The 72,089-nt window shown below is 45.3% G+C and overlaps 1 pseudogene; it reads left to right on the forward strand.

Annotated features, from left to right (window-relative positions):
- Positions 1-42,482: 42,482 nt before the first annotated feature.
- Positions 42,483-43,372, forward strand: LOC144825158 (E3 ubiquitin-protein ligase RNF146 pseudogene; annotated as a pseudogene).
- The last annotated feature ends 28,717 nt before the right edge of the window (positions 43,373-72,089 follow it).

Raw genomic sequence — 72,089 nt, forward strand, 5'->3', positions numbered from 1 at the left:
CACGGACATCAAAGGAAATGCAACAACAAGTTCTATCGACCGGGAAGACGTCTATTAAACTGCAGAAAAACCTAACATGCAGCGTGGAAATCACAGACCTATTTCCCTGGGGTGAAAACTCCCTAAATCGAGAAAGAATAATAAATCTCCTTCAAAGGATACAACCATTACAGTCATTAGCAAGAAATGGAATAAAACTAGTATCTTTTCCAGACAGAACGAAAACCACGACAGCTATTGTAGAATTTTGGTCTCCAGAAAGTCCGGCTATTCTACTAAGAGAAAATGAGACCCTTCACAAATGCTGATTCGATGTGGCCCCAGCAAAAAGGACAAAAGGAAAACCAGAAGAAAGCCTCTCAATTGGAAATCAGCACGTATACATAAATCAAAACTGCAATAATAACTTGTTAAATCTTTATAAAGAAGACATATCAGCCTCAATTACGAATGGTGTAAGGAGAAGCTGGACCAAAAATTCTCCAAATAATTAAAATATAGCCACTGTAAATCCATGGGCATGGATTGCAGAGAACCTTAACAGCAAAAAACAGGGACAGGAAAACAAGCGCCCCTTTAAGCAACTGTATGACCATCTCTTCCTGGAACATTGCAGGGAAAACCCAGGAAAAACTAGCAATAATTACGCAAGATCGTCCAGGGATGGTGGCTTTACAAGAAACCTGGGCAACCATAACCTTTGACCATCCTGACTATTTCGTATACGATATTCCAGCCGAACCGGTTGCCCATGTGCACGCAAAAGGAGGGATAGCAATTCTTCTATCTGAAGAATACTATTGGGATCAAGAAATAATCCCAATGTACTCTAAGAATATTCAATGCATTAAGATCAAAGTTGGGATAGATCTGAGCAAAAGCTCGAACAAAATGCTCATTTTTAATGTCTATATTACTCCGGGAGCTAAAATGGACGCGTTGGCGTTAAACGTTCTTGAGGATATCGAAAAGGTGGTAGAAGATCAGGAATTCCCATTAATTTTCCTAACAGGTGACTTTAACGGGCAAATATCTAACGACCTATTGGAAAAAAGGGAGTCAGGAGAAAATGAAGAAGCTCTGGCAATACCTATCCCACAATTTCATCTAGGAAGCAAAGCTGATAAGAGAGGGAAATTATACTTCCTATCCTGAATGGAGTAATATTAAATGGCAACACAGAAGGAGACATACCGGCTTCCTATTGAAGAAAGGGTAGCCATAACGCCTCAATTCTCGATTACATGATTTGCAGTCTAGGCTTATTTGGATCAGCCCTACAACTAAACATCAAGTTTGAGATAGGAAGCGATCATGCAATCTTACACTTAACAACAGACTTAAGCCTGAAACCAACATCTCCAGTGCACATCATGGAATTGCAAAGTACAGCACTGGTAAACCCAGTTCAAGGTCGGGTAACATGGAATCCTAGAACTTTCGATAAAACCATGCAAATAATTGAGAAGTTAAAACGATTAAAAACTATTCACTCAGCAAATCCAATAAAAAACTTTGAGGCTGTGGTTAATAAGCTGGTACAACTGCTGCAGGAAAATTCAAATCAACGAACGACAAAAACACAAAACAATAAAAGACGGAATCCTCATATTAGGGCAACGGAATTAAACAAACTAATAAGGGCACAATTCTTGCAATTCTCTGATACAAGGAAACAGGAAATCAATAAACTAAAAAATTGCCGCAGAAAATAAAAATAAAAATAAATAAATTATACAGTCCAAAAAATGGGTGGACCTCCAGTTAGCAGCAAAACAAAAGGACAAACGTGCCTACTGAAACATAATAGCACTAAAAGCAAATCCAGTTCCACCTTCAGAATGGGAAACATATATAACCAACTTATACAAAATAAATCAAAATCCTGAAAATGAGACTCTAATGCAACACAAGAGCGGACAGGAAAAAAATACATACAAAGGGGCCCCATCGCCTCTCCAAATAGAATATTACATGAAAAAGGCAAGATCGTCGGCTGCAATGGGTCCTGACCAAATTCCTATTAAGACCCTAAAAAACAACCCTAAAGAGTGGATCAAGACCCTAGCACGCCTTTTCTGCCATATATTTAGAACAGGGGAAATTCCAAAGTCCTGGAAGGGGAGCATTGTAATTCCAATCCACAAGAAGTGCTCCAGGCTGCTCCCCTGCAACTACCGGCAGATAGCTCTCCTGGTCGCAACTGGGAAGATATTCGCGGCAGCTGTCTTAGATCATCTAAAAGAGTGGGCATTTTCAACTGGCTCCATTCCGCTTAACCAAGGTGGGTTTAGCTCTAAACACTCAGTTATAGACAATATCGCAGTACTGCAAACAATAATGGAAAAATACGTGATCAATACGTCGCAGGTAGTGTATGCAGTCTTTGTTGTGCATTTGATAGGGTAGACAGAGACAAGCTTTGGAAAAAACTTGAAAAAATGGGAATTCCACAAAATCTTCTCCATCCAATAATATCACTGCACTCTGGGACATGGTGTCAAGTCCAAATAGGGAGGAAGAAGGGTCTTACCTGCCCAATATCTACACCTAACGGCCTGCGCAAAGGGTGCCTCCTAGCTCCCTTACTGTTTTCTCTATACCTCAGTGACCTGCCGGAAAGACTTAACCAGGTTAATAACTTCCCACCTAAAATTACAGCTCTCAAAATCCATTGTATGATGTATGCAGACGATGTCGTAATCTTAGATCTGACTCCATTTGGTCTCCAAAAAAATCTGCAGGCACTCACCAAATATACAGAAGAAAACTATCTAATACCAAACGTCACTAAAACAAAAATCGTCCCATTCACAGGAATGAAGAGTTATGCCAAATACAACTGGTCACTAGGGGGAAAACCACTGGAAATTGTCAAAGAATATATATATTTTGGGAGAATTTTCACTCAATCTTTGCACAATCCGCCCCACTTGCAAAATATGGGCCGAAAAGCCAATGTCCACTTAAGACACTTCTCTTCTCTTCTACAGGTATGTAGCGCAAAGGTTCCCTCCGTACTATCATATGAAATTGAATATATTCCAATAAATGAATAAAACCAAATCGACATGAAAGAAGGGAAAATATTTCGGAAATTAACCAGGATGTCGCAAGCTGTGCCGGTCCAAGCTCTTCGGCTAGAATTATCACTAGTCAGCCCCATTGCTGGAGGTATCACAAACATAATAAGATGGGCATATAACTTGGTTCATGCTGATCAAGGGACTTTAAGATCCTTGCTAAAAACTGAGACATTTGAGCAAGAATCACCGAAGTATGTGTTTTGCAAAAATCTATCTATTGCTTTTAAAGTATCAAATGTTACTTTTGGCATAAAAAAATCTTGGACACCAGCACATCTGAAACTTTTTTTTAAAACACCTAACACCAAGGTTAAGTATGGACCTTGACATAAAACATTGCTCTGAACTATCAACGTACAAACAATATGCGGAAACTATAGTTTATAAGAAAATACAACAGTATATCTTTTTTAATCTAAATCGGGAGTCAGGCAAAGTATTATATTACTCCGTCTTGGGATACTGCCTTTGAAATCATATACTTTTAAGTGGTTCCCAAAAGAAAGAGGGTCCAACCTCTCTGACTTATGTAAAGGTGGGGTGCAAGATTTAGAACATGTTTTATTTGCTTGCCCAAATAAGACCGTAGTAGCAGCTAGGAAGAGATTTGTAATACCAATCAGAACAAAATGTACATTTAACTCTGTTCAGAACTTGATTTCCCTCTGCAAGGTACCACCTAACAAATTTGTGTGTATCAATATGTACAATTTGTTTTAATCATTTTTAAAATTATATTAGAACGACAATTTTATTAGCAAAACTGTAATTTTAATCGTCAAATATTTGTTGTTCTCAAATGAGAACTAAATCAAATAAATAAACTATTTGGATTTTAGATCCCCATATAGTCCTATTCCCATGTCCAACAGATCCCATACCCATAGGTTGAAGAGACTAGCAGATCGCAATCAAGGCAGAACACCCACTATGAATCTGTAGTTTTTTGGCCTCAGGGAGTAGCATATAATGGCCCATGACAAAAAAATTATATGGCTCTCCATCATCTCAGAGTGACAACATGTTTTACGACACTTACGCTACTACTAGTAATAGGAAGTTTAAATACTGGGACATACACCAAGAAGATTCCCCTCCTTCCTGAGTTTAATAAAACCTCTTATCAGCGACCTTCAGAAAAATAAGTTGTTAACCCTGTTAATCAATGGAGAATAATGATGAAACTCCCACATCGCAGATAAAAAGTTGTGAAAATCAACAGTAATTGGAAATAGAATGCTTAAACTCACTTGAGGATAGGGCTGGTATTACCAGACTTTAATATTACCATCAGTAGGAATATGAGAGTCAGGGTTTACGTGGAATTAGGTTCGCCAATGGCATATACACTAACAATAGGACTACATTATCCTCACTACCCCGGGGCCAGAACGACTTCTAACTCCAAGTCTTTCAATTATGACAGTCCGCAGCAGCTTTTAGTGATGTCATCACGCCAACCAGGAAGCGAGTGCACTCGCGCATACACAGAGAAACGCTTAAAATCGGGCTACCTTGCAGTAGCGGTTCTCCAAGCGGCTGGGACCCAGAACGAGTAGGTCGATCTGCGGGGCAGGACCCTTGATGGCGTGAGTAATTCTGTTGAAGTGACTGAGCACAGGTACAATTCAATACACAACTGCTTAGTCAGTGGGCCGTCCTGACGCTAACTGATGAGTGTTCTTGTTTCGTTTTTTGTCTTTATTGTTCTCCCCTCGATGACTCCACGTTGTTCCACACAATATGATGCTGATTACTCGATATGGCACATACGGTTAAATACACATTACATTTGGGATCTATTTCTATAACCGCCCTAGTGTCTGACTACAGGGCTGCCCCATGATTAGAGGTCCAGCGTGAAGTGGAGCCTCTCCAGAACTGGGGTAAGAAGAAAAAAACATAGTAACATGTTGGCTGAGTAAATGGTATGGCAGTTTTAAATGGCAGGTGAGCATGTGAGCGGCTGACACGAGAGTTTTTATCTAATTATTCACACGCAGTAGTGTGTAGCAAGATGGTAGTATGTGACAATTTGCCGCCACCTCATGGGTATAACACAGATATGTCTGGTCATAAAACACACATTCAAGTTAAGAGTCCTAATCATGAGTGTGTCACCATTGGAATATAGTTAATTTCACTGGGATTATGGTAAATGTGTCTAAAACACAATCTAATTGAAAATTAAATTATGATACTATGGTTGAAATGAGGTTTTTATGTCGTTCTACAGATGGAGTGACAAAATATTATGCGCATTGATATACAACGAGCAGCTAGTGTAGGGAAATCCCCATACCTCTCTAAAAAAGTATCCAAGGGGTGTGAGTCTGTGCCCTGAAGAAAGTCCATCACCACCCCTTTTGTACCGCTTTGTTCGCCATAAGTTGGCAGGGTATGCTCAGACGTGAGTCCCTTGCTCACTTTGCCACTGGATTCAAGCAAGCCGGGCTGAAGACGGCTGAAATGCCAGAAACCGGTCCTCGGAAGCTTGTTTCCGGTCCAGGGAAGGCATGGCTTGGCAGTTCGGGCTGGACTGTTCCCATGAGGCACAGGGTCAAACTGATTTGCATATGGCCATGTCTGAACTGGGGTGGCAGAGTGGGCTAAAGAACGGTGATGGATTAAACCCAGATCTGTTGACTGGGTGTGAGTGTTTGATTGGTTCAGATGCTCTGTCCATCACCACCCCCTTTTGTACCGCTTTGTTCGCCATAAGTTGGCAGGGTATGCTCAGACGTGAGTCCCTTGCTCACTTTGCCACTGGATTCAAGCAAGCCGGGCTGAAGACGGCTGAAATGCCAGAAACCGGCCCTTGGAAGCTTGTTTCCGGTCCAGGGAAGGCATGGCTTGGCAGTTCGGGCTGGACTGTTCCCATGAGGCACAGGGTCAGACTGATTTTCATATGGCCATGTCTGAACTGGGGTGGCAGAGTGGGCTAAAGAACAGTGATGGATTAAACCCAGATCTGTTGACTGGGTGTGAGTGTTTGATTGGTTCAGATGCTCCGTCCATCACCACCCCCTTTTGTACCGCTTTGTTCGCCATAAGTTGGCTGGGTGTGCTCAGACGTGAGTCCCTTGCTAACTTTGCCACTGGATTCAAGCAAGCCGGGCTGAAGACGGGTGAAATGCCAGAAACTGGTCCTCGGAAGCTTGTTTCCGGTCCAGGGAAGGCATGGCTTGGCAGTTCGGGATGGACTGTTCCCATGAGGCACAGGGTCAGACTGATTTGCATATGGCCATGTCTGAACTGGGGTGGCAGAGTGGGCTAAAGAACGGTGATGGATTAAACCCAGATCTGTTGACTGGGTGTGAGTGTTTGATTGGTTCAGATGCTCCGTCCATCACCACCCCTTTTGTACCGCTTTGTTCGCCTTAAGTTGGCAGGGTATGCTCAGACGTGAGTCCCTTGCTCACTTTGCCACTGGATTCAAGCAAGCCGGGCTGAAGACGGCTGAAATGCCAGAAACCGTTCCTCGGAAGCTTGTTTCCGATCCAGGGAAGGCATGGCTTGGCAGTTCAGGCTGGACTGTTCCCATGAGGCACAGGGTCAGACTGATTTGCATATGGCCATGTCTGAACTGGGGTGACAGAGTGGGCTATAGAACGGTAATGGATTAAACCCAGATCTGTTGACTGGGTGTGAGTGTTTGATTGGTTCAGATGCTCCGTCCATCACCACCCCCTTTTGTACCGCTTTGTTCGCCATAAGTTGGCAGGGTATGCTCAGACGTGAGTCCCTTGCTCACTTTGCCACTGGATTCAAGCAAGCCGGGCTGAAGACGGCTGAAATGCCAGAAACCGGTCCTCGGAAGCTTGTTTCCGGTACAGGGAAGGCATGGCTTGGCAGTTCGGGCTGGACTGTTCCCATGAGGCCCAGGGTCAGACTGATTTGCATATGGCCATGTCTTAACTGGGGTGGCAGAGTGGACTAAAAAACGGTGATGGATTAAACTCAGATCTGTTGACTGGGTGTGAGTGTTTGATTGGTTCAGATGCTCCGTCCATCACCACCCCCTTTTGTACCGCTTTGTTCGCCATAAGTTGGCAGGGTATGCTCAGACGTGAGTCCCTTGGTCACTTTGCCACTGGATTCAAGCAAGCCAGGCTGGAGACGGCTGAAATGCCAGAAACCGGTCCAGGGAAGCTTGTTTCCAGTCCAGGGAAGGCATGGCTTGGCAGTTCGGGCAGGACTGTTCCCATGAGGCACAGGGTCAGACTGATTTGCATATGGCCATGTCTGAACTGGGGCGGCAGAGTGGGCTAAAGAACGGTGATGGATTAAACCCAGATCTGTTGACTGAGTGTGAGTGTTTGATTGGTTCAGATGATCCGTCCATCACCACCCCCTTTTGTACTGCTGAAGAAAGTCCAGCACCCTTCATGGGTTTTTTTGGACTGAAACATGTTGGCAGTAGGGTCTTAGGACCATAATGTCCCATAACACCCGATTCCATAATCCTTTTTGATATCCCTGTCAGATCCAAGAATAAAGTGAAACTGGGATCTGACAGAGGATTTTTAATCTTTATCCCCCTCTGGCCCAAAAATATTCAATGCGCTCCCTGAGAAACGGTCGAGCCCACCCTGACTTCTAGGCGTCAGGGTGTCCCGATGATGAAGCATGACACCACTAGGGTTTGTGAGGGAATATAAAACAAAAGGAGTTGCCTCCTTCCTCACCCTAAGGTGCAGTACCATCTTAGCTTCACATAGGGACATTCCACCAACAGTTAGTGGGTGTGGCTATCCGGGTTCCCGGACCCACAACCAGGGCAGTATTCTGTGTGTAGTGGTATTGACACACGGGAGGGTGTACTCCCCTCAGCCCTTAAAGAAGTGGGAAGAATTCCCACTTTAGTAGTGTTTAACACTTAGGATCTCCCCTGAGGTGACTCTCCCGAACACAGCTAAATCAGATTTTGGGACCCTTCTGCCCAGGTTTAAGTGGCTGGACCTATGGTCTTTTATCAGCGGGAGGCTGGGAACCCTTACCCTGGTTCCCTTGGGGATTACTTTGGGGCCCTTTTTGGAACTCCTTTTGTTTATCCTTGTCCCCCCACTCTTCTGCTCGGTACCCTACCCCCTTTACCAAAGTCTCCTACATGACCCTTGTGGACCCTGGTACTAACCCAGCAGTCTGCCTCCTCAGCAAGCTTTCTGGGCTCAGTCAGCTTACTGTCAATCAAGTGGTGGCGTAGCTCTGAAAAACAATTACTGGACAAGTGCTCCCTTGCAATTAAATCATAGAGCTCCTTAAAATCATTTACTTTGCTACCCTTCTCCCAACCATCCAAGGCTCTGCAAACGTAAGGCACATACTCCACCCAGGTTCTAGACTCCAGCTTTCTGCAATTTCTAAATTTCTGCCTATAAATCTAAGGGGTCAACCCATACCTGGTCATTAAGGTTTCTCTCATGGGGCCATAGGACGTTTGATCTACCTTGGGCAGGTCTAACAAGGTGTCCCTCCCTTCACTGAGAAAGCGGCACCACAACCCCGCTCCCCAGTCTTTCTCAGGGACTCTATGGGACATCTATGGGACATCATAGCTACCTCTTAAGAAACCACTGCCAAATGTCCTTATGCCTTATTTTTGCTTTCAGATCCAACTCCCTCAATCCTCTTACATGCTCTTAAAGCATATTTTTCTCTTCTAGGGCTAATTTTTCTCTCTGAACTGCCAGTTCCTTATCCTCTTTCCTCAGCTTGACCTTTTTGAGCTCCAATTCGTGTATCCTGGTTCTCTCCCTGTCCTCTAGCTCCTCTGGAGACAGGCCTTTTAAAGAAGCACTGCTTCCCACCCTGGAAGGTGCTTTTCCCACCAGTCAGGCCCAATGGACCCTCCAGCTGTCCATCTACATTCGCTGCCTCCTCCCTAGGCTCTTCAGGATGCTCACTGGCATGTCTAGATTCCAGCCAGGTTCTCAGCCCCATTTGGTATTTCTCATTCCTAGTGAGGCCTCTTATAAAGATTTTTAATTTCTTGCAAACAGCTTTGAGGTGTGGCACACTGTAGGTATCAACCCTCTCTTCTTCAAATAATTCTAAATCCATAGATGCCATGGATGCTGGTTCACTCATGGTAAGTATTGGCATTGCCAAAAATATTCCCAGAAAAACTCTACCAAAATCTATGTGGTCGCGTAATGGTCTGCACTCACTAGTAGTGTACACAAATCACTGTATGTAAATCACTAATGCAAGTCCAAATTCTCACCGCTGACCACCAAATTAGAAATAGGAGTCTTTAGTTGGCAAAGGTTTGCACCTCTGTCCAAATAGGGACTTTTGCTTCTAGTCAGGGAAAGGGGGATACAGTACTAAAATAACCCCTGCTCACCCCCTTGGTAGCTTGACACAAGCAGAAAAGCTTATCTCAGAGGCAGTGTGTAAAGCATTTGTGAACACATACAGTAATGCAGTGAAAACACTGCAAATTGACACCACACCAGTTGAGAAAAATAAGTAATTTTTATCTAAACAAGACCAAAAGGCACAAGTCCACAATACAGTCTCAAAAAATTGGCTCATCAAAGGTAGAAATAGTTCAGTTCAATGCAAGTTGTAAATGCGACACTTTTCCAACAAAGTACCTCAGATACCTCACGCAAAATAAACAAAAGGGTCGCAGGGAAGGCGAAGCGTCAGTTCCTTCCTTGGGGGCGACGGCGCACCTGTTCCTTACTGCAGCGCAAGGGAGGCAATGCATCAGTTCCTTACCGGAGAGGAGTGGATGCATCTGTTTCTCACTGCGTTCCGGTTACAATGTGACAAGATGGCGCCTTAATGCGTGGTGACGATCTGGTGTGATGTGATGCGTGAATGGTCGCAGCCGCACATCAGGTGCTGCAACGTTTTTCTCGGCGATGCATCGGGACCCAGTGTGGATGCGGCGTGCTTCCTCTCCGTGGCTCAGCGATGCGTCGGGACCAGGTGCCGATGCGGCACGCATCTTCTCCGTGACTCGGCGATGCATCGTCAATTGGTGCAGATGCGACACGCTTCTTCCTCATAGCGTCGATCTTGCAGCTCCCAACAACAAACAGTTTCTAGAGGTCCTAAACAGCAGCAGGCACCTCTTTGCAGTTTGGAACTCCCAGCAAGGGAATTCAGGGGAGCTGTGGGTGATATCTTTTCACACAAGATAGCCACAGATGATGAGAAACGTGGGCACAACTGGTGAGAACCAACCAGCAAGCTCCTAGGTTGTAGCGCACGTGAGGTGCTATCTCGTTTGTTCACAAATCTTTATTTTTTATACACCTGTTGTGGAGGGTATTGTTATATACAGTGACTTACAATCTGAAGGTTGTTTTAAACTAAAGTTAGTTGGGCTTAAACAACTTGGGGCAATACCTGGAATTGTAAGAATGGTTGTCGGTGGGGGGGCGTGGCCGAGCGCGATCGGAGATAGCCGCATAGAATGTGAGCTCCGTCGCCCGAGTGCCCCATCGACTATACTATAACCCATCCGACAGTCCTGTGAGCGGCCCCTTGTGCCCGTGAGTCTGTGGAGCCCAGCTGGCCAACTCCTGGGTCCAAAGCCCTCTGTACCGGCGAATCTTGGCCATCGGCGAGACTGGGCCTGTGCAAAGCCTTGAAGCCGCAGTGAGACAGCTGATCCGGTGGTGACGCCTCCTGACCCGCCTCTGCAACAAGGACGCGTCCGCTGAGGCCGCCTGCCCGCTGTCGCCCTAGTCGCTTGGATTGGGGCTCTGAGCGGTAGCGGAGGAGTGAATGGCAGCGTAGAGGTGTCACAGAAGGGAGAGCGGAGCCGAAGGAGCGGCTGCCATTATGACCCGGGAGGTGAGGGGTGCTGGCCGCGGCCTGGTGGTGTCGCCTCCCAGCCCGCCCCAGCAGTGATATCGTATCCGCTGTGGCCGACTGCCCGCTGTCCCCCTGGTGTCATGGGTCGGGGCGGTAGGCAGTGGCAGCGGAGTGGAAAGCGGCAAAGACGAGTTGCGGGAGGAAAAGCGGCGACGGAGGAGCGGCCGCCATTATGGCCGGGAGGTGCGGTGCACCGGTCTCGGCCCTGAGTGTGGCGGACGATCGATTGATGAGGCCCCGGGGGCGTTCCCCCCCTTGACTCCAGTGAAGAACTGCGGGGCGATAGACTACCTTTTCCCCTCATCTACATCACAGTTTGAGGCGGATGGACTGCCCCCCATGATCAGGTGAGGAGGGGGTGAGCCTGGGCCTTCTCACAGTAGCGCTCTGCAGTGAATGCCTGGAGACCTGCAGTAGTGGGCCTTGAGAGTGTGGCTGCGCTTGTGAGGCTTAATTGACTGCTGTGGATAAAGACTTAAGCTTTAGGGAAATCCGAAGTCACCTGACTGGAGGCTGCGATACGTGGAGGCCTGGGGGATGTGAATCGGCAGTGCCCCTTTGGTGCCCAAATCTCCAGCAAGAAGTGACGCGGTTGCCGTGTCCTTGGTGCCGGGGGATACGAGGGGTCACCCCCCAGGTTGGTGACACGAAACGGGGTGTTGGAACTGTGAAGCCCCGCACTGAGCTGACTCTTTAAGAACAGACTGGCTGCTATCAAGCCCTATAGTTTCTCTATCCTCCTGGCGTGATCCTCCGGAGTGCAAGGCCAGGCTACTGGCTCGAGGCTTGATGAGCCGTATACGTGGGAGTGGACTGCATCACTCCTGGCAGCCTGTCCCCGACTGAGTCCTGCCCTGGTCGGCACGATGGATCGCGGGAGGGGTGCTGATGCCAAGGGCTCAAAGACGGTCCAGATAAATACTCTGGATCTCTACACAATCTCTAAGGATATGCAGAGGGGCAGATTGTCTGAGGAGATGGCGAGGGGGAACCCAAGTGAGGAGGAGCCGGAGCTCCCCCTAAAAGATGTTATCGACGCCATCACAGGGGTGAAAACCTTGCTGGAACACAAAATGGACTCCATGGCCATTGACATCAACCTTATTAGGCCAGATATGGGGAAACTCAATGAGAAGGTCAAGCAAATAGAAATAACAGCCACCAGCCTGGTAGAAGACGTCTCGCAATTACAAAAAGAGGTCCGGGACTTGCAGGACTCACGCACTGCGGTTGACCTGAAACTGGATGATTATGAAGGCCACCTCCATCGTAACAATCTCTGCATTCTAGGAGTGCCAGAGAGATCAGAGGGGCATGCTCCTGACCAGTTTGTAGAAGACCTCATTCTCAAGCATCTAAAACCTAAGGGCCTCAGTAAGTTTTTTGTGATGGAACGAGCACACAGGGTCCCGGGTGGCCCTCCCAGACCGGGCGCTCCCCCGCGGTTTATGCTGGCTCGAGTTCTCAGCTATTGAGATAGAGACGTAAACCTCCAAAATTCGAGAGCCAACGCCCCCCCCACTTAGGTATGAGAATGCCACTGTTACCTTTTTCCCAGACTTCACGCAGAGAGTGCAAAGACATAGAAGATCCTTTTTGTCGGTGAAGCGAGATCCAAGGGAAAACGGCTTAAAATACTCTATGCTGTTCCCGGCCCATCTCAGAGTCGAGGTGGAGGGCTGGGCGTGGTTTTTTGATCAGCCGGAGGCGGTGGCGGAGTGGCTCGAATATAGAGGATCTCCAACCCCGGCGGACCGTGGAAATGGTAATCCGGCAGACAGTCAGCCATCCTGAGTCCGAGGCCTGTTGAACACTTGATTTGCCCTCATGGTGCAATGGGGTGCTCAGGGGGAGGGGCGGGGGGGGGGGCTGTTTGTGCCTGGATAGAGGGGTCGCATGGTGTTTTATAGATTGCTATTTACCGACTTATAAGGACTAACGATTTCATTGGACTGGGGCATGGGCCGGAGCTCAGGACCTGATATCCCCTAAGTTTTCTTCTTTCTTTGAATTTTTCTAGGGCGACAGGCACTCTGCATTTTTCGATAGGCAGTTTAGGGCCCAGAGGGCAGGGCAGGGGGGTGGGGGGTGTTAGGGAGGGTTGCTTGGCTCACCTAATGGGTGGTTGATTGGTTGCATCGGCGCAGTATGTTTGTCTGGCAGAGGTTGTGCGGAGCATTTTTCGATTGTTCCGTGTAGACGATGGGGGGTAGGGAGGTGAGGTTTTTGAGCTGGAACGTAAACGGGTTGGGGACAAAATCAAGCGGAGTGTGGTGCTTCAGTATCTTAAAAGACAGGCGCCGGACGTGGTCCTGCTTCAGGAGACACATCTAGTTAGGAATTCGTGCAAAGCTCTCCACAGAATGGGGTACAAATTAGTCGCACATTCAGGTTTCACATCGTGTTCCAGGGGGGCGGGCATTTTGATTCGCAATGCGTTTCCTTTGGTAGTAATTTCCACATGGTAAGACGAGAGAGGCGGATACGTCGGAATGACGGGCATGTGGGAAGGGCGACACATAACATTCTTATCAATCTATGTTCCCCCGGGGTGACAGGGTACAACATTCGCTGACTTGGGGGCTGTCCTGCTCACGGTCCCTGAGGGATTTATAATCCTTGGAGGTGACTTTAATGCAGTCATCTCTGGTATGAGTGACAGGCATCCCCCACGGAACACGGGGCGGGCGACACAATGGCTACCAGACTTTATGGACGCAATGGGCTTAGTTGATAGTTGGAGATTGCTACATCCACATCGGAAGCAGTATACATTTCACTCTGAGGCGCAAAACAGCCTTTCGCGGCTGGATTACTGTTTAGTCCCCGCCACACAGGCGTCCTACATAACAGAAGCCACACACTTGGCCAGAGGGATCTCAGATCAGTCTCCGCTGTGGGTCCACATGGTTGTAACTCCGGGCGCTGCGGGGAGGGTGGCCCCCATCAATCCTTGATCCCAAAATTCGCAAAGACCTTCTGACATCGCTGGACGAATACTTCACAAACAATGTGGGGTCGGTATCCTCTTCCCGGTCATTGTGGAAAGCCTTTAAAATGGTTATCAGGGGTCAGGCTCTGTCTTTGATGGCGGGCTTCAAAAGGGAGAAACAGAGGGAAGTAGTGGAGCTGGAGACAGAAATTAGTAGGCTGGAGAGTGAGTTGGAGCTGGGGGTAACGCAGGAAAAACTCCATCTGTTGAACCTAAAACAACATGCCTTCAAAGAACTAGTCACCAACAGGGCTAAGGCTTCCAGTAGGGAACAGCAGGGCAGGCTCTATGACATAGGAGATAAGGCTGGAAAACATCGAATGGCGGGACAAGAAAAAATTGGCCAGCCATCTTGTCCCAGAGCTCCTAACGAGGGAAGGGCTATCACTTACCGAACCTCAGGACATTGTAGATAAGTTTGCAGACCGTTTTCAGGTTGTTTATAAATCGGTATTCCCTCACTCAGAAACTGTCTCCCAGGCACTACTCCGAGATATACATCTTCCATGTCTTTCCTCTGAAGACCGGGACTATATGGATAGCCCACTAGCGACTGACGAGATTGCCCAAGCGATCCGTTCAGTAAATTCTGGTAAGGCACTAGGCCCCAAAGGGCTTCCGATCGAACTCTTCGACCTCAAACCGGATAAACTTGCACCGTATCTGAAAGCAATGTTTGTGAAGTTTAGAGACGAAGGTGTATTGTCTAGGGAACAGAGAGTAGCTACCGTGGTTGTTATTCATAAGGAGGGCAAACCTAAAACGGACTGCTCATCGTACAGACCTATTTCACTTTTAAACACTGAACCGAAGATCCTGGCCAAGCTACTTGCAAATAGATTAGTGAAAGTGATAAGCAGTCTGATACACCCCTATCAATCGGGTTTTATGCCCAATTGGAACACGGCCCTAAACTTGAATAGGCTGCACGGAGTAAAAGACAGAGTCCACACTCTGCGGCAGCCTGCCATAATCGCATCACGCGACGCAACAATGGCCTTCGACACGATTGAATGGCCCTATTTGTGGGCGGTCTTGGCAAAATTTGGATTCGGCCCCGAATTCATCGGGTGGGTGCGTCTGCTATACTCGGAGCCACTCACTCAAATAGTGGTAAACAACAGAGTCTCCACTCCATTGTTGCTTGGTTGGGGCACCCGTCAGGGTTGCCGGCAGTCCCCCCTTCTCTTTTCTCTGGCCCTGGAGCTCCTTGCCGCCTGGATACATTGGGAGCTATCGATTAGGGGCATGCGGAGGTCCCCTGGATGGGAGGTTTCTCTTGATATCCCAGAGTGACATAAAGTTCTGGGGTCTTGGTCCCCCTTTTTATACACACAAATACTTTGTCTCTGAAGGCAGAGAGTGTCTGTACCCAGCCAAAACCAATTCTGTCCCCTCTGGTGCAGCTTCTTGGCAGGAGGTAGAGACAGCATTGTTCAAAGCAGACCTGGCCCAGGCAGGTGAAAAAAAATCTCATCCCCATACTCTAAATTCAACCCAGGTCCCATTCAGCCCAGCCCTGACTCATCAGACTGTTGGAGCCACAGCCCTCTCTCAGCTCCTGTCACTCACAAGGCAGCAGGCATACTGGATGGTTAGGCAAGAAAATACCCACTTTCTAAAAGTGGTATTTTCAAACACAGAATGTTAAAATCACCCACACTAAAGGATGCACTTTAACATTCTGAGTTCAGGCATACTAAACTTTATTTTCCTATCTTGTTCCCTGGGTAGGTTATGTTTATCAGAGGTTATAATCAAACCACCCATTCTGGCCAATGGGAACAGATAGCCTTGCAATAGTGAAAAACAAAATTGGCTGTAATTCACTATCAGGACATGCCACACACACCAGGGCATGTCCTACCTTTCCCATACAGTGCACCCTGCCCACAGGGGTACCTTGGGCCTACCTTAGGGGGGACTAACATGCAGAAAAGTGAAGGTTTAGGGACTGGCAAGTGTGTGCACTTGGCAAGTCGACATGGCAGGCCCAGACTGCACATAGGCTGGGTGGCAGGCCTGAACCACATTTTACAAGCTGCTTCTGTGGGAGGCACAATCAGAGCCGCAAGCCCACCAGCAGCATTTGATTTACAGGTCCTGGGCACACACGGTGCACTGTACTAGGGACTGACAAGTAAATCAAATAACTAATCATGGAATCACTAATCCATACCACAATTACAATAGGGAGCACATGCACTTTGGTACTGGACAGCAGTGGCAAACTGCCCAAAGCATCTAGACCAGCAAAAACAGATGAGGCGAGTCGAGCGCACCGTGACCTAAAATGGCCACCTAGCGACAGAACTCCGCATCGCGACGGACTTCGAGTGTATTTTCGGAGCGGTTCTGCTGGTAGAATCTGCATTATTCTGACAGATTTCTAAATCGGAATGCTGGCGCTTCCAGGGGGTGCCTTTTCCAGAATTCATTGTCAAGTTGCAGGGATGAATTTATGGAGGTGACTTTTCTATGCTGCCTTACGGCCGCCATTTTCTTTTTATCCCTGACGGTTTTCTCTACACCACCCTCTTCCAAGCAATTTGTCCACCTTTCCTGCATGTTTTGTGCATTTTTTCCCCTTGACTGTCATGTTCCACAGGAGAATCTTCATTTTTGTCGATGTGGGTATCTCATCTGGGGTACTTTACTCTCTCTCCTGTGTGGTGCCATTACACTACGCTCTCTTTACCACACGTCATGGGTAGGAGTAGATGCTTACTCCACTATGCCAAGACATTGAAAGTGGATGATCCTGATACTTCTGGAGCCAACGTTTCTACTTTTTATAAATGTTCCTGTTTGTCTAGACTTTCGTTGCACGAAGACTGTTCCACACTTACTGAAAGTCCCATCAACATGGCATTGAAAGTGCCGTTACCTTCAACCACCGGCAAGAGACTTAAGCAAGACCCTCCATCTCCACCTCGGTCATCTTCTCCGGTTTCCTTGGACATGGTTTATGAGGAGTTAAGTGCCCTACATCCATTTATTAAGGAAACAAACTGTCGCTTACAGTCGTTGGACGATAAATGGTCTTCCATGGAGTTCAGTATCACTGTGATGGAACATAATCTTACTGAAGTACAAGTCTCATCTACTAAAATATCCTCGTTTTGAGAAGGAAATCTTACAACTGAAGAAAGCGACTGAAGATTTGGAAAATAAGAACCGTTGCAATAATTTATGCATCTATGGTCTTCCTGAAGGTCTTGAAGGTGACAACACCATCACATACTTTTCATCTCTCTTACCAAAGTTGTTAGGTCTCCCTTCTACAACTAAATTGAACATATAACAACCTCATAGATTAGGTCCTCGTCTTTCTTCCTCATCTGCGCCTTCCAATCCTCGTGGAATAATTATTTTATTTCTACAATTCACCGATCTTATGTTGATACTAAATGCTGCTAAAGCCAAAAAGAATCTCCCCTGGCATGGCACCAAAATATTTGTCTCCCAGGATGTTTCTTCAATGACTGCCAAATGACAAAACGAGTTTCTGGACCTTCGCCCTGTTCTTCGCTCCTTAGGTGCAAGATATGGCTTGTTCCATTTATGCCTCTTTAAAGTCACATTTCTCAGCCAGACTTCCACTTTTGAGGATACAGCTGACCTTCGCAGATTTTTCCAGTCCCACTCTATTACATCAATGGAGACAGCTCCTTCTTCCTCTGGATCTTGATTCTCATACGTCTTTTATTGTACTATTGTATTTAAGTTGGTATTCTAGTTCCTGTTTTCTAGACTTCATTGCTTTTTCTAATTCTATTATACATAATCCCTTGTTTCTTTTGCAGGTATATTGTTGGTTTTATCTTCTTCTTCTTCATGTTTTCCCCTTCTATTTCTGTTCTTACGAGACATTTTGTTGTACTGTTTGGCCCCCTTGTTGATCGATCTACTGTTTCTATTGTCCGTTAGTGCCTTATCCTTTGATTTGTCCCATTACCTTCCTGACAATGTTATCTCTTCTTCTTCCTCTTTTCGATCTTGTTTGCATTTGCCTAGTTTACTTTATCGGATTTCATTGTTTGTTTTGTTCTCTTCATATATTTCTTTGTCTACTTTTACAGGTTCAGCGTAATTTGCTTGGACTTATCCATGGTCCATGTTCCCGCTCCTGGTAGTGTTTATTTTACTGAGGTCCTGGTGTGATGTGTTGCCCCTTGTTTGGTGTGCTGTTTCGGTTGTCCCTTGCCGCCTCTCGTTATTTTCTCGTGTTCCCTTAAGGTAAGTATTACAGTCCTAGTTTTGACATGTATTGTCTTCTTTTGCTCTTACTCTTTCTTCCCACCCTTTCTTCCCTTCTTGTTGTATCTAATCTTTTTTCTTCATCATTGGTCTCACATTCCTCCTTTACCCACTGTTTACTTTACCTCCTTCCCCCATTCTTATTTCACTTTTTTACTGTTGCATATTTTGTACTTTATGTATTTTCAAAGGTTTTACATTCAGAGTTATCTCCTGGAATGTTGAAGATGTTGTTAACCCAATTAAAAGACAGAGAATACTCTCCCATCTTGCCTCTTATAGCACTGATTTGGTTATTTTACAAGAGACTCACCTTACAGAAATTGAGGCGTTAAAATTAAAAAGGGGATGCGTGGGCTCAATGTTATTTTCACCTACTGCTAATAAGAAAAATGGTGTTATAATATTATGCCACAAGAAATTGAATTGTAAAGTTATAGCGCAAGAAATAGATACAGAGGCTAGATGGTTGTTGGCTAAATTGTTAATCAATAATATTTCATTAACTGTTTTTGATATTTATGGCCCTACACAGCCTGATTTGTCTTGTTGGCCTCTGATTACACAGAAATGTATACAGTTTAGAGATGATCTTTTTATACTAGGAGGCAACTGCAATTAAGTTGTCGACCCCTTTCTTGACCCCTTTCTTGATAGCCAATCTCAGGTTTGCTTCACTTCTCACAAAACTCATAAACATTTTCTAATAAACTATCTCTCAGACACACCTCGTTAACTCTTGGAGACTCTCCCATCCTGATACTCTTTACTTTTATTTCTTCTCTCCTCCTCATAATTCTCTCTCCCACATAGACTATATTTTTCTTTCTCAGTCTTTATCTCAAAATCTGATATCCTCCTCTATCGTCATCTCTGATCATGTCCCAATTGTGACAGATCTTGATTTGCTCCCTCCGCGTCCCAGGTCCTCCCGCTGGCATTTTAATAATTCCCTTCTTCTTGACCCTCTTTTCTCTTCCTCTTTTAGTTCCTTTGCCAATGAATTTGTTACCTTAACTGTGACCCCAATAACCCCCCAAATATATTATGGGACTCTTTTAAAGCTACTGCGAGAGGCTTTATTATAGACTTTGTTTTAAAAAAAAAAGTTTCCTTGAACAACAAAAAGCCATATTAACACATATTAAGAATTTAGAACATAAATGTTGTACTTCTTCGATGGATACAGTCTCACCAGCATTGATACGTGCCAAACTAGCATTCAATAAGACTACGACCGATAATGCATCCTCAATACTTCTTCATAGTAGCGCTCGCTACTATGGTGGTCATAATAAAGCAGGTAAGCCTTTAGTGAATTACCATTAATTGAATTAAGCTTGTAAAGATCAGGATATTCTCAATTAATTTAAACTTTTCTATAAGGACCTCTACACCCCAGAATATCCTCCCTCTTCTTCTCTTATCCAAATATATCTTAATATACTCCCAACTCCGTCTAATTATCACCTCAATCTTTCTGACCTTGAAACAGATTTATCCCTTAATGAGTTATCCACTGCATTACATACTTTAAAGAAAGGAAAGACTCCTGGACCGGATGGTTTTACTGTTGAATTTTACTTCTACTTTTCTAATTTATTACTCCCTAAACTCTTATATATTTTCCATTATTTTTTTCTAGCTGGTAAGACAGAAGGTACATTTCAGGAAGCCACAATTTGCCTCATACATAAAGAGGGTCGAGATCCTATGTTCTGTAAAAACTATTGCCCGATTTCACAGGTCAATGTCGATTATAATTTATTTTCCAAAACCCTTGCTTTACGCTTAGACCCCCTTACGCCACATTTGGTTGGTAAGCAGTGTGGCTTTGCAAGGGTAGGTTGACTTCAGATAATTCTCATCTTTCCCTTAATGTTTTAAACAAAATCCCCTCCCTTTCCGCATCTTTAGCGGCCATCTCTGTCGATGCTGAAAAAGCTTGTGACAGAGTTGACTGGTTCTTTTTATTTTCATCTTTGACGTGGCATGGTTTTGGTCCCAAATTAATTTCACTTATCTCTATTATATTCTGCCCCTAGAGCCTCAGGATTAGTTAATGGCTGTATCTCATTTTATTTTCCTCTTCAAAGTAGCTTTTGCCAAGGCTGCCCTCTTTCTCCTCTCTTCTTTATCTTAGCTCTTGAACCCTTCCTTTCCTCAATTCGCAATATGATCCAATCTCTGGATTTTCTTATGGGGACCATCATTTAAAACTTTCCGCTTATGCGGATCATATCCTACTTTTTATTTCTGCATCCAAAACGTCTATTCCCCCTTTATTGCATGAATTACTTCCTTCTCCCTTGTTTCTGGCTATAAAATTAATTCAGATAAAACAGAAATTCTCCCCCTTACTAAATTCTGTCTTCCTCATTCTTTTTCTACTACTGGTTTTGCTTGGAATAGTTTAAAAATCAAATATTTAGGTATGTGGTTCTCCAACTCTATTGCTTCTTCCGTTAAATTAAATATGTCTGCTGTTCTATCTCGAATTGACAAATTACTTTCCTCTTGAAACCCCCATTTTCTCTCCAGGTGGGGTCAGTTAGACTCAATCAAAATGCTGATTACACCTATATTGATTTATGCTCTCTCCATGCTCCCTGTCCATATTCCCACCTATTATTTTAAGCATATTGACTCTTGTCTTTCTTAGTTTCTTTGGAAGAACAAAAAAGCTAGGAACTCCTTATCTTCTCTTCGCAAGCCAAAGTCTAATGGAGGTGTGAACTTTCATGCCTTTCGTCTATATCATAAGCCATTTTCCCTTCATCAGGCCTCGAAGTGGCTCCCTTACGAACCTTTCCCCTTTACTCCCCTCTGGTTATCCATTGAACAAACCTTATTATTACCCTTCTCTCTAAAGGAAGACATGTTTTTTTCTATCAAAAATCATTTTACTTCTCTTCCCTTGCTTAAACACACTTGTTCCCTTTTGAAACTTTTGATGCAACCTAATTCCATTTCTAGAGAATCCTTTTTAGAAACTCCAATGTGGCATACTTCCCTTATTCTCAGTAACAACCGAACCATTTTTTGGAAACCTTGGAGATTAAGTGGTATAATCAGGGTTATAGACCTTTTTGATAGATTATCTCCATGTTCTTTTCCCCAATTCCAAGCCTCATTCTATTGCCCCCGATCCTTCTTACAGAAGCACGCTACTCTCATGGTGGTCATTCTAGATACTTACTACTCTCTTCCCTCTTCACCCTCTTCTTATCATCCAAAACTTTCTCCTTAAGATACGTCTTTCTTTACCCAAAGCTTCTCTCATCTATAAATATTTCTCAGCTCCTAACTTAGAAAGTGAAAAAACAAAATTAGAACTTTCTTAGGAATCTGAACTGAGCTGCGACTGGACCATCACCTTCTGGGACAAACTCTGGTCCCGTTCTCTCAAAATCTCTCGATCTGCTTCTCTTACTCAATCTATGTTTTTTCGTTACCATAAACGTTATTTTACCCCTGTTTCTATTGCTCGATTGTCCCACTCCACTTTTTCCAATAGTTGGTCCTGTGGTCCTGCTGATGCTGATCTCATACATCTCTTTTTCCTTTGCCCTTCGGCTTCTAGCTTCAGGGAGAAAGTCTGGTCCTATATTTCTCGCCTGTTTAACGTTTTCATTTCCTATTCCATTTCTCTTCTTTTCTCTGGAAGTCTCTCTGATTCCTTAGATCTTTCCTCCCATAATCATGGTCTTTTCGACCATATGCTTGCCCTAGCTTTCCAACACATCTCTCTCAACTGGAAAACACTTACAAAACTCTCTATCCAACACTGGTGGAATAGTCTCTGCCATTTCCATCAATTTGACATTGCTTTTGCCTCCACCTATAAGCCAATGGTTAATAGAGATCTTTTTTGGTTGCCTCTTACTACTTATTTAGAAAATCTAGTTTAAGCAGATAAATCTTGTTTAAATTCTGAAAATGTTAAACCTCCGTGAATGTTTATCTTCTCTGTTCTTTGCTTTTTTACCTTCCTGTATACATATGCATTATCTCATTATACCAATGTGTAAGATTTGTTTCCCTCACCTTCTTCCCTTTCTCTCCCCTCGCCCCAACTTCCTTCCTTATCCCTTAAACATTTTAAACAGCTTTCATTTTTTTATCTCTGCACTAGCCAATCCTATTGTTCTGATTCTATTTTAGTATGCTTAATCTGTTTTGCTGGACTTTTTATTTCTTGTTATTTTTCAAATAAAGCTTTTCAAACACAAAAAAATCAGATGAGGCAACAGCAGACAGTGGAAGGGAGGCTCACGCCAACGGTGCCAAGTCTAACAACCCGGAAACTGCCATGGCCCAGGAGCAAAGCCCAAACTGAGAGTTTCCCAGAGGGCCCGAGGCCTTAGGTTATATTTTGGCCCCAACTAACGACACTGCACTGTCCACCCGTCACGACAATGCTCTGCTGCAAACACAAGAGTAAACAGATTTGTGACTCTACCTGGACACCGTGGTCCTTACCAGGGCCATCTGTAGTGCTGTGCGACCAGTGCTGCAGCACCGGGAGACAAGCACCGGGTGATGGGAGGCGCCATTTGGCTCTGACCGAAACAAGCTGTCCATCTTTCATTTCCAAAATGTTGTGGAAATTAAAAAATGGACAAAAGCACTCACACTGTCACAGATGGATGGACTATGTGGAGAGGTATGGTGCTCCAGAGGATGTTTTTTGGTGTGCATTGGGACATTGAGCCAGTGCTGCTGCTGTGCAGGCTTGTGCAGGCTGTACTGGGGCTTGTGCAACTGGCTCTAGGCTTGAGCAACTGGGCTCCTTATTTACCAGCGGAGAGTCAATGATCAACGCCAACCCCCTTTGAATTCTTTAGTAGCTAAAGTCATGTAAAAGGAACTCTTGGAACTGAAGGCTTACAGCTGTAACTGGAGAAGGAACAAGATTTCCCAGGTTTGGGCCCTCCTATTACTGTGACTGACTTCTCCCTTGAAAGGATGAGGCATCTTCCTGTTCCTCGACTACTCTCCAAAATACTTTTCCTCCACCTTTTTCCCAAAATAAGCACCTTAGGACAGTAGCCAGGCACTATGTGATGAGACCACGCTCGCTTTACGCACTGAAGGAGGAGTCCAAAGAGCCTACAGAGTCTGTGCTCCTACACTTTTTTACCCCCCCCATAGGGTCCCATCTGCCATTGGGACCAGTAATATCCTGGCACATATTATGTATGCAATCAGAAGATAAGTATGTATGTTAAAGCTTAACTGAAATATAAAAATATTAAACAAAAGCAGCCTTTTTGCAGCCAGGATGTAATTAGCTAGTAATACTTGGAGGGAGGTTTTTAAAATTGCAGATGGATTAGTTAAACCGGCTTGATGTTCTACCCACTGAGCTGGGTGATATTTAATAATCTACTCTGCAGAAAAAGAACACAGGACACCGCATGATCTGAGTGCACAGTCCTCTAGGAGTGTGGAGAGCAATGGTGCTCATCACCTCCCACAGTGTGCTTCGGTTGTGGCACTGAATGTGCATATGCTAACCATGCAGGGGAAATCTGGATCTCACCAAGATTCATGTCCCGCTAAAAACTTCATAAGTCAATAAGAACTATCGCCCCACAATTTTCATTATTAACGGATTCTTTGAAACTGAAACATTGCCTTTGGACGAGGAAAAGGCACCATCAGACTAATAATAAAGAAACCTTAGACCTGTCTGTTTTCCATCGGATTGGAGTGGAGCGGATTGTTTTGGATTGGAGTGGGTGGATTGTTTTGGATTGGAGTGGGGCAGGTTGTTTTAGATTGAGTAGGGAAGATATTTTTTGATTGGTGTGGGGCAGATTGGAGTGAAGCTTATTGAATGGGGTTGATTAGATTGGTTGAATTGGCATGAAGTGTGTGAATTGGGGGAGGTTGGGCGGATTGTAGTGGCGCAGATTGTTGTGGGGTGCAATGGAGTGGAGCGCATTAGAGTCAGGTAGTTTGTTTTGGATTGGAGAGGGGAAGATTGGAGAGGGGTGGATTGTTTTGGATTGGAGTGAGGCAGATTAGAGAGGGGCAGATTGTTTGGATTGGAGTGGGGCAGAATGTTTTGAACTGGAGTGGGGCAGATTGGAGTGGGGCACATTGTTTTGCATTGGATGGAGCAGACTGAAGTGAGGCAGATTGTTCTGGATTGGAGTGGAACAGATTGTTTTGGATTGGAACGAAGCAGACTGGAGTGGGGCAGATTGTTTTGGATTGGAGTGGGGCGAATTAGAGTGGGGCAGATTGGAGGGTATAGAGTCAGAATATTGATTTGGAAAGTTCAACTTGCACTAATATCGATTTTGAAATATCGAGGAACAGAAATAACGACAGAAAGAATATCGTGGTCTAGAATATCAAGTTTAAGGTAAAAAATGTCATTTCTTACAATATCTAAGTCATTAATATCGTTTGCAAAAATATTGTTGTTAAAAATATCATTTATTTAGTTGCTGTTATGTATTTTAGTGTGTATTTTAAATGTATGTGCTCTGTTTCTTTTCCTAAGTTTTGCTTTTTTTTTTTATATATGTGTGAATTCTTTAGTAGTTATTAATTTTCTTTTCATAAAATTTTGCGTTTTACTTCCGTAATGGGTTGTGGGTTTATAGAGGAATAGGGTGGGAAGTAATTTAATTATAATAGAATTAATATGATGTTTTAATAATATTTGTTTATTTCATATTTCTGCTATTAATTGTGGGATTTAAAATGTTTTATTAATTGGTTGTTTATTATTATTAATGAATTGGTAATTATATTAATTGTGTCATTTTTTTAGGAATGGGTTGTGGGTTGGTAGTGGAGATGGGTGGGAAGTAATTTAATTTTAACATATTTAATATTACATTTATATAAGATTTATTTTATTTTATTTTATAGTGTTAATGGTGGGAATTAATTTGCTAATAATGTATTAAAAATAATTAATTAATTAAAATTTAAATATGGTAATTTATTTGATGTGTGAGTTGTGGCATTTATAATTGTAAATGGTGGGAAGTGAATTGTTTTAAATTAATGAATGATTTGTGGTTAATTGATATTCATTTATTAATGTAAAATTAGTTATGGAAATTGTGTAAATATGTTTAGTGGGAATAGTAATTTTTTCCCCTCCGCTATCCAATACTTTTTCTACTGTGGCACTCGCTGGAGTGGGAATAGTAATTTTTACTCCTCCACAATCCAACAGATTCCATACTATTGCACTCCTTGGAGTGGGAATAGTAATTTTTACCCCTCTGCTATCCAACACTTTCCCTACTGTTGCACTTTCTGGAGTGGGAATAGTAATTGTATCCCCTACACTATCCAACACTTTCCCTACTGTTGCACTTGCTGGAGTAGGAATAGTAATTTCTATTCCTCTGCTATCCAACACTTTCCCTACTGTTGCACTCGTTGGAGTGGGAATTGTAATTTTAACCCTCCGCTATCCAACACTTTCCTACTGTTGCACTCGCTGGAGTGGGAATAGTAATTTTTACCCCTCCGCTATCCAGCACTTTCCCTACTATTTTATTCACTGGAGTGGGAGTACTAATTTTTACCTCTCCAATACTTTCCCTACTGTTGCACTTGCAGGAGTTAGAATAGTATATTTTAATCCTTCGTTATCCAACACTTTCCCTACTGCTGCATTCGCAGGAGTGGGAATAGTATTTTTTACCTATCCGCTATCCAACACTTTCCCTACTGTTGCATTCAATGGCGTGGGAATAGTAATTTTTACTTCTACGCTATCCAACACTTTCCCTAATGTTGCACTTGCTGGAGTGGGAATAGAGATTTTTACACCTCAGCTCTCCAGCACTTTTTCTACTGTTGCCCTCAATGTAGTGGAAAATGTAGGTTTAAAAAATAGTAAATATTTTAATATTTCAATTTATAATATAATATAAACATAATTGTTATGTTACATGTGTACATATAATAATGTATAATTTTTTATATATTTATAACATTTTAAAACAATTAAATGTATTATTTATTAATTGTTTTTAAGTATATATATATATATATATATATATATATATATATATATATATATATATATATATATAATATTATATTTTATATATGTATGTTTATTGTTTTTTACATTAAATGTATTACTCAAAATTGTTATGCACTCTAACTTAATAGACAGTTCAGCCTCACAAGTCCATGAAAGTCAAACCCTACACAGGTAGGTTTCTGATCCCCATCTTGCTGCAAACATACTGGGTGAGCGACGGCTAATTCAGGCATCTTTATGAGATGCACAAGGTAGTTAACGTTTATCGTGTTGAGATCTGTAAAAGCAATAATGTCTCTGGGGGTTGTCATGCAGGTTACTTGAATACATGCCAATGAGGGTCATGGCGCTACATGGACCCAGGCAGCCCTTTAAATGGAATTCTAGAACTGCAGGTACTCACTCTTTAGAGTACCCGCCTGTTCCTGAGAAATGCCAGTACTCTCCCGTTAAACGTATTTCAGTAATGCTAAGAAGTGCAGATACTCTTCCATTCAAATTGAAGAAGTGCATGTACTGAGAATACCAGCCCATTTAAAGCACTAGACACGTGGGTGCTAGTTACACTTAAAGTTGTATGGGCCACCAAAGGCAGCTGGAGAGAGATCAATGTGCCAAGAGGTAAGCTTGATATATGAGGTGCCAGAGACAGTCTCCATGTGTGAGGGCTAGCAGGGAAAGAGTAGATGCTCAGTCTGTAAAGGGAATAGGGGAAATACCTAATGGGTAAAGGAAGGGTCTAGAAACCGGCTAAGTGTGAGACAGGCAGTGAGACGCGATCTCTGAAGAGTGAGAAACGGGTTCAGTGGCTTCGACAAGAGACAAGGCCAGCATGCAAGATGGTAGTAAGAGGATCAGAATGTATAGGTGTACAGGAGACTAGCTCATCGTACATAAATCACAGGTATTAATTAAACAAGGGGACTGGAGACAAGTTCAGCATGTTGGGATGGGAGGGCCACAGTCTGTCTGGGACAGAAAATAGGTGTGGGTGACAAAATAAAAGTGACGTCCATTAACGAATCACACTGCAAAAAATATTGTCAACATGTGCAAATTAGGGCAGTTTAGACTTATAAATACAGATTGTGGGGCATATTTACAAGGAAATGCCAGAGCGCAGAGCTGTGGCAAATTTTACAGCACCACACTCTGCCATTTTCATAATGTAGGGATGCACTCTATTTACAACAATATGGTGCACCCCAGTATTTTTCCTAGTGCTGGCGCTAAAAAATAACTGCCTAGTGCCAATGTAGACTCCTTTCCACCATAGTGCAATGTAGACTCCCTTGCACCATAGTGCAAGGGTGTCTGCTTTTCAGGGAATGATTGTTTCTGTGCAGGAAGGTTTCCCGTCCCGCACAGAAACAATCAATAATGGTGTCTTGTTACTTCTATGTGTGCTGCATTCTGCCAAAAACATAGACGTAGCAAATCACCATTATATAATGACTGTTTATGTGCAGGAAAGGACACCTTCGGTCCCATAAATAATAATTAATGGCATTTCGCTCTTTTTAGGTGTCCTGAAGAATGCAGCACACATAGAAAAAGCAAAAACGTGGAGAAATTAAAGTATTTCCCTTTGTTACAGCATTCTAATGCCTGCTTTTGCATGGCATTAGATTTAGGTGCTGCCTAAGATTTACACCTCCTTGTAAACCTGGTGCACCATCAAAAAGGAATAGGTGTTGCGATAGAACGCCCTCAGCAACACCCATTACATTTCCCTTTCACGCAGATACCTGTGTGAAAGGGTACCATATTTACAAGTCTGCGTTAAGCCACGAAAAGTGGCTTAATGCCACTTTTGAAATTTGGTGCAGGTCATTGCACCAACGGAACGTTAAAAAAAAGTGATGCTCCGGTGGCGCAATGCCCTTGTAAATATGCCCTTGTATATGTGTTTTGCAAGTGATGGGAGAGTGCATGCATTTGAGCAAGCTGTAGGCAATCTTTGGTAATACTAAAAACCGCCGTCCAGACCGTAAAACAGACAGCCAAAAAATGGCCTGTGCTCTGACCTTTCTCCAGCCCAGCGCTTTAATTGGGATAAATAAACTGGTGGGGGTTTCTTACAGGGGTATAGCCTATGTAATCAAGGGCGTAGCTTAAACACATGACCAAAAAATCTGTGCTTATCACAATGTGTCGCCCGACTGGTATTTTGCTACCTCTTTCCATTATTGCATCGAGGAACAATACAACAACTGACATACACCTGAAACAAGCTTTGTCAATGGTTGTTAGCTACATAAGCTAAATGAGTAACAACAATGAGTGTTGTAAACAATATTGAAAATGTTTCAATAATGAAACTATGAAACTGTGAAATAACTATACAGCTCATTTTAGAATGTTAAATAAAACAGTAAAATATTAGCTTTTATTTATTGTGGGCTTAAATTTTTTCAAAAAGTTGCCAATGCTGGGCAGCAGGAGCCCATGAATCGCCTTAACGCTGTAGGCCTGTTACGCTTAGAGCCTGAGTTCTGCCCTTCACCCCTCTGGCCCCACTGGGGATTCCAGGCGTGCGCTTTCAGATCACTATCAGGTGGTCATACCTTCTGAATAGCTCCGGAGTGTGGCAGCATGCTTAACAAAGGAGTCTCTTCACAATTACCTCTAAGGCCAGTGATGAGTTAAGTTTTTTTTTGTTGCAAGGTGCACGTGATGGTAAAAATGGAGAGCTCGAAAGGGACCCGTCTCAGCAAATGCTTTTTAAAACGGAGCACCGGCAGGACCGGGCCCACTTAAAGCCCTGTCCAGCCCTTCTTGCACAACCTATAGGTAGGGCCACTGGTATTATGCGGCAGGGGAGCACCAAGTTATGCAACAGGTTGACTACAATATGTGGCATAATGTGGCACATATTTTCATAGTATTACATAACTATTTTGTAATTTTTATATAAGGCAATATTTTCCAGGCAAAATTGTCACCTCATTATTACAGTTTAACAATCTCATAGAGAAATAAGCAATTGAAAGATGACCAGTAAATTTTTGCGAAGGGCCTTACACTGCATGTGAACATATCTTGCAATATTGTTGGTAACTTATAATTCGTGTCCGCTAGAATCACATCTTTTTTGCTAAAAGCTACAGTTTATGCAGCAAATGATAGATTATATGGCAAACGTGGCAAATCTGTAATTTTTGCAAAAAAGATGCAGCAGCGGAATCACAAATTGCCAGTGGCCCTGCCTAATGCCCTCTCGGATCCTGTAGGAGGCAGACAGATGGTGGGTAGACTCAAGATAACTGTACGTGTGAGGTAGGGCACAAACATAATAAGTCAGAGGGCAGGAGAAAGGCTCAATGATTGAGGGAGATGTGTCAGGCTGCATACAAAAGAGCTAAAGATAGAGGGACCCTTGCCTTGTTGCACTCACTCTCATGTTTCTGACTTGTGAGTACCTCTACCAGAGCCAGACATGTGTCTTGAAACAGGTTGGAGCCTTCGGTGTCTTACCCACCCCTACTTAGAACTAATAGAATGGAGGCATAGGTGCTGCCCTGTCTGATTTTTGGGACGTTTCCTCTGCCCCATAATCCTGAAATTTAAATGTCCAAGTGCTCAAAAGGAATAGCCCAAATGTCAACCTCTTGAAAAAGCCTCCAGAAGGTGCTGCTAAGGAATTCTCTAACTGTTCAGAGACCCAGGGTTTTCAACTCCCTAGCACAGCTTTTAATGTAGACAATATATATTTGTAAAGCAGAGGTTCACCCCTTGGGGTATCTTGGTGCTGAATAACACATGTGTATTGTTACCTAATTTAAAGGTACTCATTCGATGGACCTCAAAAAAGCTAAGTGGACCTGCTGGGATTCAAACTTGTGTTCATGAGCTACAGCACAGATCACTGGGGTGGATGCATTAGACCTCTCCTCCAATCTGGCATAGTTGTCTTTCAATCCATTTATTTGTTTTCATGAGATGTCTTAACATACAACCTGTCTGCCTTAGGTATTTGATATCTTCTGCCCAGGGCGGGTTTGAAAGACCATCTTCTTAGATTGGAGGAGGTTTAAACTCGGGAAGGAATTGTATAAATTGATGCATTGAAACACAACCCCTGGTCCCGCTGATTCTTTTCTGACGATTTCACCTCCCACCTACTTGGTGGATCGCCTGCTCTATTTAGATGTTGGTGGGTCTGTGGACCAAAGTACGCCTGAGTGCCGCCGTCTCCGCCTGAATTTTCATCCCGCGTTGACACAGTCATTAGCAAAAGTGGCTTTTGAAGAAAGTCCAGTCAAGATTACTGCCGGGCCAATCACGATGTGCCTTTCCATCGAGGAAACTGTTGCAGGGATACCTCCAAACGTAAGTTGGCAACATTGAAGGGAATGAGGTAGAAACGTACCTTTTTTTCTGTTTCCCACTTCCGTTTCTGTCTTGAACACAACGCCGTTGTCCAGGTACTTCCTTTGCTGCTACTACTTGACCATGTTATAATCAACTCCTTGTCGTCGGGATCTATGGTAAGCTTCTTTTTCACTTGTTTTACTATGAATCGTGTATTAACATTTGCTTTAGCCTAGTATATTTTTACATTGCTCCTACATGCAATTGTTTTATTATGTGTAACGCATTAGTGTTCATTTTTACAACTTATCAAAGTAAAATAAACACACTTGTATTGACACAAAAGACACGGAAAAAATATATTTTTGTTGTGGTGGCTGTGGGTGCGGTGCTTGTGGTGCCTGTGGGTGTACATTCAATAGTGTGTGTATTTTGTGTGCTTTGCTAAGTTATATGTAAAAGAGGGGCATAACACATTACCTACATATATTTTAGAAGCTAACACAACATATATGTGTAGTGACATATTAAGAAGTTGTACCTACCTGTCTTCACTCAACCAGTGACTTACTCCATCAGGAATCTGCCACTTAAATTACTCCAGCAAATCTAAATAGGCTCGACGCAACCCTGCCAGCCTAATGATGATGGAGTTCTGTTAGCCAGCAGGGGAGTCCGCTGCGTCGATGAAGGTGCACCACTTACGTGGCGGAAACCAGTCTGTTGATGCGGACTGTGAATCAGCCAGGCCACATCTAAATACGGCGAGCGGGACTCCATCAGCTCAACTGAGTACTCGTAACCACTGCCATAGTGGTATGATGGGAGTCTCGCCAAGATTTAAACAGGCCCTTAGTCTTCAAGCTCTACCTTTTTTTTCCATCTTCTCCATTAAACAAAATGGGCCAAATTGCACTGACATGTGACCTTTTCAACAAGAGCTTTTCAGAGGTTGTATTCTTCTTGTTTTATTGTCATGGCACAGCCAGTTCTCCTTTTGTGCCTCTTTCACAAATCTCTTCTTCCAGGCACCTTATTGCACCAGAAGAGCACTTGCCTGCTGTAATGCTCTTTTGGGGTTTCAATGGTTCTCTCATTTCTTCCCTTGTGTACAGTCTGAATATCTTCTAGAGTAGAGGGTTTGAGCCAGCACAGTGTTGTATTTATCTTAAACTGTTTTCAGTTCATCTTGATTATTCTAATATTGTGCTTGCCTTCCAAGACACACAGTACCTGAAGAAACCTTGCCAGATTGTGTACAGTAGTAACATGACCTCTCTTTATTTAAGGTTCTGCTTAACAGACACAAGCTGTCTTATTACGAAAGATCTATTGCTGGCATATCAAGAACTTACACAGGCTTACAACCTCATCTATTGATTACAATTAGTTAGCTATATTGTTTATTTATTTATAAAGTGCAACATTCATCGAATGGATATAATGGCGCTAACGGACGGCCCTTTACAGTTGAAAAATAAAGTAGTGAGGGAGATTATATAATTTATCAGGCTTTGGGAAATAGGTGTGTTTTTAGCTTTTTCCTGAATAGAGGGTGGCAATCAATAAGTCGAAGTTCAGCTGGAAGTTGGTTCCAAGATTTTGCCGCCAAATAAGAAAAGGAGTGGCCCCCTAATCTAGACTTTTTAATGCGCTTAGTGGTTGCCTTGGCCAGATGGCATGATCGCAAATTCCGATCGTGAAGATAGAACTTGACTCTGCCTTGGAGAATGTTCGGTCCAGCCTGATGCAGGGCCTAGTGTGCATGACACAATAATTTAAACATGGCCCTCTGTCTCATAGGGATCCAGTGTAGGGTATTCATGCATTCCGAGGCTGAGCTGTACTTCTTCATATTACATACTGCTTTAGCCGCCGCATTCTGGACTAGCTGGAGGCGGGAAAACAGGTAGTCCGCAAAACACCGACAAAAAGAGCATTCCCGTAATCCAGCCTACTAATAATCAGTGCCTGAAACAGGGTTTTTCTACACTCCAGCGGGATCCACTGGAATGTTCTCTTTAGCATTTTTGGAATAGCGAAGCTTATCCCGCAGAGTGCATGTACATGATTCTGCATGGTGAGTGTGTTATCCACGAGAATTTTCAGATTCTTTGCCACCTGTTTGGGAGCCGGAGGTTTACCCAAGGTAGAAGGCCACCAGGTTGTGTTCCAAACTTAATGAGCACCCCCAAACAATACAATTTCTGACTTGTCTGCATTTCATTTCAGACAATGGTCCGACATCCATGCTGCCATTTCTGTAAGGTAGCTGATAAGTCTGGTGTCATCTTGTCCATCTAAAGCAACCATCAGCTGGGTATCATCTGCATAGGAACATATACTGATGCCCCACTTTCCACATATCTCTGCCAAAGAGGAAACATAAACATTAAAAAGAGTTGGGCTCAGCGATGCACTCTGTGGTACACCATATTTAATGGAAGATGGAGTGGAAGAGAAAGTACCCAGCTGTATGGTTTGCGTTCGGTTGGTCAGAAATGCGTGGAGCCATGGTAGAGCTTTAGAGTGTATGCCCTTGGCGAATAGTGTTTCTAACAAGAGATTGTGTAAAAAAGTATCGAACGCTGTGGACAAGTCCATTATTATCAATGCAACAGCTTTTCCCTGATCTGCCACACATTTGATGTTGTCCAATACTGCTAAGAGTGTCGTCTCAGTACTATTGTTAGTTCTGAAGCCTGTCTGGGAAATATCCAGAAGTTCATTGGCTTCCAGATACTGCGTTAACTCTCTGTTCACTAGTTTCTCCATTACTTTAGACGGATAGGGCAGTTGCGAGATAGGACGATAGTTCCCTCGATTATGGACGTCATTACCTGCCTTTTTTAACAAAGGAGTTACTGTAGCTTTCTTCCAGATCTATGGAAATACAGCGGTGCAAAATGAATGGTTGAGGATTTGGGTAGCAAGAGGGCAGATAACTGGGGCAATCCACAAAAAAATATAAACTGGCAGGGGTCTAGTGGGGATCCTGATGGTTTTTTCCATCTCTTGCTCGGTAAATGGGCCGAAGCTATCAAAGTGGACCGGCGTGTTTGGTTTGGAATTAAAAAGCTTGTGTTTTAACTCACCAAGTGGCTGCTTATCATTGAAGGAGGTATAAATCTCCTCAATCTTGTCCATAAAGAACCTACTAATCGCCTCGCAGCCCTCATGCGAAGGAGTCAGTGTTTGCGACATACTGGCTGGATTGCAAAGCTCTTTCACAATTATAAATAATTCTTTGGACAAGCCGCTATTCATGGCCACGCGATTAGAGAAGTAGGTCTTTTTAGCATTCTTTAATGCAATGTTGTAACTTTTCATTTCCCCTTTACGTGACTATCTGTCTGTGTCAGTTTTAGACATCCTCATTTATGCTCAAGAATTTTGCATTTTTTTTTCAGTATCTTGAGATCTACGGAGCACCATTTTTCTGTTTTAGTTCTAGCCTGATGCCTATTTCTTATTTGGGGGGCATAGAAGTCAAGCGTGTTTCAGATTTTATCTTGGAGATTATCTGTACCCACCTACTATTGATTCGGGTCGTCACAATCCCTGGAGTTAAAATGCTGCTCAAATTTCACTGGAGTAACCTGCCTACAAGCCCTCTTTACTCCTGCTACCGGAATTTGAGAACGAGAGGACTTCTTAGGAAGACTAAGGGAGAAAATAATCAGGGAGTGGTCTGTCCAAAGTAAGGATCTAATTTCATTTATAGTAATCGATTCTATGTTAGAAAAGACCAAGTCCAGGGTGTGTCCAGCAATATGGGTGGGTTCACCTACCCATTGTTTTAGCTGCAAATCTCCATATCACTACTAAGATGCTTAGTAGAACAATCATTTGTATCCTCAAAATGGACATTAAAATCGCCAATTACTAGCTAACTCTTATATTTCAGACATGCGGGAAACAACTGGGTAAGCAGTTGGGTACTAAAGTCTGCCTTGTAACCGGGAGGGTTATAGATAATCGGTCCACCAAATAGCGTATAAGAGTCCTTTTGAATTTTAAAAGCTAATATCTCATGTTTTCCTAGCCGGTTCACAGGCTCATGAAGGCAGGTGTAGCAATCCTTAAAAAGCATGGCTACACCCCCTCCTCTTCAGGCCACTCTGTCCTATTTAATCACACTTGTTTACTTCTTATTTGATTGCTTTCCTTGACCCAGTTTGCCCTGCATGTGTTTGTCCTTCCCCAGGAGCATAGCCTCTTTACCATCTCTTTCATTGGTTGACTTGTACCCTTCCACTGCTCACTGTTAGGTAACTTTTTTTTCTTTTGGTTAAGCCCCCAATTAGAGTACATGCATTTTCCATCTCTCTTCCTTGTGTGCGCCCCCCCAAATGCCCATCTTACGTGTTCCATGTTGCACATGTGTTACTCTCTTTCATGCGCTTTTAGAGATTGTGCTCTGTATTTCTCTCTCCCTTGTGTTTTCTCCCTCCACATTGCTCTTACTCCTGTTTGCTTCTTCCCCCACTACAAATCTGCTCTTATTCACCCTTGTGTGTGCTTCTGACCCTGGGGGGAGTCCTTTTTCTGTGTCGTCCAAAGAGGTTAGTGATGTCATCGAGAAGTGCCTGGGAGGAGGTTTTTAAAGCAGTGAAAGGTGAGGGTTCTGACTCTTTTTTCTCCCCACAGCGCACCAGCATTAAGCTTACCGGAGCACCCACCGAATCCTGGTAGGTGGAATAGCTGGCAACAGAAAAAGGGGGCCACCCAAAAAATGTTGACTGATTTACTGAGTTCACCCCCTCGAGAGGTGGTGATTTGTGTAGGCAATGGGCAGACAGGAGGGGGGACCGGCCTGCTGGTGGTCCTAGACCTTTCTGCACTACCCCAGGATGCCTGGCATTGAATATTTTGGGGGATTGGCCTGGTGACAGGGACCCCAGCAGGGCCGGCGGTGCCCTGGTGTATGTGTTGGCATGAAACTTCAGGTATTGCTCATCCCTCTGGGAGACAGAGGGGAAGTTGCCGCTGAGGTATGCTTGCCAATAATCACGAAATATAATGGGGCAACCCAATGCCCCCCAGAACCTGGATATATCAGAAAAATACTACAATGAGTTCTGTCAGGTCAAAAACAATTGCTTAGCTCAAAAGGGTGAATTATTCCAGATGAATCGTTTGAAGTTCACCAATAACATAAACAATTTAAGACACACCAAACCATGTGACACAATAGATATTTTTTAGATTTTATATATCCATTAAGGATGCATGGAATATAGGGTTGTTGTACAGTAAAAAAGAGAAAGGACAACATTACAAACAAAACACAACAATTATTGTGGTGGTGTAACATAAAGGAAGGGGGACTTATACATATGTCAAAACAGCAACAAACAATTTCATAGTATATCCATCCTATTGGTTACATAAATGGTACAGGCTAACCCCGTTTTGTCCTTCACACTGCTGTCCAGGGTATAGTGACGTGGGACGTGATGTCAATAAGCGGCCCTTGATTGAGTTGGTTAAGGAATAGGTACCTTCTGGCACTATGCATTCTGGAGTGTTGCACTGTATTAAAAATAGAGACAATTGTTATATGGGCTGCTGTGTTGCCTATACAATCTTTGAGCTGTTCTTCTGATATTTTACCCTGTATTCTCATAACTGTATGTCTGCTTAACTATGGTTCTCATTTCTCACAGAACTGATGCTGTTTAAATAAAGATAAGGGGCTACGCCTTGACTACAATATAATCAAAGTTGTCCCTCTCCTTGTGAGTCTGCTCAGTGGGGGAAGGAGGGCAGTGTCTTGCATGATGGGAGCGCACCATAGCTCCTGCGTTATTCCACTAGTGTTCATGCTTCGTGACTCATGCATGAGCATATGTCATCATGCATGCTTGCGGCAGTGTTGAGACGCGACGGACAGCCACAGTTACCTCATCATGCAATTCTCTTTTTTCTATTTTGCAGTTTTTTTATGCTGCTGCTGCACAGAACTAGGAAAAAGCAAAGTGTACAGCATCACCAAAAGACATTGATAAAGCCAGTAGGACCCAAAGGTAAAACATCTTGGCTTTGCCATTGCTTATCTGCTGATCATGTTCCTTCTTACGCACTCCACTGTTCCTCTTGTTTTGCCCACAAATTTTCCACATTGCTTATCTGTTATTATGAAGAAGCTCCTCGGCGTAAAAAGGCTTCTTTTTGTTGTAATTGCATGCAAGTAACAGATAGGGGGCCTCATGGATCTGAGTGACCTCTTGTGGGGCTTTGATTGGCTGAGGTCCAAGCCAGAGACGCCATGCTGGTTTAAGGATGTCTTTCAATCAATCAATTAGGGTTTAATAAAATGCACTACTCTCCCGTGAGTGTTTCAAGGCGCTGGGCTCCTTATTTACCAGCGGAGAGTTAATGATCAACGCCAACCCCCTTTGAATTCTTTAGTAGCTATAGTCATGTAAAAGGAGCTCTTGGAACTGAAGGCTTACAGCTGTAACTGGGGAAGGAACAAGATTTCCCAGGTTTGGGCCCTCCTGTTACTGTGACTGACTTCTCCCTTGACAAGGATGAGACATCTTCCTGTTCCTTGACTACTCTCTACAATACTTTTCCTCCACCTTTTTCCCAAAATAAGCGCCTTAGGACAGTAGGCAGGCACTATGTGACGAGACCACGCTCGCTTTACGCGCTGAAGGAGGAGTCCAAAGAGCCTACAGAGTCTGTGCTCCTACACTTTTTTATCCCCCCATAGGGTCCCATCTGCCATTGGGACCAGTAATATCCTGGCACATATTATGTATCAGAAGATAAGTAAGTATGTTAAAGCTTAACTGAAATACAAAAATATTAAACAAAAGAAGCCTTTTTGCAGCCAGGATGTACTTAGCTAGTAATACTTGGAGGGAGGTTTTTAAAATTGCAGATGGACTAGTTAAACCGACTTGATGTTCTACTCGCTGAGCTGGGTGATATTTAATAATCTACTCTGCAGAAAAAGAACACAGGACACCGCATGATCTGAGTGCCCAGTCCTCTAGGAGTGTAAAGAGCAATGATGCTCAGCACCTCCCACAGTGTGCTTCGGTTGTGGCACAGAATGTGCATATGCTAACCATGCAGGGGAAATCTGGATCTCACCAAGATTCATGTCCCGCTAAAAACTTCATAAGTCAATAAGAACTATCGCCCCACAATTGGCATTATTAACGGATTCTTTGAAACTGAAAGATTGGCTTTGGACGAGGAAAAGGCACCATCAGACTAATAATAAAGAAACCTTAGACCTGCCTGTTTTCAGCAATTTTCGGCCGAGCTCACTAAAGCCTTTTATCTCAAAAGTTGTACAGAAAATTGCAAAGTTGCAATTATCTTAGTTTCTCATTTTTTATAAATAAATATCTTTATTTGCATTTTTCAGATGTATACGGTAGAGGTTAGAAAGAAAGTAATACATAATATATGAGGGATAATAGCGTGACAATTACTGCAAAGACAATAGATATTCTTTTGTGCGTTTAGCTGTATATAAAAGATTCAAAACACCATGGCGAGCTAGGTCCTTAAACCATCTTGCATTCATATGTAGCTGGTATGTATACTTGCGGAGATCATATATGGGCTGGAACCGGATATACATTGAGTAGTCTAATGTACTCTGCCCTATCCCCAAGAGGGTTGTTTGTCTATTCGCCCTTTCAATATGTACTGTGTAATCTTATATCATATTTCTCTATACAAATGATACAATTTAATGCAAATGCTATACAATTTTTACTTTAAACCAAATAATCAAACAAAGGTGAAAAAAGAAAAGCCATCTTCAATCCGCTGCGGCTGGTTCGCAATTTTTTGGAAAGGTAGTCATATATGTACTTTTAATTCACAGTTTGTCCAACACTTCCCTTCTTCCAGTACCTTGTGCGATGACCAACTATTTCTCTCACGTCTTTGGTACTTTGCATTCCCTATCTAGTCGTTCATGGGCATGACAGAATTTGGTTCAGTGTGAGGCCGAAGTACTGAGTGTCTAACAATCAGCATCTAAATCCCGTTCATTCACCGCATGCGGGGAGTTGGTCCCATCTTCCCTGTCCATGTACTTTACTTCTGCAAGCATAATATCTCAATGCTGTGCAATGGGGTATTTGTGCCATCCAGCTATTTCCTCCCTGTGTAGTGCCGTGCTCTCTGCCTGAGCCCATACTACAAGTGAGTTTTTCCAACCATTTAGGATGGGAGGTTCTGCGTGTTTCCATCGTTTTGTTATTAACCTATTGGCCACTATAAGGACTAGATCAGTGAACCTTGCTGTGAATTTGTGTTCCTTTGATCTGGGGTAAATGCCTAGTAAGCATTCTTCCCATGATTGTAAGGGTGGTCTTCCGGTGTACTTTGCTAGCGCTCCTGTAATTTCCTGCCAGTACATGTTTAGGGAGACGCACGACCACATCATATGAAGAAAGTCAGCATTGATCTGTCGACAACGGGGGCATGCTGAGATGGTCATATTAAAATATTTGTTCAATTTGTCTGGTGAGAGGTGTGCTCTATGTGTGATGTATGTTTGTATTAAGCGGAATTTAGAATTTTGTGGTATGTATGTGGGGTTAGCTAGTATAGTCTCCCATTCGCGGTCTGTCTATGGGCTTCTCCTGTCTTATTCCCATTTCAGGTGCAATGCTGTCATAGTTTTTGTCATATGTGTTAGCAGTGCCTCTGTTGCAGGGATTCTGCACATGTACAGAACTCTGCGCAGGAAACCAGGACCTAGGTGTGTTTTGGTGTACCAGAAAATCCACCTCAGTACCCAGAGCCCCAATCTGACTAGCTATAGTATCTTATTCATTCTCCGTACTACAGCGAAGCTACCAATGATTAGACATCCTAGAACATGTCACTCCGTCCCTCTCAGGAATCGCGGGAAGAAGAACACTCTTTCGTTCAAAAACTCATACTTGTCTACAACGTTAGTAAATAGACATGGTATAGTTTAAAATGTTTATTTTAACTAACGTGCTCTACAATGCAGTATACTAGCAAACACAAGCCGCAAAATGCAAAAGAACAATATAATCAGCATGGTTACAATTCCATGAAGTTCAAACTGGGCAATCATTTTATAATGATAGTGGAAGAAGTGTGGCTCACTGGTTAGAGGCGGCAGACCCTGAAGCAGAGATCAGGCCCGGGACCAGGGTTCAATTCCCGACGCGGCAGGGTCTAGGATCAATGTCCGCGGACTCGATAATTCTCGCTTCGGCGCCTTCTCTAATCATGAGCCCCACGCTGCAACTCTGGGCAATAGCTTGCTTAAGCCCCACCAGCGCTGGGATGCCTGGCTCCGCCCCTCACAGGGAGAGCCAGGAAGGGTTCCACAGCCTAAGCGCCGAGATACCCTCATGGGCGAATCAGCGCTATATAAATAAATAACTATAACTATAACAGGGCTACAGCGCCTTACCACCCTCCCTGTGCTACAAGCGAGTTTATTACAATTATAGAAGACCTGTAGGCTTTGTCACAGGGACCCCATAACTCTAAGATTAGATGCAAGGAATCACATCTCAGGACAGCTCTTCTTCGTTGGAATGAATCTCTCCAAGTGCCTTTTCATGCATGCAATGCCATTTTAAAAGCACTCGACTTTCAATAGTGCAGCTGTGCTCTATGTTGTGTCTATGGGCGTGGGACTGACCAAAGTGAATCAACAGCATACATTGTTTTTCGACCTTGAACTCGCTGTGCAGACTAGGAGTACGGTGTACCTCTAAATGTGTGAAGGGCAGACAGTTCTCATGCACAAGAGCATCAGCAGTTAATCCACGAGAATATAGGCCTGTAGTAACGTGGGCAAAAGCGGCAAGATGGCTGCCAAGCATAAACAAACTAATGCTAACTTAGCAATGTCTGCAGTTAATTCTATGACCTCACTACACCTCCCCTGGTCAGTCCATCGGACAGAGTTTTATGGAGAACATGGAATTCAACAAATTCAGAGTATGAAGTTAGAGCATTGATCATTAAGTCAATTGAGAATTCAATAAAAAAATGTCAATTTGGAATTTAGCCTGTAAGTTTCGGGTCGATCGGAGGGAGAGAGAGAGAAAAAGAGAGAAAAAAAATCCTTTGTTGATGAAAATAAAAAGGAAACAATCCCCTCCAAAAAATAATACATATATATATATATTCTGCAGATGCCCGATGTCAGCCATGTTAATCCATCAAAGTGTATGAGCAGTAAGTTGCAACAGCCTCCAAGAGGAAGTCATTGTTATCGTCATAAAAAAGAGAGGCCATCCATTCAAGCAAAATGAAAGAACAGACATTTTCCTCAATAAGTGATGCTTCCAGCACCATCACTGGACAACTTGCGTGGTACTCCATGTAACTTTGTTGCAGGAAATCCTGTGCCAGATATCCCACTCTGCCAAAACTCTGAGCGCAGCTGCGCAGACCATAATCCCAACCTGGAACACTCTTGCTCATGGGACACTAAGGGACTCATCAGCAGATCAAAATCCGGGGCAGGACACATCGTATTGGAGAGGCAAAGGTTCAATGCCCATTCAAATGTACAGTATCAGGTGAAGAGAGGTTGCACACAAGTGTAATATGCAAAACGAAAGGAAAATTCGTAAGCCACGCTGAGTGTGGCCAGGGTCAAAGTACCATAGCATTCAAGCATACGGTTACGAAGCATCTGCAGTCGGTCTTGGCTGTCCAGCGCCACCGGTAAAGCAGCCATTGCGCAGCAGGCAAATTCATAACAGTATTCCAGCAGCTAAAGCAGGCAATAGTGGCAACCCACCGAAGACGCTGGGAAAAATAAAATGAATAAATTCCGGTATTACACCAAAAATTGTTTGGTAAGAAGACACAAGACCAGAGGCCACAATTTTTTAAAAAATGGGCCAAGCCTGCAGTATTAGAGGCATTGAATATTGTATGAAACAAAGCACCGAAATGCAGAGGCAGGTCAGTATAAAGAAGGACTTTGACCTCATATTGGGTATTGGCCACATGAAGGATGAATGTCTCACGTGCAGATGTGAGAGAAACTTCTTTTTGGGACAACAATGCTCTAATTCTGCTCAACTTATCGAAGTCTGCTCTCAAGGTCGTAATGGAAGGCCAGACAGAGTTATCGAGTCTCTCATGTGGGGGTGAAACAGCACATTTTTACAGTAAACCACATGTTGCGAGCAGTGGCGGTTTCTCACCGAGGGCGTCAGGGGGCCGACCCCATTACTCATACACTCATATTTTATTTTATTAAAAGATATAAGTTAATAATTATTATTACTGTGACAGTGGGTGTTCGTTGTGGCGGCCGGCTGGAGACGTGTCACATGACCGTCTTCTTGCATGCTCCCCCTTGTGGGCCCAAAGTAGCCTAAGTGTTTGCTGGGCTGATAACCTCACTGCCCTGAAGGATGTGATGTCATCAGCTCTGCAAATACCTAGCTTCGGAGTCCAGTCTCCACCCCATGAATGCGTGGAGGCAAAGTTAGTCCCGGGCGTTTAGGTCCAAGCCCGGGATCGCTAACCCTCCACCTCAACCAGAGAGTGGAGCCCTTCCCCAACTCATTACAGGGCGTGGTGGAACCCACCCTGGGATGAGTTGTGAAAGGGGTGTGGCAGGCGGGAAGCAGAGGATTCGAGTCTGCGCTGACTCAACCTCAGACTGCTTCCCGCGCATGGTGGAACTTTCAGGAAAGAAGCCACTGCGTCAGGTACACGGACTGCAGTCCCCCAAGACAGTCCATTACTGCAGTGCACTGTTGCTGCTTGCCGGTGCCACCACAGCAGCACTGATTCGACTGCAGGGGACTAAAGTGAACTCAAGAGTCACCAGCTGCCCAGGTAAGGCCCTGGCGGGCATTTTGTAAAGTTTATGGTAGGGCAGCTTTGAGAGAGTGAGACAGCATTGCAATGGCTGGATGGCAGCAAAGGCAGGCATCGGGGTGTGATTTTGTAATATTCGAGAAATTGAAGGATGGCTGGCTGTGAAGACATTGCTCATTTAGATAATATGCTTCCTACCAGCAAGAAACTTGTTGAGCCACTAATGCAGCTGCTTCTCGGACTGTTCCTGAATGTGCCATTTGCCTACAGACGTGTGCACCCAGTCAGTTTGCCATGTAAACATGTATTTTGCTACCTGTGTGTGAAGGGAGCTTCCTGGCTTGGAAAGCAATGCACCCTGTGCCGCCAAGAGATTCCCGAGAACTTACTTGACAAATCAACCTTATTGTCTCAAGAGGAATTGAAAGCAGCAAGTAGAGGGAATGGAGAGCAAGCATGGTATTATGAGGGCAGGAATGGATGGTGGCAGTCTGACGAGCGCACAAGCCGAGAGCCAGAAGATGCCTTTACTAAAGGCAAAAAGAACACAGAAATGTTTATTGCTGGGTTTTTGTACATAGCAGATCTAGAAAACATGGTACAGTTCCGGCGCAACGAGCAGGGAAGGCGGCGCAAAATCAAGGGAGACATCACGGACATTCCAAAACAGGGCATGGCTGGTCTCTGGTTAGATTGTACGCCTACATCTCTCAGCTTATTTAGAGAAAGTTCCGCTGATGGAGCAGACATAGATGTTCACAGGGAGCTGGCTCAGTTCAACCACCAAATCCTGCATTCACCACTGGACCCCTTACCTCCCTCAGTGATCAGCCTACAAGCCCGTTGATGCAATCTGTAGATACTAGCACTTCCAAGGAGACCTTTTTTGCCCTCTTGCAAATAAATGCAGAGGGGCCTATCGACTGGAATCATAGGCTAGAAGGAGAAGAGGACATAATCGAGTCTTCTGGCAGGGTGGCATCACTAGATGTTTCTGTAGAAGAAATTGAATCTGATACTAGCAGTGATAGTGAGGATTGATCTTCTGACCCCCAGATTCACTTGTCATCAGTGCAACAGAGACTGTTAAATTTAAATGTAGGTCACAATGTGCAAGATAGAAGTGGCACTAACAGTGGGCATCCATGGGCTAACATGGCTTCTAGAAGGCCAGATGAAGGGTGATCAGTGGCTGATGCCTAATTGCCCTGCGTACAGAAGACTGTCTTGTGAAATGCTTACAGTCATTAGCGTTGCACATGTAACTATCTGTGTTTGGATGCAAATTTGCTCTGTGCCTTAAGTTGTTCCCCCCTTTTCAGCTAGGAGGTTGTCTTAATGTAGGGATCTGTAGTTAGCTTAATCAAGGGGTCTTCATTTTATTAATATTTTCACCCATTTTGCATCTTATCTAATTACATGTTGTCAGTGTATTCCAGCGTGCATCTTGGAACACCCTCATTATCTGACTGCGTGTTTATTAAGTAAGTCTTTCATGGGTAAACTGTAACCATTCTTCAGAAAGCTAAACGTTGAAATGAAAAGGCTTCCTGTTTTGATTCTGCTGATCTTTATAAACTCTGTTCATGATTTGGAATTTCTCAAAGGCTTGAATTCTTGATCCGTGCAATTTTATTTGTGGTGTCTCCTTTATGAGTTACGTTTTGTTCCAAAATGTATAATTTAATAAAGACGTATTTTTGGTAGAGCGGCGTTGGGGAAGCAGACTTGGGTAAGTACGTTTTTGTGAGTGGACTGCTGCACTCATCTGTGTTTGAGTTCAAAGTCACACATAAGACTCCCGTAAGGTCCAGAATCACGCTTTTATTTAATGAGGTTGACATAACGAGGTCTATTGAATTGGGCAATAGGAACATCTAATATTTTTATTTGTTTCAGGAGTTTTCATGCGCTTCCCTTTGCTTTAGGCTGCCTTGCCGCACAGGCATAAGTATAAGAGCGCCGAGTGAAATGTTTGCAAAGTTCAAGGGTGGTTACAATGACACATTTATTCCTACTCCTAAAGCTAGTGGGTGCCAGTATTACTGAGCGCCTTCCAGTAGGCGCCATGTTTTTACTAGGCCTCATGAGCCGTGCACTTGCCCGCTCAGCATGCTGTGGGTTTTTCACACAAGTGTTGTGGCAGTGCCTAATCCTGCTTCAGCCTGCCTGAGGGAGCTCTGTAAAAGAAGATCGGGGCTTACTGCACTACTGTGTGGTGTGCCGGATTTAAAGCACTCCAGTTTAATGATTAGTCAAGGAATTTTGCTTTCTTTGTGTGCAGCTGTGTACTGTGCACCTCGCAGGAATGTTTTCCTGTTGCTTCCCTTTGAGGTGTGGACATTCTTGTGTTATTTTACTGTGGTAACATCCTGTGATGCGTACTGTGATTTTCTCATAGTCATCACCATCATGAAAACTTTATTCCGGCTCAAATGGCCATAAAAGCACAGTTAAAAAACAGAAGTATAAAATTGTTAAAATCCAGTTACATAAAGATGAACAGAGAGTCACAATCCAGGCATTATAGTGGCATTTCCGGGCGACAACCTATTTAGGAAACATGACATAAAGTGCTTATGGGAAATACATTAGATGGGTAAATCTCGTGTGTGCATTTACTCGACCAGCATATTTATCTCCGATTATCAGGGTGATTAAAAATAAAATAGAATGAAAGCTATGTACGTTGAGGAATCCATTCTATATGCAATCTATTTTTTAAAAAAACGAAGACTTTAAAATCAATCAATTGTCTCTGAGGGTACAAAGTAAGTACAGTTATAGAAAATAATCATATACACTTATGTATCCTCTGTACAGCTTCTTTAGGATGGCTCTGCGTGTATGCCACATGGAGAATAAATATCGTGAGATTGAGAAAACAACAGGGATGCGTGTATCAAACTTTAAAATTCTGTACATGTTGTGACAATGTGCAGACCCCATGTTTCTACAGAGCTGGATTAGCCATCGTGATCTTGCCTTCTTATACTCCTGGCAGAAAAATATCACAGGGAGATCGGACTCTTCTACATTGGGACACACTGGGCACTCTGCATTTATATGTCCCTCCCACTTTTTTGTAAATAAGCGCAGCGGTAAAACTTCATGTCTGAATTGCAGGTAGAGCTTTTTTGCCAGGAGCGGCTGTATGTCATCTAGCACTAGTTCTAGAGCATCTACAGTTTTTACGTCCAAAAACTCGGCCGTCAATCTCCCCAGTGAGGGTCGCCTCTCCAGCTGGGAGAGTTTATAATCTCTGTAACTCTCTACTAAGGCTTTTCTAGAGGTTACTTGAGAGGTTTCTTCAGCGTTTTGCCACAGGCTGCCCCAGCCCAAATCCAAACATATTTTATTAATGTACGATAACCAGGGCAACTTCCCTGCACCTCGTAACCCCATGACCTCAGTCAATTCTTCTCTATAAGAGACCTATTCAGGGGTAGACCACAAGCACCGCCAGTATAATATAGGCCTAAGTGCAGCTTCTTCCTCAATGGGTCTAATCCCTAGGTCCATACGTAAAGGTGTTAAAGGTGTGCTGGGTGGTATCCCCATGAGTTGTCTGGCAAATGAATTCTCAGTACGGGCTATCTGACCAGGTGGACAGTGCCCCAAAGTTCTGCTCCATAGAGTGCAGCCGCGAAGGCCTGGGCCTTATAAATTTCCACTGCCGGGCTGACCCGTTTATCAGAACAGGTCCTATAAAGATTTAAAATGCAACCCGTTGTCTGGGATAATTTTAAACCTATTTTGCTAATTTGTGCTCCCCAGTCCATTCTTTCTGTCAATGTTATTCCCAGATAGTCAAAATGGATACCCTCTCTAGGGTATACCATCCAGACAGGGGTTTAAGTGGGTGGAATTGCCTACATTGAAAGCCACGTACTTGTTTTTTTGCGCACTGATTTCTAGTCCCCGTTATTTGCAGAAGGCGCTGAAGTTATTTAGTGTTCTCTGGATTCCCATAGGGGATTTAGCTAACAAAAGCATATCGTCTGCAAACATGAGGGCAGGTATAAATCGTTTCGCTAACTTTGGAGCGTCAATGTTTATCCCAGCGCTCAGTGATTCGATCAAGCCATTGATGGAGAGGCTAAAGGGAGTTGGAGCCAGGACACAGCCCTGCCGGACCCCTCTCTCAACAGGCAGGGGGATGAAAGTTCACCATTTTTGCCAAATCTGATTTGAGCAAAGTTGCCCTTGTGTAGACCTTTTAACTGATGACAAAGATAGTCTGGGACACCCATATCTAATAGGATTCTCCACAGTTTTTCCCTTGGTACTACACTGAAGGCTGATTTAAGGTCTACAAACATGAGATAGAGGCTGCCACAATCTGTACTCACAGTTTTCCAGTGAATCATCTGTAGCCTTAAAATCTGGTCAGTTGTAGATATCCTTGCTCGAAACCCAGTTTGAAGGGGAGTAAGAATGTTATGCTCCTCCATCCAAATATGCAGGCACCCCAAAAGAACCCGAACAAAGATTTTTTGACTCACGTCTATCAAGCTGATCAGCCTATAGTTGATAGGAGCGGAGAGCCCTTTTTATAGATTGGGATTATTTCAGCCCCTGCCCAGGTGGTTGGGATTGCCATGCCCTGGAGAATTGCGTTAAACAGGGATAATAAGTAGTGGGCCCATACAGTCGGCTCGGAGCGAAAAATATCTCCGGGGATCTTGTCCAGCATGGCGGCTTTTGTTGGTTTGATCATGCCAAGGGCCTCGCGTACCTCTCTCAGTGTGATTGGTGGGCTTTCTACGAATGTCATACATGGGGACAATAGGGGTCTATTATCTGTCCCTTCCCTGAATACAGCCCTTGAGTAAAGTGATTCAAAGTGGGCCTTCCACATCTCTTCACTGACCCTGAGTTGATGATATTCCAAAAAGATCTCAGATCATAATTTAATAGGGCACTTCTGAGCTCAGCCCATTGTTGCGATTACCAGCTTTTTTTGGCCTTGGCAATGTCATTCTTGTATTTTACCCTTGCAATTTTGATCACTGGCCTATCTTTACTTTTAATGGCGGAGATAAGGACCTGTTTATCCATACGGCAATCAGAATTAAACCACGGGTGTTGTGACTTTTTAATTAACCTAGGTTTCATATTTTGAATAAAAAAAGCGGCCAAGGAAGTAAACAGCTCTTGGTTGTTTTTAAAAATTATTGAATTACAATTGGCAATGCCCTCTGTCTCTATAACTTCATATGTAACCTTAAGGTATGGAAGTTTATGTTGGTATAGCATGGCCAGTTTTTCTACTGACTGGTAGAGTTTGCCCCAGCACACTCGTCTCCCTCCATTGTGCTGGGTTAAGCATATATCTGCGGGTGTCGGCTTATCAAATGATTTCTTAGCCTGGGATGTTGATAGTGTTACAATAAGGGCATTGTGGTCGCTATCTAGACGGGGGCGGATTTTAAAATCTAACACTGTATACCATGATTTTGTGTCTACCATAATATAGTCGATAATAGAGGTATGCCCTTGTCTATTGAAGGTGTAGTTCCATATCGGATGGAGTGCGACCATTACAAGCTCTCATTGAGAAGTTTAGTGTGGGAGTACTTAACTGTAGTGTTAGTGGGGTCCATACCCTTGTATGGGGTATGATGGGCTCTGGGCTCTGCTATCCTCTTCACAGAGAGAGCCCGTGTCCAGCCCTTTCAGAGGTTCAAATTGGCAATTGAAATCCCCACCAAAGAATGCACCAAAGTTTGCAGGTATAGTTGCGAGACAAGTAGTTAGTTGTTCTAGTGTGGTGGACTTCCTTCCCTTGGGCACTGGTCGAGAGTATACATTGATCAGTGCTATGTCAAGACCAGTATGAAAGGTAAAGAGTACACAGAGAATATCACAAGAGGAAGTCTCCAGCTGTTTTGCCTCGCAACCCAAGTGAAATGCGACCCAGGTACACAAACCTCCAGAGGGTCTACCCTACCCCCCATGGGTAGCTGAGATGTTTTTTGTTTTTTTTGGATACCCAAATACCGAAAACTGACCAATTCCAGCTTCACTGGGCATTTCTCTGGCACCCTAGGAGGCTCACCACTCAACACAAAGAGGACCGACTTCGCCCAATTAATAGCAAAGCCCGAGTACCTCCTGAAAATCGCAAGGATATCCATAAAAACCAACAGGGAACTGCGTGGGGAGGTCAAATACAACAGAATGTCAACAGCGTATAACGAGATCTTATCCTCCCATTCCGAAGTGCAATGCAATCCCCTGATCGAACGGTCCCACCGTACCCAGGCCGCGAGCGGCTCGAGGGCCGGGGGAACAAAAGTGATGAAAGAGGGCAACCCTGTCGAGTGCCCCTCCCAAGTGAAAAATCGCTGGATTTAAGGTTGTTTACGACTACGCGAGACAGTGGGGCTGAGTAGAGAAGGCGAACCCAACCGATAAACTCGGGGCCAAACCCCATCTTCTCCAGGACCGCAAAAAGATACGGCCATTCCACTCTGTCAAAAGCCATAGCGGCATCCAGGGACAACAACACCGCCGGCTCATGGATGTGGGATGCGCTTGCCACCACCCCATGGAGCCGACGGAGATTAAGGGTGGTGTTCCGACGCGGCATAAAACCGGACTGGTCCGGATGCACCAGCGTCGTGATGACCTTCACCAGGCGGGCGGCAAGCAATTTGGCTATCACCTTCGGCTCCACGTTCAATAGGGAGATCGGGCGATATGACGAGCAATCCAGACGTGGCTTACCCTCCTTATAAATGACCACAATATTAGCGAGGCGTTGATCCTAAGGTAGCTCACCACGGTCTCTGCTCTCAAGATACATGTCTTTTAAGTATGGGGCCAAGCGGTCGGCATGTAATTTAAACAATTCAATGGGAAGACCGTTCGGGCCAGAAGCCCTGCCAGAATGAACCCCTCTGATGGCCATTGCCACCTCATCATTATTGAGACTGGAATCCAAGAACTCTCTATGCTCAATAGATAGAACCGGCATCAGGATGTCCCGAATCATGTCGGCATTCTCCTCCTCTGTGAAGCCCCCCGCTGAAGTATAGACCTCCTTAAAATAGCGGGCAAAGTCATCCTCAATCGCCTGAGCATCCGATGACACCGTACCCGCAATACGCAGTTCAGGTATCAGCCGAGAACCCCAATCGCCCTTTTCCAGCCAAGCTATCAACTTCCCGGCCTTGTCACCATGTTCATATATTCTGCTCTGCGCGTTAGTGTGTTGCCTCTTTGCTCTATCACGTGTCAGGGTCCTGTACTCATCCCGGAGCAACCTGAGACGGTGCCCCGCCCCAGGGTCGATCCCGGAGGAGACAGCGGTTTCTAAGACCATTAGCCACGCCTCCACTCTATCTATTTCCGCCCTGCTCTTCTTCTTCTGCCGGGAGATTAGGGAGAGTACCTCCCCCCGTGCAACAGTTTTGTAAGCCTCCCACAGGGAGCATTTCGACGTAACCAACCCCTCATTCTCCTGAAAGTAACGATCAGTGACAAGCACAAGTTCCTTCCTGACAGTAGGGTCTTTCAGGCGCCATGCATTAATCGGTGCAACCCTACCAACATCCCCCTGTCCCATCCGCAATCGAAACCAAATTAGCGAGTGATCAGACACTCCCCGTGCCAAATGAGTCACCTCCTGGATAGAGGCCGCCTGAGACGCCGGCAATAGAACATGATCTATCCGAGAGTGCGAGTGGTGCGCTGCAGAGGCGTGGGTATAACCCACATCACTGGGGTGCCGAAGTCTCCACTCATCCACCAAACCCGACGCAGCGACAAAGTCCGCCAGCCATCTGTGGGAAGGCAAAAGCACACGGGGGAGTCCTGTCTAACTCACCATCCATTACAGCGTTGAAGTCCCCGCCCAGTACCAACGTTCCAACAGGCAGCGTAAGAAACACTCGGCCCAACTCGCGAAAAGTATCCGCCTGTAGCACTGGGGGGACATAGATAGACAAAAACGTAACAGTCCTACCTTCCCAAAGCCCCGATATACCGAAATATCGGCCTCTATTATAGGACCACGTCGACTGAATAGTGAGAGGAAAGGAGTTTTTTACCAAGATCCCTACACCTCTAGAGCCAAAAGTAAAGCCAGAATGCGCCACTAATTTGTAGCCCCCACGCTGGAGGGCCATACATCGTTTGCCCATAAGATGGGTTTCCTGCAGCAACGCCACGTCCGGCGAGTGCCTTCTAATCAGCTGATTCACCATAGTGCGCTTGATCTTATCGCCCAAGCCATTCACATTTCAGCAGAGGACGGAAAATCCCAAACCCAACCTACCGGAAGCCATTCATATCTCCATAAAAGAGCAGGATATCCACAGGCACCCATAGCGGATTCTGGTCACACAAAACAAACAAACCAACAAACAAAAGACCCTCGGTCCCCAACCCCCAGCCCCCCTCCCTGCACCCCTGCATGTAGCATACGCTCATCCCCAACTCGCAGTGTGCCTGTCGCCCCCAACTAACTACAAGTATCTAAAAGTAGAAAAACGGGGGAGAACCTTACAACAGGTCGCCGGCCCCACCACCCCAAACCAACCACAATCCCCCCCACCCGATAAAGTGCAAAAAAGAGTCACGGATAAAAATGGTCCAAAGGGGGGGGGGAAGGACAACCCTGACCAGTCCCATGATGCCACCAGTGACACTAGTTCAACTCAGGCATGACGACAAGTCATTGATCTTCACCTTCAGTCCGGGCCTGACCCCCAGCATCCGGACCCTCGACCCGGTCCAGCCAGTCCGCGGCGACCTCAGGGTTATCGAAGAACCATGTTTTTCCGCCATGTTCAATCCGAAGACAAGCCGGAAACATCATCGAGTACTTCATTTCCCGGTCCCTCAACCGCCGTTTGATGGACATAAAGTTCTGCCGTTGTTTCTGTACCATCCGGGTGAAGTCCGGGAAGAACAGCAGCGATGAGTTCTCATAAGCCAGCGGGCCAGAGGACCGTGCCGTTTGCAGGATGGCATCCCGGTACCGGTAGATCAGGACCCGGGCAATGATAGGACGAGGAGTTGCCCCTGTCTTCGGACGACCTCCGGGAACTCTATGGGCCCTCTCCACCGTAAAAAAATTATTAAGGCCCTTCGGCTTAAGATGTTGCAAGATGAGTTCCTCGACAAAGAGGTCCGGGGTCATCCCCTCCGACCTCTCCGGCACTCCCAGTATTCGGACGTTATTGCGGCGCGCCCGTCCCTCGTATTCATCGAGCTTTTGATCGAATTGAGTCCGGGCCGCCCTTAGATCTCGCACCTCCTTCTGCAGCTCCGACACATCCTCGATGAGACTCGTCGTCTTGACCTCCAAGTCTTTGACTTTCTCGGTCGTTTTTGTGAGGTCTGCTCTTATAAGACCCACTTCAATCGACACCGAGTCCAGTTTAGTGTCCATCTTGCCCAAGGAAGATTGGATCCCAGTGATCGCTGCCATCAAGTCTTTCAAAGTGGGATCCTCCCTGACTGAATCGCCATCTTGGCTCTCCGTCAGTGTACGCTTAGTATCAATCGGGGACCCCTTGGAGATGGCATACTTGTCCATTTTGTTAGACTGGACCTGTCTGGTGGTCTTCACTTTCGTCGGAGGCTTCTCAGAGTCTCCTCTCGACGCCATTGCCACCGCCAGATCAGGAGAACCCCCCCACTGCGCAAGCGGGTCTAGGCGGTTTCCTCAGCAATTTGGTCTCAGACCAGGATAGGTAGACCAGGGCACTCCAAGCGTGAACTCCCCGCAATAAGCCAAGTTCCGACCGGCGACTTCCGGTCCAGAAGGCCGATGTTGTCGCACTCCACTGCGGCCAGTGTCACAGTCGGGGTCCCGGCTTCCACACTCGTAGCCCCAAAGTTTCGGACGACGATAGTCTGTCGTCGGATCACCCAATCGAACCAGAATTTCACCTAGTGACTCAGGTGCTGGTCCCCTACCAGATGGTAGGGACGGGGTTCAGGATAATGTGCCGAATGGCTGGTCAGGATATGGCTGCCGGCAGAGCCGATGCTCAAGCGGCCTTCTTGGTCGCTGGCGCGGCTCCTCCCCGGGTAGCTGAGATGTTAAACGATGCATAGCCCATTCTATATAAGTCGTCTTTGGCCCATGTTTCTTGGAACCTACATATTTCATGCCGTTCTATAAAGCAACCCCATTGCGAACTGTCCAATTTAGAGGGTAGTCCAGGTACGTTCCAAGAAAGGATTTGGAGGGTAGCAGGGCCTGTTTTGTCTATTCAGGAGGAAATATTTGTGATTTCATTGTCTTGTCTGTCCAATGGGAGTTGGCAATGCTCCTTTCGATGTAGTGCTTCAGGACTATTGGCTAGATCATAAGCACCTTTCAGGAAGTGTAAGGTGGTAACTATATCTCTCTGGGCTGTGGTCGAGGTCTGCATTTCATGATGGAAGGAATCAGGGGTTGGAGAGAATATAGTTGCTGTCATATGTATGCTCCCTGTTGACTTAGATACACTTGTTTCACTTCCCAATTCTGTCCCCTAGCTCTGTACTGGGGGTTTTCTCCTCTGTTCCCATGACTTTTGCTGTATCCCTGCCTTGCCTAGTTGGTTATAGGACTCTTGTGGGGAGACCTCTCTCGAGAGTCAATCTACTGATTCTATGGGGTTATATCTATTTTGTACTGGAATATTAAAAGATAGGAGAGACGGTTGACCCTGGCCTGATGCTGAAAAGAAGTTTCCCTGTGGCCATTTCCCCCTCCATTGGCGTTTTCTTCCTCTTATGGGAGGAATACGTGGGGGGGATAAAAATGGCCTAATGTGATAGCTGATGCCCCCCCGGTCTCTCTGGTGATAGCAGTCTAAAAGGGATTCTGCAAGCACTGGATTTTTAAAGTTAATCACAACACAATCCCCTTGAGTAGTTTTTGGTCCCCGTCCCACCCAGCTCACCCTGCGGTCCTTGATGATTTTATTTATGTCTCTGTAGGAAAATTGTTTGTTGTTAACTAGCCAATGCAAACATTTATTTCTTAAATCAAGGTATGACTTGCTAACCTCTTTTTTCAATTCGGGGACACCTGTTAAAATAACTACGTAGGGAGTCGACTCCGGGGGGAGGTTTATTACTGGAAGAGATGGCCCTACATCATATCTGCCCTTATATGGAACATTTTAATTCCCAGGCCTTTCACTACGAGCGTTGTTTATCTGTGGGCTAGTTGTGGTTTGGGCTTTTTCCTTTCCAGGCTGAGTCCCCTGTTATGGCTCCTGGTGGAATGAGCTGGTTCATTTTCCTATCCCCTGTATATTTTTCAGTTGCTGTCCCCCACCCTCATGGTTGAAATGGTTTGCTAAGATGGATATTCGTGTGTTAATGGTCTCTAGGTTTTCAGGGTTAATACCTTGTGGGGACTGGTTTTTGTTTACAAGGTTCAGGGGTTCCTTTGCCCTTAGTGCTGCTTCAAACTTATCCATCCATAACTCGACCAATTTAGTAAGTTTGTCTATCCTTTCCCATATGTTTTTTATCTCGTCCTTCACAATAGTCCTTACTTGGACCTGTAGGGCCACCATTACGTCCATAACCTAAGGGGGCTGCTCCATATCTGGCTGTGGGGGTGTTCCCAGTAACACCTCCCTTTGGTTTCCAGAAGTTTGATGGGCCGTTGTTTGTTTCTTACGCATTTGACCCAATGATACAGCTGGTTTGGTTTTCTTGACTTTGGGGTGAGCACCTTCATGATATACCACATCTGCAGAGCCCGCCGCTCAGGTCCTGGGGAGGGAAGTTGAAAGTTCCTGGGGTGTGGGCGATGGTGAGCCTGTTACATCGTGCAAACTAATGGGTGGTGCTAGATCAGGGGTGAGAGACAGTCATCTTTCAGTTAGTTCAATTTCAGTGGCAACAACTCCAATGGCTTTCTGTAACATTCTATCTCTGGAAGTGGGTTTGTTCGAAGAAGAGGGTTGTTGGTGTGAGAAGTTGGATTTCCCCGCGCCAATTGGCTCACCCATATTTAAATCCAGGTTGGATTAGTGGCCGTAGGGGGGGTTCACAATACAGGAATTACTAACCTTGTACCTGCATCAGGATGAATCTATTTCCAGGAGTCTGCAAGGGGGCTTGTAGAAAACAAAGGGAGGTGGCCCAGCCCAGCCTAGCCTCTTCCAGCCTCTGACGGGTGCGGACGGGCCTGCCCTTGGCCCGGGCTTTGCCCGAGCAGTGCCCGGGCACACCTGCGTGCATCCTGTGCTGTGGGAGGGCAAGCTTCTGGCAGTGCCTGCTGGGGCTTGTGGTCCTGTGCTTGTAGTCCTGTGCTGCCGTTCCCCTCACTGTGGGACCTGGAGGGAAGGTCAGTTTACCGGCAAGCCGTTCCCCTCATGGCTGTCAGGAAAGGTGAACAAAGCAAGTGACAAGAGCCGTTTCCCTCACGGTGGAGCCATCAACAGGTGAGCGCGTCCCACGCGGCGGGAGGGCCGTTTGCAATTTACCGCGCCTCCTGGTGCCGCAATGACGCCATCAGCAAGCATCTGGCAGTGCCTGCTGGGGTTTGTAGTCCTGTGCTTGTAGTCATGTGCTTCCATTCCCCTCACGGCGGGACCTGGAGGGCAGGACAGCTTACCGGCAAGCCGTTCCCCTCACGGCTGTCAGGAAAGGTGAGCAAAATGTGTAAGAACAAGGGTACGCCTGACACAAATTCCTAAATCAGGGAAAATAACTAGAATGTAAATATAACAATATAGGAAAGTTGAGAATATTCGTGGACCTGAATATTACATGTCGCGAAAGTATACATACAACCTCTATTTCATGTTATCAAAATGATTTTTTATTGTTTTTGCAAATCAATTATAATAAATATATACATTAAAAAAGGGAAGAGAAAACATATAATCCTCTATGTTCAAATTTTCACTGTGATCTGGCAGTAAAGATACAAAAATCAATTCTCATATTGACCCAAAATCAAGTACATTTCGCACAGTGTCAATAGTAGATGTCTTAGAAATGAAATTATTTACAATAGTTCAATTTGTATCAAGACATATACACATCACTTCATTATATATAGCGGACATTGATTTCTGGCATGGCTCTTGGAAATCTGTGTCCTACGCGCGTTGCGGCTGTACGCCTTCATCAGGAAGCCATGTACATAATCAATGAAACCTTGTGGAACAAGAAGGATGACTTCTGAGCTAAGATCATGTGGGCCTCAAGCTGGATTGAGAATGATAAGGCATTTTGCCCAATGGAACCCAAACTGAATAAAGACTAAACAGTAGAGATCATTGGTCCAACATGGATAACCAGAAAATGGTTAATAGTGATGCCAGCTCGAGTATGGTCACAATCCACTGCACGGTAGAGTTAGAAAAGTGCAACTGGCGAAGATCTCAGCAAACGGCAAAAGGACGCACAATATTGCAATTGTTTCGGTTGTACGGCGGAGAAAGTTTTCAAACTGTGGCCCCAGAGCTCTCGAAAGTAGTTGAAAGTTTATGGACGTGCCTCTCGGTCAGGGTGCCGCTCAGTAGTGCAGTGCCATAGTTGGCGTCTTATAGTACACGAATTGGAAAAGAAGTTGAGAAAGGTGAGCAAAGCAAGTGACAGGAGCCGTTTCCCTCACGGCAGAGCCAACAACAGGTGAGCACATCCCGCGCTCCGGGAGGGCCGCTCGCAATTTAACACGCCTCCTGGCGCCGCGATGACGCCCTCAGCAAGTGTCTGGTAGTGCCTGCTGGGGCTTGTAGTCGTGTGCTTGTCGTCCTGTATTGCCGGTCCCCTCACGGCGGGACCTGGAGGGCAGGACAGTTTACCAGCAAGCCGTTCCTCCCGCGGCTGTCAGGAAAGGTGAGCAAAGTAAGTGACAGGAGCAGTTTTCCTCACGGCGGAGCCAACAACAGGTGAGCGCGTTTCTCATAGTAGTATAGCAGTTTTGCATATTGTACTGTTGTGTTTGTGTGAATTGTGCAAATCGTGGGACTGTTTTCCAGTGGAAAAGAGATGTGGTGTGATATTCTATGTGGAAAAAGGGGGCATTTGACTCTGTTGGGCCATCTTGAATACCACTTTATCTCACGTATGCACTGGCTCAGTAGACAGATCCAACCTATTTATGCAACATTATTAAAATGAACTGTGGTTTATTGCAATTTAGAATGGTTCATTCTTGAGGCCTTGGAACTGACAATAGTTTGAGGGGAGGCAGTGGCCTGTTACTGTTCAGCACAGTGGCTTCCGAAAGTCTTGAAAATGCACCATTTGCTAACTCATTTTTAGAAGTTTTCTCAGGGGGGAGAACCCCCCGAACCCTCCTTAGGTCGTTCATGCTCGCGTGCTACGCACGCTCGCCATGGTGTGCTCCACCACTAATTTGTATGCCTCACCACTTTCAAAAGTCACCAGCCGCCACTGGTTGCAAGACTGCCACAATTTAAGGGATGCCAGCAAGCATACCGCAGCATTCCTCATTATTTAAAAGCAGATAAGTACCGTTTGCAAGCAGAGTGAAAGTTGGTGTAATATTGGGCATGTAGTGTTCAAATAATCCCAAGGAACCTTCCCCATCTTAAGAGTCTGCAATGTCCATGCAAACTGCATAATTGAACCGAATTGATTCTGTCCATGGTACAAAACAGACACATCATCTTGCACAATATCAACAACAGATAAAACAATACTGTCCAATGTATAAATGCGGGAGGAAAGTGTGTTAATACTATTATCCACAACAGCAAGGACTTTTTCCAAATTAGCTTGGTCTATGGCCCTTAACCGGGAAGCAGCCTCAAATTTGCGACAGCTTCCATATTTCATTATTGCGTTATAAAATCTGTCAAATCAATGTCACCTGATAATAACAACAAATGTTGTTTCACAGAGGACAGTTTTGAGTGTTTTAACCAGTTTTGACTTAATTTACCAACCAAGTAGTGAACAAATGGGCATTAGAAAAACGGGGATCAGGCCTTTTCTTTGTATAGCCAGGGGCCTTGTCATGGAAAAGCAGTTGGCATAAATCCAAGCTTGTTTGCCAGCCCAACCCACCTAGGGGGTGTAAAGCAGAAATATTAAAAGTAACATTCTGGAATAAGGACTGCAAGTCGTCCATGGAATAATCATTATGATTGGTCCAGTTCAGATATGCAGCCAGAGTAGGAATGGCAGGGGCATTCATTTGCTTTGAAGTAGTCAATCCAAAACACGTAGTCCAATAGACCGAATCATTCAAAAATGAAATCTGAGTAGGAATAAGGCACACTCGATGTAAAGCTTCAGTCCGACGCACCTGCCAGGGTCTGGAACCCCACACAGATTGAAGGTCTATTGTGGCCTCCCACAGATCATAGCCATCCAACGACAAATCATTAATAAAAGATTGGAAATACACTAATTTGGTGTGGGTGAGCTTCACTTTAGAATTTGACAAAACATTTAATTTAAATTAAAAGGATTCCGGGTTGGATTTATTAAAACCTGTAAAATATGTACATTTTTTCAAAAACTTTTTGAAGCTACCTTCCAATAGAGCCAGGCAATGTTCCCACTGTGTGTAATGTAAAACATTTCTAAATGTATTAGCTTTATGCAGGAAATAATGAGCATAATGCTGGTAGCAAAACAAATCAGCATAATTTGCAGTATTCAAATACAAATCTTCAGCATCAAAAGCAGCAAAGTACTTCAAATCTGAAAGCAGAGAGTCTTTTGCATGTATGTCCCAATCATCAGATCGTATATTGTGCTTCACTACATCACCCATGGAAACACGAAGTACATTTGGCACGTTAATTATCTCTGTAGGCCATGAATCTGAAAATCCACTGCATCACAAACTATGCCATCTGCAACTGGCCATTCGTAGATTTTGACAGAAGTCAGGTCCATTTTCATGATGTGAGAAGACGAATGCGGGGCCAAAGTTCCATCAACCAGTTTCACAGCTGAGCGTTCAGGTATGTAGTGACCATTTATGAGAAGGAAAAAGAATGTCACAAATCCAATTGACATGAAAAGAAAAATGGCAAAAAGGACCATCCAAATGTATGTCCAAGGCAGAATCAAATAGGTTTGTCTAAACCAGGCCACAAAAATTGAGAATTTGGAGGGGGTTACCGATAATGTAGTGTCTGAGTCAAAAGAGAAACATGACTGTTAAAGGGTATCAGACTGCATCCCTGGTGACGATTCGGTTGCAGGATAAGTATACTCATTTTCTTCATTTAGAACAGAAGTAGGGAGCATTAGCAAAGGGTTATTGACATAGTCCATTTCTATGTCATTATAAGTTTGAGTAGTGTCAGAAGCGCCCAACACTGGATTCCTGGAAATCGCCGTACATGAAGGCGCTGGTGTTATACTTTTCAGGATTGGCCAGATGTTGTAACTTGACATTGTCCACAGAGACGTTTCTGTTGTCTTTTCGACCAGGAAGTGGTGGTAAAATGACTGTACGAGTTCCCTTCACGCCAAGCACTGGGACAGGTGCACAATAAGAGGGGACAAACTCTTTTTTGTTTTCCACCTTCTCTCAGACCAGGTCTCCGACTTTGGTTAGCCGGCCGACTACCGGAATCTGCAGTGCTGCATCAGCGGCTGAGGGCAAATATTCCTTTGCAAGACTGTCCCGGGTATCTTGTAGCTTCTGTAATACAGCAGAATGATTATCTATGTCAAAGGATGCGGCAGAGTCCGCAATGTCTAGACCATCATAGTCTGACACAAACATTTTCATGCCAAAGAGCATTTTGTATGGGGTCCGCCCACCCAGAGATCTTCTAGGGAGATTATTTAGTGCACGTTGTACGCTATACAAATGGGTGAACCAGTTTCTACCAGTATCTAGGACCCTAGTTGTAAAGGATTGCTTTAAGTCATGGTTCATTCGCTCCACAACTGAATTATCCTCAGGTTTGTATGGAGACGAAAATTTGACCGGCATCCCCAAAGACCCCATGGCCTCCTTGTATGCCTTAGAGGCAAATGCAGGACCCTGGTCAGAATGGAAAGTGCCACATGCAAAAATTCCCACAAAGACAAGCAAATCCCTGATGACAGTTTGATTGTCAGCACTTCGTTGTAGCCACACCCAAAGAAAACGTGTGCATTAATCAACTGCAACTAAGATTAATTTATAGGCAGGTTCAGAAGAAAAAGAACCACAGAGATTTAAATAAATACATCCAAAAGGTCTATTAGAACTACACAGCGATGTTTGTGGTGGTCGTGCTACCGTAGATGGCTTAATCTGCTGGCAAATTTCACATGAAAGCACATAATTACGGGTTTGTTTATACAACCCACACCACCAGAAATGCTGCTATAAGATAGAAACAGTCGCAGACAATTCAGCATGGGCCAAAGCCAAGCCTTCGTGTGCGGCTGTAATCAGTGAAAGTCTGCGGTCCGCGTTGGGAATCAACCTGTCACCCACGTCGTTAATGCTCACATAAGGAACTTTATCGGGATTTAAGTGATAAGAGCATTTTGAAGGGAAACCCTGCGGGTATTTGCCGTCCTTCTCTGTAGCAGCAATAGCTGCCAAGATGTCATTATCAATCTTATTAATGGATCTTGTAACCGCTGCAACTGTAAACGTGGCTACAGCTGATTTAGCTGCTTCCTCAGCTAAACTATTGCCAACCGCGTGTACTCCTACACGTTGGTGGCCAAGAGTATGAATTACATTTGTGAGAGGCAGACGTTCTTTAAGATCTGCACCTTGAACACAAAGCATTTTACGCTTAATTGCGCTGCCTTTAGAATCACCATAGTCATTTTGGGACCAAAAGTGTAAGTTGTCATTGAAATACTGAACACAGTAGTAGGAATCACTCACAATCAGAGTAGGCACATTCGAATCTGCAAACTCAAGCGCAAGCCCCAGAGCGCACAGCTCAGCCAATTGGGCGGTACAGTCACCTAGTTCCTGGGTGTGTACAACACTCGACTTGAACTCTCCGTTCACTATTGCACCAGCCACAATTGCGCATGCTGACGATTAAGAATGCTTTGACTTCATCGCTGATTGCGCTGAATCATCAGTGTAAATGATACAAAGGTACTCCTCCAATGGACGCACAGACAAAGGAGAAGGATGAACAAATTCATACTGTAAAAACTCAAGCATTTTCAGGGAGGAGTCAAAGATAAAGGTAACATCCGAAGATGTCGATGAAGTGGCCCATTGTATCCAAGGTGGATGCAAAGCTTTGGAATTTGGTACACTTGCTTTTGTCACTGCTTCTAGAGCAGGATATGGTGTCACAACCAAAATGTGCTTCCCTTGTGCCAGGGCGCGTTCCTTCAGGATCGCCATCTGGACAGCCGTCAAGATTTTTTCAACAGTGGAAAACTGCAGCTCAGCTAAAGTGTACAAATGTGAATTGTAAGCAATAGGCACTGTGTCGCCTTCATTAAATGTCAAGTATGTGAAACCCACCGCGCCTGGCACAATACGTATCACCAGGTTAGTGTAGTTACCACATGTCAACAAGTATTTTGTTTCAATAAGATCAGACTGCAAAGATTGCAGAGTAACAGAAAGTTCTGGAAGCCAGCAGGCTTTTGAAAAGGTAGGTTTATCAAAGCATACAATGGTTTGATACGCTGGCCATATTCGGGAATATAGGTTCGTCCGAAGTTTAAAAATCCCAGCTCACACTAGTTTTTTCAGGGTTGTAGGAGGTCGCAAACATGTGCATTTCTCCAAGAAGGGAGGCGCCAAGCCTCTACCTTCATTATTGAGCTCGTAGCCCAAGAACAACACTGGGTACTCTGCAGTGTGTGATTTAGCAATGTTAAACTTATAGTCGTAGTCCGCAAACAAAACTATGATGCGGTCGACTCAACACAGATACGGCCATAATTCGTCGTCCGTGAGATAAATATAATCAACATATGAGTACACATCAGTGTCAATGCCGTCCAGTAAAGAGACGACACGAGTGGCGAATACACCTGGGCTATTTTTGTAGCCCATAGCCAAACGCCGAAATTGTTTTTGTTTTTCGCCTGAGGTAAAGGCGGTCCATTGACTACTTTCAGGAGACAAATTGTGACTGAAAAAGCTGTTAGAAATATCAAGGGTAGTTTTATATTTTTGACGAACTATACGGTCCACTAGGGCAGAACGATGGGTATTTTGAACCGCACAGGTATGACAATGAGATTTTAAATGCCGATAATCCAAAACTAGGCGGTACGACCCATCGGGTTTGGTTACAGTAAACAAAGGGTTATTCATTGGTGACACACATGTCTCAATTAGTCCTTGATATTCTATTTGAGCCCAAATTTCTGAAACTGGAACTTTTGCCTCCCGATGGATGGTAGGCTGAGGTTGTGGCTGTGGCATAGACCGTAAAGGTATCTAATCTTATGCGGGGGAGAATCTTTATCCCAGCCCACCTCAGTATGGTAAACTGCAGGTGCAAGCACCAAAGCCCACTCTTCAGCAAAAGCCTCCGCGTGCTCCTTAGAGACGTTACGTGAGAAACACAGGAGTATTACTTCCTCCCCTCTCGGAGCTGCAAGAACAAAAGGTGGGGGTGGGGGTCTGCCAACAAAATGTCATAAGAAGAAGTCAGATTTTCCCAAAAGATCCCTTTAATAACACGTTGTATGTCGCCTTCAATCATAAGGACTATGTCATGTAATCTGTCAGGGTGAGCCAATAGGGTGTCAGCAGTTTCAACTGTGACAAACGTTTCAGCTGCTGTCGCATCCAGAAATGGACGCAGTGCTTGCCGCACTATGGTAACCTCCGCTGCGCTGTCTAGCAGTGTTACTGCCCATGTTAAGTTCTGGAGCAGTGTCCTCACCATGTGTGGCATATCTTGCTGTTAAAGCAGCAACTTTCTTTTTCTGAAATTGTAGGCGCTGACGAGGAAAATCGTCCAGCTTCCCTTTTCTGTCAGTTGGACGAGGTTGCTCACATCCTTATCGGGCACCTCAACTTCTTCCGCGTTCCTGGCGTTCCATGCCACCAGCCTGTGAACCTGATGTGTCCTGTAAAGAACGAGGAGAACACTGATCAGGAACCTGACATCTGTCAGGAGACCTAATTCTCGCGTGGTAGCACACATCATAAGTGCGCTCAGAAGACTCAGGTGCCATGTGACATAGCACTCGACCCCTGTTTCTGCAGTTGCTTTCCCTGTTTTTTATTTGTCCAATTTTTCTTTGGAAAAGATGGACGGTCGTCCTTTCCGGACTGTGCCATCTGTGTGTGCTGTTGCGCTGGTATTTTAGTAAAAGGCTTTACACCCAAACTATTGTGGCTGATTGTCTTATAGGCATTTGCAATGATTTTTGGTAAAGCGCAGGGTTTTTTCACCTTCCGGGACAAGGCTTAGGACATTAGACACTTGAAAGTTGGCTGCATCTCCCTTGACATTTGCAAGGATCAGATCAGCAACTACGTCGAACACTCCAACCAACCTCATCCCCAATTCCACAGCCGCCTCCGGTCCGTGCTAATCCTGATCATGCTTAATCACGGAGGGGAGCACTGTCATAGATGGTGTGCCAAAACATTTTGCATACACCGTCGTGAATACTTTACCCCAATTTTTACAATTGGTTACCTCAGGTATTTAGTCTTTCTGCAAACTAATAGTTAAAATCCTGTGTTTTTCCACAGGAATGGTATTCGGAAATACCGCTTCCAGCTGGTCAAATTTCTCAGGAGCCAGTAAGGTAAATGATTCTTATTTTGGGGTCTCTTGCCCATAACTGAATTAACCATGACAGGACTAATAGACATCCCGGCAGGTCCAGCTGGTTGCGCAGCAACCCCAGGTGCTCCCACCTTGAGATTGCGTGAGAGGTATTGAACGAGTGCTCGGTTTACCTCAATCAAGGAGCCGTGCAATACATGAAGTTCTTCCACTCTGACTGCCAAATAACGTGGATGTGATGTGTACCCGGCCAAAACTGGCTAATTGGCACAGGGAATTGATAAAGGGCCTAATCGGTCCGGGGTCACTGTGTGGAAAAAGGGCGCCATTAAATCAAATATGGTGTTGCCACGCCGAAATCGGAACTTCAAGAGTCCTATGAGGCCGATATACATTAGGTGTTGCAGTGTGAGTGTATACATGGAACAAGTTATCATCTCCATTCACTGCCGGGAAAGTTACCCAAGAATAAAACACCTCAAAGTGATAAGCAGGATTAGCTCCCACCACAAAAATAAGATCGACACCCGCATCAGGTACACCATATGCTTGCAAATGACAATGTAGCGATGCACGGCTATGAGCCGCAATATCAATGTCAGCCATAAGGACCAAAAAAGACGAACAACCTTATGCATGGCAGCGCAATGTAGGGTAGCAATTCCAAAAAGGTTTCATTATATCAAGCTTGGAAAGACCTATAAAAACATCAATATAGGTAGGTTATGCCGTCACAACTGTTTACCTGAAAACGGAAGTGAGGGTATTGTGGTCAAGCACCAGTACTACTCGAGTGCTTCTAAAAGAAGAATCAGACCAAACGTTAGGTGCCCCGTGTTGCAGTGATTCTGCACATACACAGAACCATGTGCAGGAAACCAGGACCTCAGTGTGTATTGGTGTACCAGAAAACCCACCTCACTACCCAGAACCCCAATCAGACTAGCTATAGTGGCTCATTTGTTCTCCGTACTACAGCGAAGCTACCAATGATTAGACATCCTAGAACATGTCACTCCGTCGCTCTCAGGAATCGCGGGAAGAAGAATACTCTTTCGTTCAAACACTCATACTTGTCCACAACGTGAGTAAATATAGTTTAGAGTGTTTATTTTAACTAACGTGCTCTACAATGCAATATACTAGCCAACACAAGCAGCAAAATGCATAAGAACAATATAATCAGCATGGTTACAATTCCATAAAGAACGAACCGGGCAATCATTTTATAATGATAGTGGAAACAGGGCAACAGCGCCTTACTACCCTCCCTGTGCTACAAGCTAGTTTATTTATATAATTATAAAAGACCTCTAGGCTTTGTCAAGGGGACCCGATACCTCTAAGATTAGATGCAAGGAATCATATCTCAGGACAAACACAGCTCTTCTTCGTTGGAATGAATCTCTCCAAGTCCCTTTTCATGCATGCAATGCCATATCAAAAGCACTCGACTTTCAGTAGTGCAGCTGTGCTTTATGTTGTGTCGTGTGATTGACCAAACTTAATCAACAGCATCCATTGTTTTTCGACCTTGAACACGCTGTGCAGACTAGGAGTATGGTGTACCTCTAAATGTGTGAAGGGCAGACTGTTCTCATGCACAAGAGCAACAGCAGTTTATCCACAAGAATGTAGGCCTGTAGTAACGTGTGCAAAAGCTGTAAGATGGCTGCCAAGCATAAACAAACTAATGCTAACTTAGCAATTTCTGCAGTTAATTCTATGACCTCACTACACCTCCACCAGCCAGTGTATTATTTGACCCTGCCATCAGGTAGGTCGCCCCCCAGCCGCCACTCGGTCCTCCTGTGGCACTACCCCCCTAGTGCGTCGCTGCCGCCTGCCGCCTGAGCAAGTTCGCTGTGACCCTGCTCACTGTTGGTCTCCTGTTGTCCTGCCCGTTTTGTCATTCTGTGCCCCTGATCTCTGTTGCCTCGTTTCTTGTGTGCCCTGTGCCCCCTCTCCCCGTTTTGTCATTCTGTGTTGGATTTAGAAAAGGCCTTTGACTCCCTGGAGTGGCCGTACTTATTTGCGGTATTACGTGGATATGGTCTGGGAGACTCATTCCTACATATGATCAGACTACTATATATACAACCCTCCATCAGGGTCCGGACAGGGCAGCTACTATCAGACAATATAGAGATCAATAGAAGGACTAGGCAAGGCTGCCCTCTATAGCCGTTCCTTTATTCACTAGCAATGGAGCCACTGACAGCTCGGCTCCACGAGCAGGGTGTGGACTGGGGCATTAGGCTGGGAGATGGTCTGCATGCTGTCTCACTTTATGCGGGCGATCTATTAATATATCTGAAAGGTCTACATAATATATCCCCGTCCTTAGCAAACACCCTTGGAAGCTTTGAGAAGGTGTCAGGGCTTAGACCCAAATCAGCACGCCCCTGGCATACGCCTAGTAACTTATGGCATGTAGCTGACTCCTCCACCTCCTCTGTAAGTTCCTGACCTCAGTCCCTGCTAAATGTGTCTCCTGGAGAAGTGCAACCTGAACGTGATGTCTCTCGAGATATGAATAAATTAAGTATCTACGGGAGGGGCTATGTATTCCTCTCACATTCCACATGCCTATTTTGATTGGGCGATACAAAAGGGGATGATGGACGGAGCATTTGAGCAAATCAAACACTCACCCCCAGTCAACTGATCTGGGTTTAATCCATCACCATTCTTTAGCCCACTGAGCCACCCCATTTCAGACATGGCTATATGCAAATCAGTCTGACCCTTTGCCTCATGGGAAAAGTCCAGCCCGAACTGCCAAACCATGTCTTCCATGGACGGGAAACAAGCATCCTGGGACCGGTTTCGGGTTCATAATCCTCATCAGCCAGGCTATCTTGAATCCAGTGGCCAAGTGAGCAAGGGACTCACGTCTGAGCATACCCTGCCACACGTAGGGCGAACAAAGCGATACAAAAGGGGATGATGGACGGAGCATTTGAGCAAATCAAACACTCACCCCCAGTCAACTGATCTGGGTTTAATCCATCACCATTCTTTAGCCCACTCAGCCACCCCATTTCAGACATGGCTATATGCAAATCAGTCTGACCCTTTGCCTCATGGGAAAAGTCCAGCCCGAACTGCCAAACCATGTCTTCCATGGACCGGAAACAAGCATCCTGGGACCGGTTTCGGATTCATAATCCTCATCAGCCAGGCTATCTTGAATCCAGTGGCCAAGTGAGCAAGGGACTCACGTCTGAGCATACCCTGCCACACGTAGGGCGAACAAAGCGATACAAAAGGGGATGATGGACGGAGCATTTGAGCAAATCAAACACTCACCCCCAGTCAACTGATCTGGGTTTAATCCATCACCATTCTTTAGCCCACTCAGCCACCCCATTTCAGACATGGCTATATGCAAATAAGTCTGACCCTTTGCCTCATGGGAAAAGTCCAGCCTGAACTGCCAAACCATGTCTTCCATGGACCGGAAACAAGCATCCTGGGACCGGTTTCGGATTCATAATCCTCATCAGCCAGGCTATCTTGAATCCAGTGGCCAAGTGAGCAAGGGACTCACGTCTGAGCATACCCTGCCACACGTAGGGCGAACAAAGCGATACAAAAGGGGATGATGGACGGAGCATTTGAGCAAATCAAACACTCACCCCCAGTCAACTGATCTGGGTTTAATCCATCACCATTCTTTAGCCCACTCAGCCACCCCCTTTTGTACCGCTTTGGCCACCATAAGTGTGGCAGGGTATGCTCAGACGTGAGTCCCTTGCTCACTTTGCCACTGGATTCAAGCAAGCCGGGCTGAAGACGGCTGGAATGCCAGAAACCGGTCCTCGGAAGCTTGTTTCCGGTCCAGGGAAGGCATGGCTTGGCAGTTCGGGCTGGACTGTTCCCATGAGGCACAGGGTCAGACTGATTTGCATATAGCCATGTCTGACCTGGGGTGGCAGAGTGGGCTAAAGAACGGTGATGGATCAAACCCAGATCTTTTGACTGGGTGTGAGTGTTTGATTGGTTCAGATGCTCCGTCCATCACCACCCCCTTTTGTACCGCTTTGGCCGCCATAAGTGTGGCAGGGTATGCTCAGACGTGAGTCCCTTGCTCACTTTGCCACTGGATTCAAGCAAGCCGGGCTGAAGACGGCTGGAATGCCAGAAACCGGTCCTCGGAAGCTTGTTTCCGGTCCAGGGAAGGCATGGCTTGGCAGTTCGGGCTGGACTGTTCCCATGAGGCACAGGGTCAGACTGATTTGCATATAGCCATGTCTGACCTGGGGTGCAGAGTGGGCTAAAGAACGGTGATGGATCAAACCCAGATCTTTTGACTGGGTGTGAGTGTTTGATTGGTTCAGATGCTCCGTCCATCACCACCCCCTTTTGTACCGCTTTGGCCGCCATAAGTGTGGCAGGGTATGCTCAGACGTGAGTCCCTTGCTCACTTTGCCACTGGATTCATGCAAGCCGGGCTGAAGACGGCTGGAATGCCAGAAACCGGTCCTCGGAAGCTTGTTTCCAGTCCAGGGAAGGCATGGCTTGGCAGTTCGGGCTGGACTGTTCCCATGAGGCACAGGGTCAGACTGATTTGCATATAGCCATGTCTGACCTGGGGTGGCAGAGTGGGCTAAAGAACGGTGATGGATCAAAACCCAGATCTTTTGACTGGGTGTGAGTGTTTGATTGGTTCAGATGCTCCGTCCATCACCACCCCCTTTTGTACCGCTTTGGCCGCCATAAGTGTGGCAGGGTATGCTCAGACGTGAGTCCCTTGCTCACTTTGCCACTGGATTCAAGCAAGCCGGGCTGAAGACGGCTGGAATGCCAGAAACCGGTCCTCGGAAGCTTGTTTCCGGTCCAGGGAAGGCATGGCTTGGCAGTTCGGGCTGGACTGTTCCCATGAGGCACAGGGTCAGACTGATTTGCATATAGCCATGTCTGACCTGGGGTGCAGAGTGGGCTAAAGAACGGTGATGGATCAAACCCAGATCTTTTGACTGGGTGTGAGTGTTTGATTGGTTCAGATGCTCCGTCCATCACCACCCCCTTTTGTACCGCTTTGGCCGCCATAAGTGTGGCAGGGTATGCTCAGACGTGAGTCCCTTGCTCACTTTGCCACTGGATTCAAGCAAGCCGGGCTGAAGACGGCTGGAATGCCAGAAACCGGTCCTCGGAAGCTTGTTTCCGGTCCAGGGAAGGCATGGCTTGGCAGTTTGGGCTGGACTGTTCCCATGAGGCACAGGGTCAGACTGATTTGCATATAGCCATGACTGACCTGGGGTGGCAGAGTGGGCTAAAGAACGGTGATGGATCAAACCCAGATCTTTTGACTGGGTGTGAGTGTTTGATTGGTTCAGATGCTCCGTCCATCACCACCCCCTTTTGTACCGCTTTGGCCGCCATAAGTGTGGCAGGGTATGCTCAGATGTGAGTCCCTTGCTCACTTTGCCACTGGATTCAAGCAAGCCGGGCTGAAGACGGCTGGAATGCCAGAAACCAGTCCTCGGAAGCTTATTTCCGGTCCAGGGAAGGCATGGCTTGGCAGTTCGGGCTGGACTGTTCCCATGAGGCACAGTGTCAGACTGATTTGCATATAGCCATGTCTGACCTGGGGTGGCAGAGTGGGCTAAAGAACGGTGATGGATCAAACCCAGATCTTTTGACTGGGTGTGAGTGTTTGATTGGTTCAGATGCTCCGTCCATCACCACCCCCTTTTGTACCGCTTTGGCCGCCATAAGTGTGGCAGGGTATGCTCAGACGTGAGTCCCTTGCTCACTTTGCCACTGGATTCAAGCAAGCCGGGCTGAAGACGGCTGGAATGCCAGAAACCGGTCCTCGGAAGCTAGTTTCCGGTCCAGGGAAGGCATGGCTTGGCAGTTCGGGCTGGACTGTTCCCATGAGGCACAGGGTCAGACTGATTTGCATATAGCCATGTCTGACCTGGGGTGGCAGAGTGGGCTAAAGAACGGTGATGGATCAAACCCAGATCTTTTGACTGGGTGTGAGTGTTTGATTGGTTCAGATGCTCCGTCCATCACCACCCCCTTTTGTACCGCTTTGGCCGCCATAAGTGTGGCAGGGTATGCTCAGACGTGAGTCCCTTGCTCACTTTGCCACTGGATTCAAGCAAGCCGGGCTGAAGACGGCTGGAATGCCAGAAACCGGTCCTCGGAAGCTTGTTTCCGGTCCAGGGAAGGCATGGCTTGGCAGTTCGGGCTGGACTGTTCCATGAGGCACAGGGTCAGACTGATTTGCATATAGCCATGTCTGACCTGGGGTGGCAGAGTGGGCTAAAGAACGGTGATGGATCAAACCCAGATCTTTTGACTGGGTGTGAGTGTTTGATTGGTTCAGATGCTCCGTCCATCACCACCCCCTTTTGTACCGCTTTGGCCGCCATAAGTGTGGCAGGGTATGCTCAGACGTGAGTCCCTTGCTCACTTTGCCACTGGATTCAAGCAAGCCGGGCTGAAGACGGCTGGAATGCCAGAAACCGGTCCTCGGAAGCTTGTTTCCGGTCCAGGGAAGGCATGGCTTGGCAGTTCGGGCTGGACTGTTCCCATGAGGCACAGGGTCAGACTGATTTGCATATAGCCATGTCTGACCTGGGGTGGCAGAGTGGGCTAGAGAACGGTGATGGATCAAACCCAGATCTTTTGACTGGGTGTGAGTGTTTGATTGGTTCAGATGCTCCGTCCATCACCACCCCCTTTTGTACCGCTTTGGCCGCCATAAGTGTGGCAGGGTATGCTCAGACGTGAGTCCCTTGCTCACTTTGCCACTGGATTCAAGCAAGCCGGGCTGAAGACGGCTGGAATGCCAGAAACCGGTCCTCGGAAGCTTGTTTCCGGTCCAGGGAAGGCATGGCTTGGCAGTTCGGGCTGGACTGTTCCCATGAGGCACAGGGTCAGACTGATTTGCATATAGCCATGTCTGACCTGGGGTGGCAGAGTGGGCTAAAGAACGGTGATGGATCAAACCCAGATCTTTTGACTGGGTGTGAGTGTTTGATTGGTTCAGATGCTCCGTCCATCACCACCCCCTTTTGTACCGCTTTGGCCGCCATAAGTGTGGCAGGGTATGCTCAGACGTGAGTCCCTTGCTCACTTTGCCACTGGATTCAAGCAAGCCGGGCTGAAGACGGCTGGAATGCCAGAAACCGGTCCTCGGAAGCTTGTTTCCGGTCCAGGGAAGGCATGGCTTGGCAGTTCGGGCTGGACTGTTCCCATGAGGCACAGGGTCAGACTGATTTGCATATAGCCATGTCTGACCTGGGGTGGCAGAGTGGGCTAAAGAACGGTGATGGATCAAACCCAGATCTTTTGACTGGGTGTGAGTGTTTGATTGGTTCAGATGCTCCGTCCATCACCACCCCCTTTTGTACCTATTTTGATTGGGGACATGGTGTCACTACGTAGGCGAGTTTACGGTGTGTACGCAGCATAGGGATCGTGTTTGTGGGTGAGGAAGACACTCTAAATAATGACTATTACTGATCTGTTTTGTATTCAATGAGATAGTTGCGATGACCCAGCGCATGTTGGATGGCATAACTGAATCTAACTAGAACATATAATACCAAAAGGGTGAGAATGCAACTAGCAATTGTCCAAACTTTAGATTTATCAAATGACATTCCAACAACGTCAATGGGGGTTGCTGCACAGGTGGTATATGTTTACAATACAATACAGACTGGTTCATGTTACCCCTTAAAATTCCCAATATGAAAGGCATATACCGGGGCAATCACTGAAAATGTAGGTCGGGCCATTGTGCCTAACTATGCACCTGTTTACGGATAAACACAAGTCTTTAAGTCCCATCCTCTCTACACCACTTTGCGCAGCACCTAGCGACCTCATCAAATAAACTTTACAGAACATTGGTACATGGTATTCGTATACTAGGCCATATGTACTTGTGTGTATGCCGGCTTCTTCACAATCGACACGTTCTGGAAGTATTGAGACAAAGATTAATGTACATTGTACGCGGTTTGTGGGGTGATCTTTGGGAGGCCTTCTGAGTCTTGTGAATAAAGAGTCTCTTCGGATAATTCCTCTTAACTGTCTCTCTCCTCTCTGCTGGATTCAGAGGAACTCTCCCCTTGCAACCAACCAATTTCCACTGCTGCCTGTAGCGCACTTAGTTGGTCTTGCTTCATCTGTTCTTCATTTGGTCCAAGGGGCTGTGACCTTGGGGTTTTCATGCATTTCCTGTCTCCTCTCATCCTGCCGTTCTGGCTGCCAGGATGTGTTTCTTTTGATCCAGTTGCGACACCAGTGTGTTCCCTTCAGATTCCCATGTGTCCAACCATTCGCCTGCTGCCTCCGGGGATCTGAAAAATTGCAATTTGCCTTGCACTATCACTCTTAGTCTAACTTGAAACAACAAGGAGTATTTAACGTCTTGCTGCCGGAGCTGACGTTTTCACAGACATTTTTGGACCAGAGCCGTGAAGTCTGGAGAAAACAACTTTTTGCAGCTTTCTGGTTTCCTGGAGGAAGGCGTCTCTGTCTAGTTCAGCACTCGGATCAGGAGTGGCCTAGGGTTAGCACCTGGAGGCGGAGGTTTGGCCGGTACCCTATGTGCTCTCTCAACGACAAAATGGAGGCAGAGTGCTTCTGTTGGTATCAGATCATGGGGCCAGGACTCAACATATGCCACTGCATCTCTTCCTTCCTCTCCCTCCGGAACGCCCACTACACGCACATTATTGCGCCTCGATCGCCCTTCAGCATAGTCAGTGCGATTTTCTAAGTAATGAACGCGGGACTCGAGGTCTAATGAGTTTGCCCATGGCCGTGGTTTGTGGAAGAATCTTTGCTACTGTAGCCTCTGTCGCTAACATTCTATCCACCAGTTTACGATGATCTGCATGCAGCAGGTTCAAATCAATTGCCATCTTGTCGATTTTACCTTCTAGTGAGGTGCGGATTTGATCCATGGTTTTATTCAGTCTCTCTACCGCTGTTAGGGCTGCGTCCAGCTTGGCAGTCATCTGTTCTGTTGACCTGTCTCCAGCCATCTTTTCTGTCTCTGTGCAGGTTAAGGGGGCCTGGGCAGAGTGGCCCCCTGTTCCTGTACGTGACCGTCCTCTTTGTGACATATGGTCGCTACTCGC

The sequence above is a fragment of the Lissotriton helveticus genome, chromosome 3_1 (assembly GCF_964261635.1).
Source record: "Lissotriton helveticus chromosome 3_1, aLisHel1.1, whole genome shotgun sequence".
NCBI lineage: Eukaryota > Metazoa > Chordata > Amphibia > Caudata > Salamandridae > Lissotriton > Lissotriton helveticus.